Below are 72,089 nucleotides of genomic sequence, written 5' to 3'. Positions count from 1 at the left end.
GGAAATAAGTCAACTTTTGAAGTTAGTGGTCTATCTATGCAAGTCCGTCCTTTGATACCTTGGTAATGCACGATGGACTAGCATAGTTAGACCATCACCAAAAGTCAACATATGAGTGAGAGAGTGCCTAGTGAGGGAGTCTGGGATTAAGGGGGTCCTCGGGCAGTCCAAGGCAACATGGAGATCTGCATATTCATTTCCTTAATGTAACCATTGTTGTGTAAACCCTAGCACCCTGGTATCTATATAAACCAGAGGGTTGTAGTTCATAGGGGGATTAAGCTCATTACAGTTAGGATTTGGACCACAACATCCGATCTCAAGATAGATCAATTCTATGTCTATACTACTTTATCGATAAAACAAGAGCAACATGTATGGTTTTACCTCTATAAAGAGGGCCCAAACCTAGGTAAACATCGTCTCCTTCGTCCCCTATTATCCATTAATCCAAAGATCCACAGTTTGGACCCTCTACTCGAGATCAGCCGGTTTTGACACCGACATTGCTGCTTTCATTGAGAGCCCGCTGTGGAACTATGGAAGGATCGATGGCTCGCCTCATCTTCAGTGACGGCATCCGTGCTGGGACATTTTCATCCCTAGGCAGATCTTCACGTTCGACGGCGGCGTTCTGCATGCTGATCCAACTGGTCGTCTTGACTGGGTCGGAAGCCTTGCTCCCAATCAAGGGATCAGGTTCTTGAACATAGAGTTCGTCGCCGATCCCTGGGGTGACCTTATTCTAACAACGTCTTTTACATTTGATGCCTCGACATCGGAGGAGGCGGACCTCGTCCTTGAGACGACTCTCGACCAGGCTCCAGCCTCAAGGCCCGAGCCAGGCGCTTTATGCGGATCACTATCGGGTGAACGCAGATGAGGCACGGCTCCGAATATTCCAACAACAACAACACCTAAGGTTGACCGCACGGATTCCGGAATCGTGGACACCGTGAATGTTAAGGAATTAGATGAGTTGCTTGCCCGAATTCAGGCCATGGGAGTATCCCATGACCAATCATCGATCTACGACCATATTGAGATCGGACCCGATGACATGGAAATCCACATTCACCTATCACGCACTATTGCCACTGTTGAGGAACCAGCGGGAGGTTCACCCTCCTGATCATCGGAGCTCAGAACCATCTATATCCTGGTATCCAGTAACCTGGACTCTCCAGGTAATCCGGCAATCGAGTTAAGCCTTGAACTCAACTCGGAGCACGAGCAATCTTGTCTGGCCAGACGTCGAGGAGAAAGCTAAAGCTTGGTTTTCAATAAGGGACCTAGCGTTAAAAGTATTGGAACATGGGATAAGTGTAAAGATTCTTTTATTGCCAAGTATTTTCCTCCTACTAAGATCATCTCCCTTAGAAATCAAATAATGAATTTTAAACAGCAAGATCATGAACATGTTGCATAAGCTTGGGAGAGGATGAAATTGATGATAAGAAATTGTCCAATGCATGGCTTAAACTTGTGGATGATCATCCTAAACTTTGTGTCTAGAAATATTCTAGATTCTTCCGGAGGTGGTACCTTCATGGAGGTGACCTGAGGAGAAGCCACCAAACTTTTGGACAACATCATGGCCAACTATTCTCAATGGCATACCGAGAGATCTCCAATTGGTAAGAAGGTAAATTTTGTTGAGGAAATTGCTACCTTGAGTGAAAAAGTGGACGCTCTTATGAATTTGGCTGCTACTAAAAATACTCATGTTGATACTAATGATATGCCCTTATCTACCTTGATTGAACAAAATAATGATGCTATTGATGTGAACTTTGTCTCGCAAAATAATTTCAGCAACAATGCTTATAGGGGTAATTTCAACGCAAGGTCGTATCCTGATAATAACCCTAATGGTTATGGAAATTCTTATGGAAAATCCTCTACAAATTCTAATAGTATACCCTCTGATCTTGAGAACACAATTAAGGAATTCATTAATTCTAAAAAAATCAATACTATGGCAGAAGAAAAATTGCATGTTCTTGATACTTTGGATAAAAACATGGATAGGATTGTTCTTGATGTAGAAACTCTTTAAAAAGCTTTGCCTCCTAAGAATGATTTTAATGAGACTAATAATATTATCCAAGTTTCTATTAATGAAAGTAAGGAGAGGACCGCTAAGTTAAAAGCTAAAAAGGAATTCTTAGAAAAAGCTCTTTCCACCCGGTTTTACCGGAATCATGATGAAGATCTGAAAACGATTGGTACTTCTCCTATTGAATCATTGTTTACTACTCTGAATTTTAATTATAAAGGGACTATAGATGAGTCAACTCTAGTGAAGTAGTGTCCCGTTTTCTTGGAGAGTGATGATTTTGATGGTAAAACTTAAAAAAGTGGGTTTGGAGAGGTCAAAACTTTAACTAGTAATGTACCCACTATTTTGGATTACAAGGACTTTAATTATGATAATTGCTCTTTAGTAGAATTTATTTCCTTGCTACGATCCATTATTGTCTCACCCAGTGTTTACGAACAAAACAAAGCTTCTACTCAACATATACTCGAAACTATGGTTTATGACGGGAAACTTGAGCTTGAAGTTTCTATTTCTCGAAAATTGCATGATGAGTGGGAACCTACTATTAAAATTAATATAAATACATATGAATGCAATGCTTTATGTGACCTTGGTGCTAGGGTTTCCACTATACCTAAAATATTATGTGATGTGCTTGGTCTCACTAATATTGAAGAATGTTCCCTAACCTTGCATCTTGCGGATTCTACCATCAAGAAACCCTTGGGTAGAACAAATGATGTCATGACAATTGCAAATAAAAATTATGTGCCTATATATTTCATTGTGCTTGATATTGATTGCAACCCTACTTGTCCAATTATACTTGGAAGACCCTTCCTACGAACTATAGGCGCAATCATTGGCATGAAAGAGGGAAATATAAGGTTACAATTTCCATTAAAGAAAAGAATGGAATACTTCCCTAAAAACATAATTAGTCAACAATATGAATCAATCATGATATCCACTTATGGGTTGAGTGTCAAAGATGACAACACTTGAAACTATGCAATATGTCTAGCTAGGGGCGTAAAACAATAGATCTTCTTGGGAGGCAACCCAATAGTCATCTTATTTTTTGCTTTTAGTTTTCTGTTAGTGTGTGAGATAATGATTATTTCCTCTATAATGATCATGTTTTTATGTTTTAATTAGTGTTTGTGCCAAGTAAAGCCTTTGGTATGATTTGCATGATGAGTAGAATTGATACGGTGCAACAAAAGAAACTTTTACGTCTAGTGCAGAATTTCTCCGATTTTACTAGAAAATATTTTTAAGCTGATTTTTTACACAGTATTTCTATACAACTTCCTCAGGTCATCCTAGTTTTTAAGAATTTTTGGAGTTACATAATAAAAGGTTCATTATAGACTACTACGGACTATTCTATTTCAGTCAGATTCTGCTTTTGCATGTGTAGTTTGTTTGTTTTGATGATGCTATAGATTATATCAGGGGTTATAAGCCGTGGCGGAGTTAAGATACAGTACCCTATGCTAAAATAAACTAAGAATGAATTTGTAACAGCTCTTGAAAGTATTTGATATGTTGCTTATACTAACGGATCTCACGAAGTTTTGTTGGGTTTAATGTGATTGAAGTTTTCAAGTTTTGTGTATTGTACCAATGGATAAAAGGATTTGGGAGAAGAAAAATTCCTAAGCTTGGGGATGCCCAAGACACCCCAAGGTTATATTCTAGGAAGAATCAAGCGTCTATGCTTGGGGATGCCCCAGAAGGCTTCCCCTCTTTTCGTCTCAATCCATGGGTATGTTACTTGGAGCTTTATTTTTATTCATCACATGATATGAGTTTTGCTTGGAGCGTCGCTTGCTTTTGTTTTATTTTACTTTCAGTTTTCCACAATCATTTTTTGTTATACACACCTATTTGATAGAGATACCACATCATAACAATTTGTTAGAATACTCTATGTACTTCACTTATATCTTTTGAGCTTAGCAGCTACTCTAGTACTTCACTTATATCTTTTTAAGAATGGTGGCGTGTAGATTTTATAGAAATAGTATGATCTCGTTCTTCACTTATATTTGTTTGAGAGCTGGACAAATAGTGACGGTAATTTGCATGGGTCATAACACTAGATCAAAAATAATGAGTACCCAATGAGTGATGATAAAAACCATCATGTAGCACATATATATAAATTGTAGGTTAATGATATTGATGTGGTCATATGAAAAAGGTGTGAGTGCATTATTATTAATTCAGATAGGTCTCAGTATTAAGAGATGTTAAACTTCTTGTTCATAAATTTAAAAGGCATGGTGATGATGTGTGAGCATTTCTATTCCTCGTTGAAATCCTTGTGTTGTTTTGAGTCGAAGTCGCACGATGATGAATTCCTAGCAACCCTCTCCCTTTGGGCATGCCAGTAGTACTTTGATTTGTGATAAAACTAATAAAACTTTGCAATAATTATATGATTTATTCATGACTAATGTGACACCATGGACATATGCACTCTCGCCTCCTCATATTTGCTAGCCTCTTCGGTATCGTGCATCATCCGTTCTCCCCTTGAGGATCGGTGCAACTTTCGTCGGTGCATCCAAACCTTGACATGACATGCTCTGTTGTAGATAAACCTTTTTATATAATCCTCAAAACAACCACCATATCTACCTATCATGGAATTTCCATAGCCATTCCGAGATATATTGCCATGCAAATGCCATTGTCACTTCACATGACTAGTTCATTCATCATCATAATGCTTTGCATGATCATATAGAGCTGACATAGTATTTGTGGCAAAGCCACCGTTCATCATATTTTTGATACATGTAATGCTAGATATTTGCACACCCTGGTACACCAATGTAGGCATTCATTCAGAGTCATATAGTCCTATCAGTTTTCATATTGAGTTGTAAGTAAATAAAAGTGTGATGATCATCATTATTAGAGCATTGTCCCAGTGAGGAAATAAAACTGGGGGAGGCCAAATTATCCCACCATAATGAAAAAAATGAATGAGAGAAAAAGAGAGAAGGGACTTTGCTACTATCCTTTACCACACTTGTGCCTCAAAATGGCACCTTGTTCTTCATATGGAGAATCTCATGTTATATCATTCATATGCTAGTTGGAATCACTTTTTTCATAAACTTGGCTTGCATATTCCTGTGACGGGCTTCCTCAAATTCACGAGGTCTTCATGAGCAAGCAAGTTGGATGCACACCCCACTTAGTTTCACTAGAGCTTTCATACATTTATACCTCTTGTGCATCATTTGAATGGCAATCCCTACTCCTCGCATCAATATCCATCGAAGGGCATATCCATAGCTCGTTAGTATGCCTAGTTGATGTCATACTATCTTCTCCACTTTTACCCGTTTGAAAGCTACCACCATATTCTATTCCGCCTTTATGCTATGTCCAATGGTTCACGCTCATGTATTGCGTGAAGAATAAAAAGTTGATGAATATTGAAAAAGTACGATCCAATTGCCTAACTTGAACACCGGGGTGCTTGACATTTGTATTAATGTGGTGAAGATGGAGCCATGCCTTGCTAATATAATAAAGATGGATGGGGATAAAACAATCTTGGAGGATCGTATACTTTGAAAGATTAATGATTTGCTGATTATACCTGTAAGTATTGCTATGTTAATGTTTGTTAATTCATCGTTTTTCAATGAGCATACATGCATAAGGTTATATCAAGGATAGCATGTCACATCAAAAATTCTTTTTTTATCATTTACCTACTCGAGGACGAGCGGGAATTAAGCTTGGCTATGCTTGATACGTCTCCAATGTATCTATAAATTTTTATTCTTCCATGCTCATACATTATCATTCTAGAATACTTTTGGGATATTTATTTAAAATTTTATATTATTTTTGCCCTGAAACTTTTTGGTGATTTTTTCTGCACCAAATAAAGACCAACAAGCATCGAAAAAAGGTCGAGGCCTCACAAGGGGCCCAAAAGCGACCAGGGCGCGGTCTGGGGGCGCCCTGATGGCTTGTGCCTCCCTCGTGGCCCTCCCAACTCTGTTCTTTGTCTTATAAATTCTCATCTACCCTAAAAACATCAAGGGAGGTCCCAAAACACTTTTTATGCCACCGCGAGCCTCTGTTTCGACGGGAGGCCATTTGGACCTCCGTTTCGGCACCCTGCCGGAGGGGGGTCAATCACAGAGGGCCTCTTCATCAACCTTGCTGCCCTCACAATGATGTGTGAGTAGTTCACCATAAACCTACACGTCCGTAGTCAGTACCTAGATGGCAATCTGCCTCTCTTTGATCTTTAGTACAATGATCATCGCATCTTTTGCTTTGATCCATATGATGTAATTCTTTTTGTGCGGTGTGTTTGTTGGTATCCGATGAATTGTGAGTTTATGTTCAGATTATTCATGATAAATATTTGAGTCACCTTTCAATACTTATATGATTCTTATGTGCATGATTATGATAGCTTCGTAATTCTCTCCGGTCTATTTAAATAGTTTTGCCAACTAGATCGATATTCTTCGTTGAGAGAGGTGTGTTGTGGTAGGTTCAACCTGGCGAATTTCTATATCCCAGTGACGGAAGGGCACAAGATGCGTATTTGTGTCGTTGCTACTAAGGATAAAAGGATGGGGTTTATTCATATTCCTTGAGTTTACTTTGTCTACATCATGTCACTATTCTCCATGCATTACTCTGCTTTACTTAATACTCTAGATGCATGATGGATAGCGGTCGATGAGTGGAGTAATAGTAATAGGTGTAGGTGTAGGTAGGAGTCGGTCTATTTGTTTGTGGACGTGATGCCTATACACACATGATCATTGTCGTGAATATCACATAACTATCCGCTTTTCTGTCAATTTCCCAACAGTAATTTGTTTACCCATCGTATGTTATTTTTCCATGAGAGATGCCATTAGGGAAAGCTATGGCGCATGGGTCTATTCTCACCATATTAATAAAACCTGCATTACCTTGTTGTTATTTACTTGTTCTTATTTTACCTCACTATCTACAATAATCTAAACACCTCACTTGCTTGTAGATAACAAGACAAGAGGATTGACAACCCTCCTGCCCGCGCTGGGTGCAAGTTGTTTGTTCTTTTGTGTGTAGCCATTGAAGACGGTTGTGGTTGATATTCCTATTAGTTCGATAAACCTTGGTTTCATAACCGAGGGAAATACTTCCCCCCTTTGTGCTGCGATAACCCGTTCCTCTTCATGGAAAACCCAATGGAGATCACAAGTATCAAGGACCTGCCATTGTTCGGCATGGGCTCGGCAGACTCTGTATTGATAGGTGTTCGACGCGTCGAGCGATGACCTGTTGGGATAGGAATTGTCGTTGTAGCAAGCGAGCATCATTTTTAGGAAGAAGTTTACCTTTTTCCCTTAGTCGAGAAAGGAGGTATCTTGGGATAATCATCTATGAGGGTAACCTCAGAGCCATTAACGCTCATCTGAAAAAAAAAACCATCCTCAAAGATAAGTGACGCATCTGAATCATCATGAAATCCTGGATCGTCATCCTTGGCATAGTTTTCTGGCTAGGGAGGAGGGCAGTTAATTTTCTCTACCCAGATTCTCCATTCCTGTTTGAGAAAGAGTTTCAATGATTCGACCAGCCAATGGTACCTATAAATACAATTCTGACTTAAGGAAAGTAAAGCTATACTAACCCATTCGATGGGGTTATGACTTGATTAGTCTTCCTTGGTGTTCGAACTAATAAAATCCTCCTTTTCTCCTTTGTAGAGGTCGGCTAATACGGTAGCCAATGATGTTGGACTCGCAGGACCCTAGCTCTTGCATCGAGTGGCATCACTTGGACCATTGTATTGCCACAGGGGATGGGACCTTTGTTGGAGAGGTTGAACACATCGGTTTATGGTCGCGACCATTACATCAATCATGGTAAGCTTAAAATTTGCCAACAGTTTTACCTTGGCGGCCAACTGCTTAACCTCCGAGTTGTCTTCTTGATAAGGGCTCCTCGGGCGCGAGTTGAACCGCTTCTAAATGGGAGCAGTTCAGAATTCGGATAGACCCCTCCAGACAGGATCAAACAAAGGCACATCTTCAATGTAGAACCATTGTGAGGTCCACTCTTCGAGAGCTGCCCTCGGGGTCCCTACCGGATACCAAGTTCCCGCTATACGCCATACTTCGGCTCCGCCTACTTCGGAGATAGTCTCTCCATCAGTTCATTGGACATGGCTGAAAAATTCCCTCCACAGATCAGAATGGGCCTTGCAACCCAGAAACATCTCACAGAGAGCAACGAATCCCAAGATATGGAGGATGGATCCGGGAGTGAGGTGGTGGAGTTGGATTCCATAAAACTCCAATAAACCCCATAAAAAGGGGTGAATAGGGAAGTATAGGCCTTGTAAGAGGAATGGAACGAAGCATACTCTCTCCGCCGTGTGGGGTGTGGGGAATTTCTTGGCAAAAGCCTCGCCATTGTTGGAGGTGAGCCCGGAGCGTGTAGGTGCCAGATCTAAGTCAGGCAAGTACCCATGCACTTCAAGCTCATGCAAACAAAGGCACAAGATGGAACAACTGGTCCAATCGCCTCGTAGGGGACCTGTGAGGGCGCGAGGACGAGCCGGGATTACTCACCATGTCTATGTTTCTCTAGTGTTCTTCTCGACGTGTGGAAGAGATGAGGAGAGTTGCTGGCGGCATGCATGGGTTATGTAATAAGTAACTTACCTGATTTTTCTCTTGGGAAGGAACCGCCCATTTCTCATTGGTGCGCAGGAACCGAGGAGGCAGTTAACCCTGCAAGGGAAGTATCCATTCTTGTGGGCCCGACAATGTTTTGTCAATCACGAATGAGGAACAATCAAAACTTGTGTCAGCCGAACATGAGGAAGAACTCGCCCCACAAGCCAAAGATTGTGAGAGTGTGAAGATGGCGAGCCTAGACTGCAGCATTGGAGGCTAGTTCGGGGGCTACTGAGGGAGTCGGGGATTATGTGGGTCCTCACGCCGCCTATCCGTTCTTATGGGCCGGACTCTTGGGCCGCTCAATCATCGCTGGAGATACTAACATTAAGATGGACTCTTCCAAAGACTTGGCGTGCAATCCAAGGCAACGTGGAGATCTACATATTCCTTTCCTTCATGTAACCATCATTGTGTAAACCCTAGCACCCCTGGTATCTATATAAACCGGGGGGTTCTAGTTCATAGGGGGGTTAAGCTCATTACGATTAGGGTTTAGACCACCACATCCGATCTTGAGATAGATCAATTATGTACTCTGTACTACTTCATCAATACAACAAGAACATGACGTATGATTTTCCTCTATCAAGAGGGCCCAAACATGGGTAAACGTCGTCTCCTTCGCCCCCTTTTATCCATCGATCCAAAGATCCACAGTTCGGACCCCCTACTCAAGATCAGTCAGTTTTGACACCGACACCCATCATATATACAACCACTCACAAATGAGATGTGTAAGAGATGTTCCTGAAGGAAATATATTGACTTTTGAAGTTGGCAGTCTATCTATGCGAGTCCATCCTTTGTTACCTTGGTAATGCATCATGGGCTGGCATAGTTAGACCATTACCGAAAGTTGACATACCACTGAGAGAGTATCCACCATCTACACAATCGCATGAGAAATGAGAGGTGTAAGATATGTTCCCTAAGGAAATAAATTGACTTTTTACGTTAACGACCTATTTGCACGAATTTGGTTGTGATACATCTCCAACGTATCTATAATTTTGATTGTTTCATGCTATTATATTCAATATTGTATGATTTATATATAATTTTTGGAAACTAGCCTACTAACCAAGCGCCAAGTGTCAGTCAGTGTTTTCTGCTTTTTTTTGTTTTAAAAGAAAAATTGTACCGAACAGAGTCCAAACGTGGCACCCTAGAAGCTTTGGGAGGATGCCCGAAGCCTCACGAGGACACTACAAGGCAGTTGGGCGCGTCTTGGGGGTAGGCGCGCCCTGCCTGTGACATCCTCGACTTTTGCAACAGTAATTATTGTAATTAAGCTACAGTGATCACCCGCTAATGATGCCACGTCATCGAATTCCCATCTCAGACCCGCGTTGATTCAAGTCTATCCGGATCCAAAATTTGAAAACAAAAGAAAAGTATTTTGTAAATTCATGTTAAATATCAAAAGAATATATATGTAAAAAGAAAGTATTAAGAAAATCATAGTGATAAAAGGAAGTATAAAAAAATATTTAAAAAGAAAAATCAAATAGTAGAATAAATAATGAAAGAAAGAAAAGAAAAGAAATTTGAAAGAAAGAAATAATAGAAAAGGAAAAGGCAGAATAAAACAAAACAAAACAACAACAACAACAACAAAAAAGGAAAAGAAACCCCCACCCCCGTGGCCGAGCTGGGCCAAGAGGCCCAACTGGCCAGCCCACCCCGCGCCCCTCCCTCAAACCCTAGGGCGAGGCACCCCCCTGCCCTGCCTCGCTCCCTCCTCCCCCTGGCAACGCCGCCACCCCCCCCCCCCCCCCACGACCCCCCTGCCTCTCGATCCCACCCCCCCCCACCGACAGCTCCCCACGAGGGGCTCTCTCTCTCTCGTGACTCCCTCCCAGCGTCCCCCACGACAGAACCACCCCCCCCCCCACGATCTCCCTCTCCCCCAGCGAGGCCTCCACTCCCACGTCGCCTCCTCCCTCCCAGGTCCTCCCGCCGGCGCCCCCCCCGGTCGGCCCCTCTACCCCGGGCCGGCGAGCCCCTCCCCTACGCCTCCACCGCCGGCCTCCCTCTCCTCTCCCCACTCCACCGGCCTCCCTCCACGCCGGCCTTCCATCCCCACCCCGACCGGCCACCTCGCCTCTCCCCTAGAGCCGGCCACCACCCCTCCGGATCCGGCGGCCGGGGCCCTCCCCATCCCTTCGGCCGGCCCCTCTCAGCCCCAACCCGAGCCCCCACACCTCGGCCGGCCATCCCCCGGACCACCATCGGCCGCCCCCCCTTCACCAACTCCGGCGACCACCACCACCACGGCTCCGGGAGGCCCTCGCCGGCGTGTCACCACCATCACCATCGTCCTCACCAGCATCACCACCACCGCGTCATCACCGCCGTCAACCCCGCTTCTCCCGTGAACTCCGGCTTCATCGGGTCGTCTCATCAACGTTGGTGAGCCCCTCCTCGGGCTCCTCCCACCGTCGCGTTCCCCTCACCGTCCCGGTTCCGTTCCGGCAAACGGGACCCCGATCCGTCGACGGTAGTAACCGGTAGGAGGATTTGAAGAACGTGCTCTCCTATGTTGAGTTAGCACAGAGTTGTGTTCTCTGTCTCTCTGTTAACAGAGAGGGAGATGAGAGTTTTGGATAGAAAGAAAAAGAAATATATCTATTGCGTATGTATGTATGAGATGCGATGTATGTATTTGCGTATGCGAATATTTGGAGGAATACGATATTTGCACGGTTATGTATCTGTAAAAAAAATGAGTAAATAGCCTTAGGTCACTTACCGGTGGGGCCAACGCACCCGCTGTCTATGACAGGGAGGCCCCACGCGATAGTTAAAATAAAAAAATAAAAATAATGTTTTTATTAAATAAATAAATAGATATATTAGTTAAATTAATTAATTAGAATAATTAGAGTATGACACCTGGGTCCCCCACTAAATTAATCTGATTAATTAATATTTAATCTTAAATAAAACTTGTGCCTATGACGTTTGGGACCCGCAGGTCAGTTGACCAGTCAAATGTTGATGTCAGCATGACATCGCGATGATGTCATAATGGGATTTTATTAAAATTATTCAAATCTGTTTTTAATTCCTAATTATTGAATAAAACTTTAAAAATTAATATTAAATAATCCGTAAGTCACATCAAAATAATTTCAACATGAAAGTTGATCAGCAGAGCGAGACGAATCCGGATACACGATCCATTCGTGTGTCACGCGTCCCTAGCATAGCAAACTTGGAACATTTCCATCGTTTCCAGTATTACCGGTAGTAGCCCGAGACCCGGAAAAATATCGTCAGATATTCTTCCGACCCGTCTATGACGGATGTTGCTGCGTTAGTTCATGTCTAGCCTGCATCTTGCCATGTCATGCTTTGTGTTGCATTGGTGCTATTATTTATTGTTTCTTCCCCCTCTTCTTACCGGTAGACCCCGAGACTGACGCTGTTGCCGGGTACATCTACGACCCTGCCGATCAGTCCTTTGCCGCAGAGCAGCAAGGCAAGCAAACCCCCCCTTGATCATTCCTATATCACCTATGTCTTTCTTCCTACTGCTTGCATTAGTATTTTTCTACTGTTGTAGCTAGCTCCTATATCTGATGCATAGCCTGTTTTTGATGAACTGCTACTTTCAGTCATGTACCTTTAATCTGCTTAGTATAGGTGGAGCAGTCATCCCCTCTGACCCCGTAGTTCAGTTGCCCCGCTTGTTTTCAAATCTCGATCTCTGATCGACGAGCCAGACCCGACACAGCACATTCACCCCCTTCGTTGTACGACGCTACAGAGATACTATCGGGTACCGAGGGTGACACCTCACTAAGTACTCCTGATGATATCTCTGTAGTATAGCTGGTCGGTCGTGGTTATCGAGGGTGATTCCTCTTTCACCATTCCCGATGACGCCTCTGTCGTGCCACCCCGCGAGTGTGGGACCCCCGAGGGTGATTCCTCTAAGCCCACCTTGATGGGTACATCGTTCGGAATCCAATGAGGGTGATACCTCGGATTCCCCCCGATGTTACAACGACACAGTTACTCGACCATGTTACTGGGATCATTGGTGATTAGTTGTAAGACGGGTGGATTCCCGTGAGACTGTGTTGATGGCCTAATTAAAATGCTAATGGATTTGGGTATTTGATCTGGGTTGGTCGGAGACCTTTTCGCACTAACCGGCTACGCGGGAAGAATTATGGGTACTCGGCGTCGCGGTATCAGCCGAAGCTTTTCAGATGCCAGCAATGTAGCGGCGCGCGCCCGAGTGGTCCCGAGATGCATCGCGCTTGTGATTAAGGGATGTTAGGACTAACGTCGGCCGCCCACGCCACGTGCAGGAGCGTGAAGGGGAACTGGTCCCACGAACCCTTTGTGCATAGGAGTTAGACCGGCGGGCTGGCCTCTCTGATTAGTCTTAGGTGGGGCTGCGACATGTCGATATTCCGAGGCCGGGCAGGACCCAGAAAAGTATGTCCGGCCAGAGTGTTATCGAGCGTGACGGGACATGTGGTGCACCCCTGCAGGGATGAAAAATTAACTATTCGGATAGCCGTGTCCACGGTTACAGGACGACTTGGAGTTATGCCCCGATCTTTTACAACTACAATTGTTACTTAACTGGAATTAGTTTGCCTCGGGATTGCTTCCTCGTAGGGAGTCGAGGGAGGATCTTTAGGCGTGACCTCACTTTAATATTGCTGCAACAATATGATTATTAATGTGTTACCCCTGTTCTACTCTCGTCTATTGCTGCAAGACCCTGAAGATGCTAGTCTTCGATAGGACTAGGCCTTCTCTCTCTATTCTCGCATTGCTGCAGTCAGTCCACATATAACCCCCCTTCTTTGATACTGATGCATAATTAGAATAGTTCTGATGTAAGACTTGCGAGTACTTTGGATGAGTACTCACCGCTGCTTTGCTTCCCCCTTGTCCCCTTGATCCGTTTGCTGCGACCAGATGTTGGAGCCCAGGAGATGGAGGTCCCCGCCGCCGACGACTGCTACCCCGACGGTGCCTACTACTACGTGGAGGCCGCTGATGATGAGGAGTAGTTAGGAGGTTCCCAGGCAGGAGGCCTCGCCTCGTTCGATCGTTGTATCTTTTGTGCTAGCCTTCTCTAAGGCACCCCATGTTTATGTCTGTACTCAGATATTTGTTGCTTCCGCTGACTCGTGTGTTTATCGAGCTTTCGTATTCTAGCCCTCGAGGCCCCTGGCTTGTAATATGAAGCTGATGTTATTTTATTTGTGTCTAGTGTTGTGTTGTGATATCTTCCCGTGAGTCCTTGGGTTTGATCGTACGCATTTGCGTGTATGGTTAGTGTACGATTAAATCGAGGGCGTCACAAGTTGGTATCAGAGCCAACTGCCTGTAGGTAGCCCCCTTTCCAACTCCTTGGCCGAAGTTGAGTCTAGTGTTTGAAAAACTTTACTAACACTGATGTTGTGGCTTACGGGCCCACATCTCAATTGGGTGGTATTAGTATCTTTTACTCCTTTCCTATACTCTGGGCTCTACTCTCTCTTCTTGTCGGGACCCCGATCCTAAGCCATAGGAATCCAGCCTGTAACACATCGCATCTCTTTGTGGTCTCACACACGGTTAACTCCACGGCTGCAGCCTTACCTTAGCCGGGACCGTTTGCGTCTTTTGACTCACGTATGCGATAGGTGTCGCTAGCAATCCAATGTCAAAGAACCCGGATCGACATGTCTAGTCATACACCAAAGTGGCAGTTCCGCACAAGGACAGGCATACATGACCCAACAAAGCAGGTGTCAGTCATCAGCGAACGTAGACGAGTCGTAGCAAGCTACAAGGACTCCATTACGTCGCGTGACATTTCCCCAAAGAGGACAGACACAGCAGCTAAGAAGGACACATGCCGGTCAACAATTGTGTCCGGAGCAGTAGCGGACTACCAAGGCTCGTTGGATCACAAAGGGGCATTTCCTTGTAAGGAGTGCTACTAAAGTCCACGACTAGGTATTCGAACCCCATATATATCAAGTAAGACACACGTACGCATGGCATACCGATATGTATAGATACATCGATGGCATCACAACATAACCATAAACATACAACCTTTATTTAAGAGGCTCGGAAGAGCCACACACATAATATTACACATTAAGGTCTCTCGACCCACAATAGCAGTCATACAAATACAAGCCAGCGGAAGAGTTATAAACTGTCTGGGTACAGACAGGGCAACTAGAAGGCACATGGCCTGACTATACTACAAAGCCGACGTAGGGCCAGATCGTAGCTGGGACACCAGCTACTCGTCGTCGTCGATGTCTACGAAGAATCCTCCATTAGGGTCATTAGCAATCTCTGCAACATTTATTAAGCAAACATGAGTACGAAGGTACTCAGCAAGACTTTAGGAGAACTAACTACTCATGCAAGGTATCAAAAGGTATTGTGGGGTTTCATGCGGGAAGCCGGCATTTGACTCGTGGCTAGACAACTTGCATTTTGAAATTAGTTTTGACAACTTGATTTCTCGCACACGAGTCCACTAACACCACAACAATACACTATCGTGGAATCATTCCGTCTCCATACGGAAATGCCGTCCACGACACTCACGCTTATCTTGACAATTTTATGAGTATCCATTGAAGTTATCTATGAACAACATATGTCTCCAAGTAGTCCATATCCGCGGACGCGGCTATTCGAATAGATCATAACCCTGCAGGGGTGTACTTCGTCACACACGCTTTCGCCACTTATCGCCATGTGCACGTCATGCACCTCGGCAACCTTCAAGCGGAAGCCCAGCGAGGGAGTCGACCACGACCGTTAACCACACTAGTACCTAGTCGAGGTTTATCGCCTATCTGAGAGTAACCCATACGGAAGTCCGGCCGAGGTTTCCGCCACGGCCTCAAACGATGTGCGCAGGGTTCCCAAGCCCACCATCCGGGTGCCACTTGGTACACCGTGCCACTGCCTACCGCATCACGGCCCACCTCTCAGGTCAGCACCATGCACGGCCTCTAGCATTACTATAAACAGCAGAAACTACTTGCAACTCCTGGACCGAGTACTACGCGATTAATAGGCCGAGCGGGGTCATGTTTCAGGGCCCGGCATGTGGTAGTATCTAGTCTTGGATTACATACACGGAACTCAGTTCCTAAGGACGGTTCCAATGAAACAACCCGCCATGTACTCCTACACAGCCTTTCATCGGTACCTTTACCAAATCAAGTTCAACACACAACCTTTGCTCACCGAACATATTCCACAATTCTGTTCATCTCCCAGATGACAGACCATACACAACTCTAAGCATAGCATGCATAGCAGGATAAGGCACATCATAGCTCAAGCAACTACCAGGTTTGCTAGGTTGCAAGGTTTGGCTATTTACTGTGACAAGGTTAAGTCATGCAAAGGAAGTGGGTCCAACTATCGTGGCAAAAGCAGTTGAAGCATTTGATCCTAATGCAATAAATATGTGTAGGAGCAAGAACATGGGATTTATCGGGATGATCAAAAGGGTTGCTTGCCTTGTTGCTCAGAGGAGGAACGATATCCGTCAGACGGATATTCGGTGGAATCCGGGGGTGCGGAGCCTACCGAAATGAATGGCAACATTCAATAACAATCATATGCACTCAAAATGATGCATGAGCATAGCATGAGAATGCAAGGTGATAAGTTATTATTTCCAACATGTATTAGGTTTAGAGTTGATTTGAATCACATTCAAATAGCAACTCAAACGGGGTATTCTCGGATACCGTTTTAATTGATTCGACGTGATGCTCAGATCAACTTGATGTTAGCATGCATGAAATGTCATGTTATGGTACTGATTTGTAAGTAGGACAGTGTGTGATCATTGCATTCATAATGAAATTTGAATAATTTTCCAAATTCCATTTAAAAAGTAATTATAAGAATTGAATTATTCCTTATTCCACAATTTAGGGTTCTGTAACTTTTTCAAACATAGTTGAAAATAGCATAATCAGAATCTTTGAATTTTTCTGATACTTTTTCATATATAAATTATTTTCATTGGAGTTACAGATTAATTTCTATGATTTTTACAATTTTTAGCAATTTGCTGAATTAGTTTTATACTGGAAATTCTATTTATTGCCTCAGGCTGACGTCAGCAGGTCAGCCGACCTGTTCAGGTCAAACCTGACAGGGGGGCCCCACTGGTCAGCCTCTCTGGGACTAATCCCGCGCTGACCAGCCCTAACTGAGGTTTGACTTGGCCTTGGGCCCACTTGTCAGCGAGTGATTAGGTCCCTAAGCTGCTGGGTTAGCTTGCCACGTCGACCCCCACCGGCGGGTGGTCGCCGGCGACCAGGCCCGCGGCGGAGGGCTCGCCGGAGGCGACCTAGACGGCGCTGCACAGCACCAAAACGCACGCGGTTTGCAGCTACAGCATGCTCGCGAAGTAGCCGATCTGGCAGGACCATCTGGGGAGGCTAGGGTCGCCGGAAGAGGCGTCGGCGACGAGCCGGAGTGGCGGCCGAAGCTCGGCCTTCTATACGGGGCGGTTCTAGGGCACGGGGAGGGCAGCTGGAGGGCTCGACACGCTCCTGGAGGCTCCAGGAGCTCGAATCCTAGCTCGGGCGCGTGGATCGGTCATCACAGCGACGGCAGCGACATGGCCGGCGGCGAGAAGCTCTCGGCCTTGGTGGGGAACTAGGATACGATGCACGGGAGAGCGTGGGGCAAGAGGGGAAACGACGACGAGCTCATGGCGGTTCCGATGGCGCTGAAGAGGGGCTCGGGGATGCGCCGGAGGAAGCGAATCGACGAGAGAGGTACGGCGGCCGGAGGTGGAAGACGACGGCGTTGCGGGCGTTGCGAGGCTCGAGGAAGCTTCGGCTTCTGCAGAGATGACCAGGGTGACGAGGCGGAGCTAATGGCGTGCTCTGGGAGGGAATCCTATGGCCAGGGGCACGGGCAGCTCGAGCTCGAGTCGGCTCTAGTGGCGGCAGCAAGGAGGAGGAGGAGATCCGGGAGGAGGAGGAGAACCGAGGCGAGGAATGGATAGGGGAGGCTCTGGGGAGCTTATCCCCGTCGTCGCCAGCACGAGGCGGCGGCCAGGCAGGCATGCAGGTGCGTGGCCGCGCCGGAGGGGGCGGCGGCCACCTCCTGCTGCCTACTCGCGCGAGGGAGGGGACGAGCTAGGGATGGGCCGGGCCAGGCATAGGCGACAGGTAAGTTAATTTTCCATTTTCTCTGTTTTTGTTTTTCTGTTTTGCTAATTATTGTTTTGCCAATTAATTCAGCTCCAAAACAAAAAGTAAAAACTATTTTAGACCTCCTGAAGTATTTGTTATAATATCCCCAACCATTTCCAAGGTTTTCAACATTTTTGGAAATTTATAGTTTCTGATTTCAAATTTAAAACTTGAAACCAGTAGCCTTTTCCATTTATTTAAAATGCTTAAAGTGTCAAGAAAATAGTTTTCTCCAATGCTCATTTACTTTCATGATTTATCAGAAAGTTTGAACATTTCTTGAGGCCATTTTGGGTTCATTGATTTTGAACTAGTTTGAGATTTCCTTTAATTGAAATGGTGGCTAGGGTTTTGAGTTTTTTTTCCTTGCCACTTTGTTGCTTTTGTTGAAACTTCTTAGATGCAAATGCAAAGAAGACATGAGCACAATGCTATCTTTCTTAAGGGTTAGGGATGTGACACTTCTCTTTCGGGTTAAAGATTTTACTAACTCTAACATTAGGTTCGCGTAAATATTTCCTCCCGAGGAGTCTCGTATTCCAGACGATGGCTTGATCCATCAGAAGACTCCGAAGTTACTCCCTGATGTTATCTCGAGAACTTGTGCCCATCGCTCTTGCGATTTCCCTTCCTCCGTCGACCACTATGGATGACTACATATACAAATGTCGTTCATACCTTCTTCTCCAATTGCTCTTACTTTACGAGAGGCAATGAATTTTCTTATCGGGAATTCGTCCATCATTAGTTGTCTTGGGTTTCGAGAGATCTTCGAATTACTAATTGATCTTTCGGGATCCCCTGTAGCCTATTGCTTTTGACCTTTTCCACCTGCTTGTGTTAGGGTTAAATCCATATGTCTAGCCGCATTCATTAAATTCCTTTGTGAATTTCCTCTGATCTTACCGATTCTACTTTTGTGTGAATACGCACAATCATTTGTTGATACTTATGAATTATCTTCCGTCTTAGACGTCCTTCCAGATAGAACTGGTTCGCGACAAATCAACTTTGATTGATTGTCCATCTAAGTCCCTTCAACTTACTTGTGGTTGATCGGTGTATCTGATTATGATACACCAACCTGGAAATCCTAATTCCTTTGATAATTAAATATCAGCCTTTTTCAGGTGTTTTATGATCCAATGCCTTGCGTTTTACCCCCTCTGATTGAGTATGGATACTCACATCAGGTCCTTTGTGGATTGCCAGGACCATTGCTGGGTAACTAAGCGACGGCATCCCTTTGCATTCAAAAATTCTTGTGATAGTGTTCCACTGATAACTAATGTCATTGGTAACTTGTGTCTTCTCCCTCTGATGAGTTGTACCCTACGCTTTTGTCAGCCAGGCCCTTCAAGCATGTGTTAATTGCTCTTGGAGTGTATGGTATATGTTCCTAAGATGCCCCGATGGGTTGAACCTATGCCTTCCTAAATCAATATGACCCGAAGAGTTTTCTCGAGTCTTACTCTTCTGGTGTTATGCCGGTTATTCTTTCCAAGCTACAACCTGATCAAAGGCGAGGAATAATTGGCAGGTGATGCATTGATGAAGTGGGAGTCGACCTTGAACTTTGTGTTCATGCCCATGGAAACGACGTCGATCCTACCATAGAAACTTCTCGTATCATTAATCATTCATAATATGATTTGATCTGGTATCTGTGCTTTTGTACTTTACAATCGTGGTTACGACCATGTTGTCCTACCTTGATTTCATTTTTAGACGAGTTAAAGTACTTGTCTTCTTCAGATCAACACGCCGGTCCAAACCTTAAAGTTGATCTACCTCCGAGTATTATTCCTTGTAGCTCGAGGATATCGCGGAGCTATGGAACTTCTTGTGAGCTCCTCATCAACTATGATATCTTTCTTAATTCCAGTTGCCTCGTGTTTGAGTTGTTGGACACGTGAGTACATCGATAACTGAATCGAGTACGCATTACGATTCAACAATTTTTAGTAATCTTCCTTGTTTACGAGTTTGTACTCGATCATGTCATTCCAAGCTGTTAAGCTACATCATCATCGGCATGTTGTAGCTCGACCTTGCTATCTATACCCTTCATCCCTGGAACACAATACCAACTGTGCGTTAAGCTTGCGTCGAGCTTTCCACATCATGTTGGTTGTCTTGAAAGGCAATCTCAATTCTAAGCGAGCAGTCTTATCTGTGTTTCCGACAACCTCTTGCTTCATCATTCCCTTGCTTGATGTCGTCGCTAAATGATTACATCTTCATGAAATTTCTCGACAAATGTGTCATGATCACCATCAGCATTCGGAGCTCTTGGAGGGTATCGATTAAATGCATGTTGAGAAATACCATCCCTTTCCCTCGATGATTTGTATTATCATCGACACCCGTGTTGCTTTCCCTGCAACACAAACGTGTTCACGATTTGTGTTGTCCTTAGAGTTCCTTGCCAATTCAGCTTATGTTATCCTCTACCTCGGAGTATTACTATATGGTATGTCAAGAATGTCGTGAAACTTGCACGCGTCTTAAGAATTCTTGATATAGCAATACTTCTCGCCATCACCATTCATTTTTGATGCCGTGTTGTTTCAAACTGGAATACCAACAAGTGAACTCTGATGTGTGATCCCAATACCTCTGACAACCCTATTGCCTTGGTGTTAACAACTGATTGTTTCATTCTTGGTGTGTTGGGTGTTGACTCATCAATTTTGACATTGGTTGGGCTACTCCGCCCGTATTTCCGAGTACACCCTTCGACCAATGTGTAATTGTTGTTGTTCCCTCGAGCATACGACATTATACCATTTGATTTGACAAATGCTATCTCCTTGATGTTATAATTTTGGGATTTCACCCCTGTCAAAATCTTGAGGGGTTGTTGTTGAGCTCATCAGCCACACCCTCAACTTCTTCATATTCCATGATGAAGCTCTTGAAAGCATTAGCATGGTGCCTAGCTTATGAAGGATATGTTGATAAAATAAGTGTTTTCCCAAAGTTTAAGTGCACTCTTGCCACCATGAATATGTGAAAGTTTTGTTTCGCTTCCTCTTAGGAAATACCAAATCATTCAAGCACGAGCGAAGTGTTGTATGATTCGAAGATTTGCTATCTTCACCCCATATAATTTCTCTTAGCACCCCAAGCTACTGACTGATTTGATCAAGAAAAAGAAGTTCCTTCCTAAGAATTAATCCAGGCTCACACAAGGGCCTTGATATCCTCGATGATGGTTTCCAAACCAGATATCAGGTGTATTTTGTTGTAATAGTTCTATGTGTGCACGAATGTCTTGTCATTGTTTTCATGTGTCTTGCAATCGAACTCATGATTCATGAATTGCTTGTGTAGCTCATATCATGAGAATCTTGCATCTTCATCTTTCTTCTTAGGCATCTTGAGTTTGAGGTACCGTAAGACCAATCAGATCTGAATCTCGGGCAGATATGATGGTTGGAACATTTTCCCAATAATTATAACTTTGGTCTTTATGTAACCGGTATGGTGATGTCTTGTATGGAACACCGGGCCGAAGGACCTATTGTTGTAAATTCTTCCATATGAAAGATTTGTCATCTTCCATGCGAAAACTGTATGAATAATTTCGTGAGTTATTCCTCATGAATCCTCTTTTTGTACCCATTGGTCCGGCCCTTACCTAATGACCATGTCGATGCTACCTTGAAGCATGAATGTGGTACTTCAATTGTCAACGGGAACATTGGAAGCGCAAGGCTAGATTGTTCCTGATCAATTATCCAGACCGCGTGGTATGGGTAACCATCATGATTCTTCTTGACTCTTTATCAAAATGGTTATGTACTGGATGACCTATCATATATACCATACTCTATGTTTTCCTCGGGAATGGTATACTCTAATACTTGTGTGTGTGAATACATTTTCCCTTCCCATTGGTCTGTTTGATTTTTATTGTGGCATAACTTATCTAAGCAGTGTTAATTCCCTGCTTAGGTAAAATTCTCGGTGTACAACTCTGTCAGTAAGACCATGTTACTATTGTGGATAACATTCCGGTAACCGCCGGTGGACGAGAGCCTTGCCTATTGGTCCGCCTCGTTTCGACGAGCAGGAAAATGGTTCTATTCGTTCCCCGCCCTTGGTACTAACGTTGTTGCCAACATTACTGACAGGTTACCCTCTGACATGTCTTGCTACCAAGACCGTATAGTATGTCACCCCTCTGCCTACTCTCGGCCCACCTGGTGGACCCATAACCCAAAGTTCCACAGGATTGAAACCTGGCTCTCCTGTACATCTTTGACTTCTAGTTATCCTTTACACTTGGTTTAGTATGAAATTCTCGAGCCACCGTTCAATGGACCGATCACTCTTCGGCCCGGATATTATTCAACATACTGAAGATCAAGTCCGCATTATTCATGCGAATCTGAAGGCTGCTCAGTCTCGTCAGAAAAGTCAGTATGACCGTCATCCTCAGGATATGGTCTATCAACCTGGCGAAAACACATCTTCGTGTGACCCCAATGAGAGGCGCACACCGTTTTGTAATCAAGGGCAAGTTAGCTCCTCGCTATATTGGTCCTTTCACTGTTCTCGAAACGTGTGGAAGAGTGATTTATCAATTGGAACTGCCGGCGAACCTTTCTCGGGTTCACGATGTCTTCCATGTTTCTCAGCTCCGACGCTGCTTCAAGGACCCTATTCGAGCAGTGGATCATGATATGCTTGAACTACAACAAGACCTCTCTTAAAGAGAGCATCCGATCCGCATTCTCGACCAAGCTGAACGTAAGACTCGTCGCAAGGTCACCAAGTTCCTTAAGGTGCATTGGTCAAATCACTCTGAAGATGAAGCCACTTGGGAACGCGAGGATCATCTTCGTGATGAATACCCCGAGCTTTTTCCTTCTACCTCTTAATTCTCGGGACGAGAATTCTTGTTAGTAGGGGAGAATTGTGACATCCTCGACTTTTGCAACAGTAATTATTGTAATTAAGCTACAGTGATCACCCGCTAATGATGCCACGTCATCGAATTCCCATCTCAGACCCGCGTTGATTCAAGTCTATCCGGATCCAAAATTTGAAAACAAAAGAAAAGTATTTTATAAATTCATGTTAAATATCAAAAGAATATATATGTAAAAAGAAAGTATTAAGAAAATCATAGTGATAAAAGGAAGTATAAAAAAATATTTAAAAAGAAAAATAAAATAGTAGAATAAATAATGAAAGAAAGAAAAGAAAAGAAATTTGAAAGAAAGAAATAATAGAAAAGGAAAAGGCAGAATAAAACAAAACAAAACAACAACAACAAAAAAGGAAAAGAAACCCACACCCCCTGGCCGAGCTGGGCCAAGAGGCCCAACTGGCCAGCCCACCCCGCGCCCCCTCCCTCAAACCCTAGGGCGAGGCACCCCCTGCCCTGCCTCGCTCCCTCCTCCCCCTGGCAGCGCCGCCCCCCCCCCCCCCCCACGACCCCCCTGCCTCTCGATCCCACCCCCCCCCCCCACCGACAGCTCCCCACGAGGGGCTCTCTCTCTCTCGTGACTCCCTCCCAGCGTCCCCCACGACAGAACCACCCCCCCACGATCTCCCTCTCCCCCATCGAGGCCTCCACTCCCATGTCGCCTCCTCCCTCCCAGGTCCTCCCGCCGGCGCCCCCCCCCCCCCCCGTCGGCCCCTCTACCCCGGGCCGGCGAGCCCCTCCCCTACGCCTCCACCGCCGGCCTCCCTCTCCTCTCCCCACTCCACCGGCCTCCCTCCTCGCCGGCCTTCCATCCCCACCCCGACCGGCCACCTCGCCTCTCCCCTAGAGCAGGCCACCACCCCTCCGGATCCGGCGGCCGGGGCCCTCCCCATCCCGTCAGCCGGCCCCTCTCGGCCCCAACCCGAGCCCCCACACCTCGGTCGGCCATCCCCCGGACCACCATCGGCCGGCCCCCCTTCACCAACTCCGGCGACCACCACCACCACGGCTCCGGGAGGCCCTCGCCGGCGCGTCACCACCATCACCACCGTCCTCACCGGCATCACCACCACCGCGTCATCACCGCCGTCAACCCCGCTTCTCCCGCAAACTCCGGCTTCATCGGGCCGTCTCATCAACGTTGGTGAGCCCCTCCTCGGGCTCCTCCCACCGTCGCGTTCCCCTCACCGTCCCGGTTCCGTTCCGGCAAACGGGACCCCGATCCGTCGACGGTAGTAACCGGTAGGAGGATTTGAAGAACGTGCTCTCCTATGTTGAGTTAGCACAGTGTTGTGTTCTCTGTCTCTCTGTTAACAAAGAGGGAGATGAGAGTTTTGGATAGAAAGAAAAAGAAACATTTGTATTGCGTATGTATGTATGAGATGCGATGTATGTATTTGCGTATGCGGATATTTGGAGGAATACGATATTTGCACGGTTATGTATGTGTAAAAAAATGAGTAAATAGCCTTAGGTCACTTACCGGTGGGGCCAACGCACCCGCTGTCTATGACAGGGAGGCCCCACGCGATAGTTAAAATAAAAAATAAAAATAATGTTTTTATTAAATAAATAAATAAATAGATATGTTAGTTAAATTAATTAATTAGATTAATTAGAGTATGACACGTGGGTCCCCCACTAAATTAATCTGATTAATTAATATTTAATCTTAAATAAAACTTGTGCCTATGACGGTCGGGACCCGCAGGTCAGTTGACCAATCAAATGTTGATGTCAGCATGACATCGCGATGATGTCATAATGGGATTTTATTAAAATTATTCAAATCTGTTTTTAACTCCTAATTATTGAATAAAACTTTAAAAATTAATATTAAATAATCCGTAAGTCAGATCAAAATAATTTCAACATGAAAGTTGATCAGCAGAACGAGACGAACCCGGATACACGATCCATTCGTTTGTCACGTGTCCCTAGCATAGCAAACTTGGAACATTTCCATCGTTTCCAGTATTACCGGTAGTAGCCCGAGACCCGGAAAAATATCGTCAGATATTCTTCCGACCCGTCTATGACGGATGTTGGTGCGTTAGTTCATGTCTAGCCTGCATCTTTCCATGTCATGCTTTGTGTTGCATCGGTGCTATTATTTATTGTTTCTTCCCCCTCTTCTTACCGGTAGACCCCGAGACTGACGCTGCTGCCAGATACATCTACGACCCTGCCGATCAGTCCTTTGCTGTAGAGCAGCAAGGCAAGCAAACCCCCCCTTCATCATTCCTATATCACCTATGTCTTTTTTCCTACTGCTTGCATTAGTATTTTGCTACTGTTGTAGCTAGCTCCTATATCTGATGCATAGCCTGTTTTTGATGAACTGCTACTTTCAGTCCTGTACCTTTAATCTGCTTAGTATAGGTGGAGCAGTCATCCCCTCTGACCCCGTAGTTCAGTTGCCCCGCTTGTTTTCAAATCTCGATCTCTGATCGACGAGCCAGACCCGACACAGCACATTCACCCCCTTCGTTGTATGACGCTACAGAGATACTATCGGGTACCGAGGGTGACACCTCACTAAGTACTCCTGATGATATCTCTGTAGTATAGCTGGTCGGTCGTGGTTATCGAGGGTGATTCCTCTTTCACCATTCCCGATGACGCCTCTGTCGTGCCACCCCGCGAGTGTGGGACCCCCGAGGGTGATTCCTCTAAGCCCACCTTGACGGGTACATCGTTCGGAATCCAACGAGGGTGATACCTCGGATTCCCCACGATGTTACAACCACACAGTTACTCGACCATGTTACTGGGATCATTGGTGATTAGTTGTAAGACGGGTGGATTCCCGTGAGATTGTGTTGATGGCCTAATTAAAATGCTAATGGATTTGGGTATTTGATCTGGGTTGGTCGGAGACCTTTTCGCACTAACCGGCTACGCGGGAAGAATTATGGGTACTCGGCGTCGCGGTATCAGCCGAAGCTTTTCAGATGCCAGCAATGTAGCGGCGCGCGCCCGAGTGGTCCCGAGATGCATCGCGCTTGTGATTAAGGGATGCTAGGACTGACTCGGCCGCCCATGCCACGTGCAGGAGCGTGAAGGGGAACTGGGCCCACGAACCCTTTGTGCTTAGGAGTTAGACCGGCGGGCTGGCCTCTCTGATTAGTCTTAGGTGGGGCTGCGACATGTCGATATTCCGAGGCCGGGCAGGACCCAGAAAAGTATGTCCGGCCAGAGTGTTATCGAGCGTGACGGGACATGTGGTGCACCCCTGCAGGGATGAAAAATTAACTATTCGGATAGCCGTGTCCACGGTTACAGGACGACTTGGAGTTGTGCCCTGATCTTTTACAACTACAATTCTTACTTAACTGGAATTAGTTTGCCTCGGGATTGCTTCCTCGCAGGGAGTCGAGGGAGGATCTTTAGGCGTGACCTCACTTTAATATTGCTGCAACAATATGATTATTAATGTGTTACCCCTGTTCTACTCTCGTCTATTGCTGCAAGACCCTGAAGATGCTAGTCTTCGATAGGACTAGGCCTTCTCTCTCTATTCTCGCATTGTTGTAGTCAGTCCACATATAACCCCCCTTCTTTGATACTGATGCATAATTAGAATAGTTCTGATGTAAGACTTGCGAGTACTTTGGATGAGTACTCACCGCTGCTTTGCTTCCCCCTTGTCCCCTTGATCCGTTTGCTGCTACCAGATGTTGGAGCCCAGGAGATGGAGGTCCCCGCCGCCGACGACTGCTACCCCGACGGTGCCTACTACTACGTGGAGGCCGCTGTTGATCACGAGTAGTTAGGAGGTTCCCAGGCAGGAGGCCTCGCCTCGTTCGATCGTTGTATCTTTTGTGCTAGCCTTCTCTAAGGCACCCCATGTTTATGTCTGTACTCAGATATTTGTTGCTTCGGCTGACTCGTGTGTTTATCGAGCTTTCGTATTCTAGCCCTCGAGGCCCCTGGCTTGTAATATGAAGCTGATGTTATTTTATTTGTGTCTAGTGTTGTGTTGTGATATCTTCCCGTGAGTCCTCGGGTTTGATCGTACGCATTTGCGTGTATGGTTAGCGTACGATTAAATCGAGGGCGCCACACTGCCCCTTGTGGGCCCCTTGTTGGTCCGATTGCCCTATTCTCTGGCCTATAAATTCACGTATATTCACAAACTCTTAGGGGAGCACCCGAAACAATTTGCTACCACCACAAGCCTCAGTTCTTCCGTGATCCCATATGAAGGCCTTTTCTGGTACTCTTTCAGAGGGGGACTCCATCACGGAGGCCTCTTCATTAGCCTTGCGAATTAGCCTTGCTTCCTCGCCAATGATGTGTGAGTAGTTCCCACGGGGCCTATGGGTCCATAGTAGTAGCCATATGGATCTCTCTCTCGTCTGATCTTCAATACAATGATCTCTTCGGAGATCTATTCGATGTAATCTTTGTGGTGTGTTTTTTGGGATCCGATGAACTCTGGATTTATGATCATATTATTCATTGAAAGTAATTTAGTATTTTCTGAAGATTTATTATGTTTGATTTATAGCTATGTATGTTTTACGATCTATGAGTTTTTTGTATTGTTCCTACTAAGGGTAAAACTATGGGGTTCAAACATATTATTTGTTCTTACTTTTTCTATATTATGTCATCATGCTCCAAGCAGTACTCTGTTTGTTATGAAGTTAATACCATATAGGCATGCTAGATAGCGGTCAATTGATGGAGTAAAAGTAGTAGATGCAGAATCATTTCGGACCACTTGTCACACACGTAATTCATATATATTGATCATGCCATGAATATTGTCGTAATTATTTGTTTTTATATCAATTGCGCAATAATAGTTTGTTCCACCCACCGTTGTTATATTCATGAGAGAGATGCCTCTAGTGAAAGCTATGGCCCTCGGGTCCATTCACTTTATATATTTACTAAAACCCTAAAAATATATTTGTTGCAATTTATTATATTTGTATTCATATTTGTCCATCCTTCACTATCATAATTAATCCTTATAATTAACGAGTACAAGGGGGTTGACAACTCTCTTGCCCACGTTGGGTGCAAGTATTTATTTGTGTGTGGAGGTATCATCGACCGTTTGTTTGCTTGATCTCCTATTGGTTCGATAAACTTGGTTCATAACCGAGGAGAAATATTTCTTCTACTATACTACATCACCCTTGCTCATCGGGGAAAATCCCAATGTCATCACAAGTAGCAGGATGCGTTTGCTTGTCGACTCATATGCGGGAGCGGTACTCGTACCAGCGAGCTCGTTGTTGATGATCTAGACACTCCATCGCCACTGTCATTGCCCATGGGGGGAAATCAGTTGGGACTGACCCCTTGCCTTTAGTAAGCATCCACTTTAGCTTATCCCTCGCCACTTCCAAGGTTAGCCCAATGAGTGCAATACGAGAGATTTTGTGCTCGGAAACTTGGAGCATATCTCCTTGTACTTGGCCATCAAGAGCTCATCTCCAGCACACACACACAAAATATATCATCCCCTTTCATACCTAGCACGCTAGCCATCAATCAAATACCAAATTTGCAAATCAGAGAATCAAAAGCTCTCTTAGTTTTTCAGATCAAAATTACCACAGAATCAATGAATCCGCAATAAAATCGAGGGTACATTCAAAGAATCCTAATTTCTAGGGTTTTCTATTTGCAAACTTGCTCGCAAAAGTATCACTGACACGAATCCAATCCTAAATATACGTCGATCCTATTTGCAAACTCTAGCAAACTAACTCATCAAACAACAATTCAATCACCCATTAAATCAACTCATAAACGAACCCTAGTTTATACGGTTTATATTTGAAACTTACCGGGCGACCAAGATCATGGATGGTTCTTGAAGATGGGCTGGAGGGCAAAGCCATTGTACCAGTATGCTGCATCATTAGAGCTCGAACGGACCGTGGGAGTGGGCGGCACAGCTGCTCACGGCACGACAACTGTGACGGATGCGTGGGACTGGTGGGGCTGGGGGATACGGTTGCTTTGTGTTGGGATAATTTAAGCAAAACAAAGTGATAGCTCACCCAGCCCATGTCCCACTCATCATACGCGGTTTCAGCCCACTTGCCATATGCGACGAGCACATGTGATCAATATCAAGCCCCACGCGTTTGTAACAACACCAGAACTGCTTTGACCCAGCAGGAAGGCTCTGTTTGGGCTTTTGTGAGAATGCATCAAGTGATGGAGGAGAGAGTTGAGCAAAGTTAGATGACTTGGGCAAAACTGAGCATAACTAAGAGCAACTCTAGCAGACCCCGCATCCGTTCGGTCCGCAAAAACAGCTTTGCGGGCTGGCGCGCACGGCCGCACATGCACACCCCGCATAACGGACCCGTAAAAAAACATATTCGCGGAATACGCTTTGGTGGGGGAAATCGGGCTGAAATGTCCCTCCATCAAACGCTTCCGCTTATATGCAGGGCACCGCAACGACGAGGGGGGAACCCGCGAATATGCGGGTTGGGGTCGAGATTTTGTCGTGCCCCCCAAATTTTTTTGCGGACCGAGGCGGGATGCGGAGTCTGGTCGGATAGGTTTTTCCGTCCCGACCGTATTTTGACGGTTATTTTCCGGGTCAGGGCGGGATGCGGGGTGTGCTAGAGTTGCTCTAAGGAAAGATGAGCACAAAAATAGAAAATCCTATTTTATTGTATCCTCAAAGGATAAAAAATTGATGTTTCAGCCAAGTTTGTGATGTACTAGCTGGACAAAGGCACGGCGCATGCCGTAATTAATTTACAGTTTCATTTGTTGGTTCGTGTGCTTATGACGGTACTCTACTTTTTTTGGTAAGTAACTTTTGTATATATTTGCACTTTTGCAGGCTGATATGTTTATGGAAAGACAGTAGACAATCTAAGTTATTTGAGTTCAACCACATGTCTAGGTAGCCTATATGCATGAATGAACAAACAAATACAACATCGTGGACAGAGAGTAGAACTAAGTGAAGTAGAACATGTGTGCTTGTTAGCATTCTAGATAGGCTTTGATCTTCACGTCTTGTCGTTACTTTCTTCATCAGAAGAGAGAACGACTGTTTCGTCCGAGGTGGTTGCCACACATGTACTTTTCCTCAAATTCTTCCTTTACTGGGCGCTCTATTTCCTCAAGCCCTAGGAGCAGGCATTCTTCGTCGCAGCGAGTGATGTTGAATTGGCATAACATCCAAAACATACAGAAACCATGGAACAAACGCTATGGTTATTAAGTGTTTCGTCGTCATGAGTATACGATAAATATTTTAGGACTTCAACAAATGCTCAACTACTGCTCCATTATACATGTCACCAAAGAGATCTTATTTAGGGGAGCAAAGCTTACATGAATGAAACAAATCTGCCATAAAATAAAACAAAAGCATGTCTCCCCCTACCTTATAGGATACCAATAACCTAGAAACTCTATGAATCACTCATTAAGTATATGATGTACAGGGAAGAAGGACAATGCATCAAACTCTTAGTATGATATAGATCACCTTTAGAGTTTTGACCACTAAGCAGGAAAAAAAGAGCACGCCATACATGACCGATCTACTCGGCTTGGTGTCTTCACTCCGTCTCTTCGGCAAATCTATGTCAAATTGGTTGAGTGTCTTTACAAACTTGAGCTATTATCTGAGTTGATCTTACCGATGGCATTAGAGGGAATTTGAATTTGTACAAAATTGACAACAACATGAACTTTAAATCTGAAATATTATCAGATGCATGTCTGAAACACAACCAAGCAGAAATATATTTCCCCACGAATAACTCATATATCTATGAATAGTAGACATATTGAATATGCATGTTAGATAACCGAGAGAGGAAAGATAGCGTCCAACAAATTTCAGCAGAATACATTTGCAATGGATATTTAGCGTAAAAACTGATCTCGCACAAAATATAAACACTGAATATCTAATTGATCAGGTCGTTTAGTTTTAAGTTCTCACCTCATTGTCCACTCCAAAATGTGCCATGTAAAAAGTAAATCCCAATGCTGCAAAAAAATATGAGATCAGCCTTTTCTTGCTAGTAAGAAACAAAAAATAATCAAATTGATCAAGATTGTACCAAATCAATAAATTTCATTGAAACCACACAAGGAAACACATATGTGCAAAACCGTATTTATCTAGAATACTGAAATCTGCTATGGTTAATTGAGATTAATGATTGTGAAATTCATCTGAAAAATAATAGAACACTATAATGGAGAGCATATCAAAACATGATTTGGGAGTATATCAAAAGATACATATATACCTTTTGCATAACCAAAATTTGTTTCTAGGAAAAAAAACATGAACGATAAATTAGAAAATTCACTGTACCTAAGAAAAGTAATGACCGGGAATTTGATTTCCCCACACTCGCATTAACAAAAACAACTAATCAGAAAGGAAAAGACATGGAAGTATAATTTTTTTGTGCAGGCACACTTCACAAAGGTGACCTCAAAACATAGTAGCAAGTCAGCTCTAGGATCTTCTAATTTGTTGGTCATGGTTTACACACCTCACAAGACGAAAGAAACTGAAACTGAATCCTCCTGTTGGTTTTGAAAAATGCAGTTCTCTGAAATGATTTATTATGTTGCATCACTGTACTACTCTGACCGTAAAGAAGTTGTTCTTTGAAACTCACAGGACAATATTAGGGAAATTGTTCAGATGACAGTAGCGGCAGTACTTTACTGGGAGGAGTATTGCTACAACGGCAGAGTGAAACAAATCTTCAATTTTTGCAATGTACATAGTTCTTTTAAGCTGACATGATGTCCCAAGCACAATGATTTTTGATGGCTCTCTGAGTAGCACAACACAACACCGTCTAAACCCTTGGTGCTGCTATGCTAGAGTATACAAAAATTCTTCTGATATTTAATTTGAACTTGTATCTTGTGGATCCCGAAAAGACGGGTTCAAATTTACAAATATGCTCCCGTTGAAAAGTTTCTGTACCAGCCTCTGATTCTTCACTATCGCAAGTTGCACATATAGTCAGTTTGGTACACACGCCCTATCTAACACCGTTTAAAGATTATGCGTTGATGCACTTGCTAGCTCAACGATATTGACGGATACAACATAAACTCTAGCAGACCGCAGTTCAGGTTATGCTGCAATTTAGTCGAGCATAGGGCAGGATCAAGTTTATCATCATACATCAAAACTATAGTTCCTACATCAGAAACTGTAGAAAAGAAGTACCTTCAAGGTGTCAGACTTCAGTCCGGCATTCAGGCTGGCATGTAGCGATCGCCTCATGACCTCTAAGATCACATGTGTAATATTCAGAGCCAGAACCAACAAAATCAAAGAACAGCCTCCAGTTGACTATTGCACATAAGGAAATAATCAAATAATACACAGACACACACACACAAAGAGAGAGAGAGATGGCGCTGAGTGCCTGACATGCAGCACGGAGCGAGCCAAGCCAGCGAGCTCAGGTGGGAGCCGCTCGAGGCAGTCCACGCGCAGGACTCTGTCGAGCAGGTGGAGGGTAGCTAGAGTGACAGTGGCCGAGACGGAAGACGCGTCGCCCGTCCTGGTCTTTCCTCACGTCGTCTTCACTCAGTGCGGGTGAAGCTTGTCCACCAATGAACTGCAGTGAGGCATCCCATCAACGGCTTGAGGTCTGCTGGGTGGCGATGGTGTCACTCATGAGCAGCAATGGCAGCCTCGGCAAGGTGGAGACGGCGCTTTGCCTCGGCAAGGTGGAGATGACGCTTGGCGGAGACAAAACCAACGGCAAGGCGCGGTGATGGGACTCCACGCTTGTCAGGGATGCCAGATCCCTCGACGGGAAACCTCGCCAGCGGGAAGGTGCGCGTGTGGGGCCGGAACGACGCGGCCGTCAACGGGCAAGAGAGGAACCTTCCCGCATTGCCTGACTGTCGCAGCCTACGTCGCGTAGGCTGTCACTACCTCCGTAGTCGACCCGTACCGGCACATCTAGTCCCCTCTCCTCCTGCTTCGGATGCTGCCGCCATGGCCACACCTCGCCCGTCCTGGGAGGGGGAAAGGAGGGGCAGGGGGAGGTAGTAGAGGAGCGGGCCGGCGCGGAGGGAGGGTAAGCGGCGGCAGCAGAGGAGGAGGAAACGTGTGCGGACGATTTTTTTAGATGTGCGGTCGTGGAGGAGTGTCATAGGGGTCTTAATTTTTTTCAGATGAGCATACGTATCTTTGTAGAAGGAAGGAGAAGGAGAAGGAATGTTCGGTCAAAGCGGTGAGTCCAACCAATCGAAACCCAGCCACATAACATGTCGCCCATGTAATCCACCCCGTATAAATGATCAGCAGCAGTAAAAATAAAGTCAAAAATACCAGAAAATGCAAACTCTTGCAGGTTTAGGATTGTTACTGATTGCATCCCATCAAGATTTATTAAACTCCGAGAGTGCACGGATGTACTCGAGAATCATTGCACGCACATGTGAGCTTTAGAAATTAAAAAATATTGGATTTTAACGAGATGTGCACGAGCAAACTTATTACTTTTGAGAAAAAAACGTACTCTAATCTCAAATTCATGAACCCTCTTTCTTTTGATTAGAGGCTAATGTGCGCTTCATCCTGCCGTTTTTCACTTATGGTATTTTGTTTATTTCACTAGTTATTGTAATTGATTGTCTCATCTTGCTTTTATCTGCTATGGCTTGAATTTTAATTAGTTTTAACGATATTTTTTTCTTTTCGTATGTTATGATAAAACGTTATTAGAAACTAGCAAAAGGGTCCGTGCGTTGTAACGTGAAAAAAAATACCATACGCCTTTAATTTATAAAAAATGTCTATAATCTGATAATTTGTAACTACTCCTAAAACAAAGATGATCTTAACATACAAAAGCGCAGTTCAAGATTTCAGAGGTTTTCTAATTCAACACAATTTGCATGTAGATTGAATACGTACAAAGAAATGAACAAGTGATCTTCAATCCAGAATTTGCTGAGGTGTTCATCCCAATCCGGATCAGTACCGTTATGAAAGAAAAACGGATAACGCATTATTGATTAAGATTGCATCCTAGATAGTATTTTCAACATCACTACCCAGCGACGCCGCACCAGTGTCTTGCGGTGCGTCGGCTCAGTTAATCACCATTCTGATAAAAAATAGCGTTGTTCTACTAATCATGCCAAACCCTCTCTCTTCGTCATGCATGCATGCATGCATGCATGCGTGCATGCAATGATGTTATCAGATTTGTTTAAAATAATTTAAATTTTAAAAGTTTTATCTTTTTGAAATCATTAATTTGATCGATGATCCGTTTTTGGCGTTGACTTTGTTTTCACGAAATCTTCAAAACTAGATCCTATGTCAACATGTTTTGACAAAAAAAATGCTCGTACTTACCACATTTGTTGCACTTACTTGTCATATTATTAAGTATTGACTTGTCTGTAAAAAATAACTTAATCACCATATTATTTGGAAATTACGTATAAATATGACATCTCACATAATCGAACGGGCAAGCACAAACAATTTTTTGGGAACGATAACGCGTAAAAATATGACAACTTAATATATTTAAAACCGACGACCATAAGAAATCTTTTTGGTTTTGGTAATTATTAGTAAATATGACATGTACGCATAGTTAAACTAGCAAGCATACACTATTTTTCTGTTAAGTTGTATGTAAATATGATAAGTTGACATATTTAAATTGACAAACCAAACCTATGTCATGCGTTTATATCATGTATAATAAAAATTGCTACAAGACAACAATCATTTATCAAACATGGTGGTCGGATTTAAGCAAGCGTAGTTGCCAAAATTCTATACACACGGTTGTCAAGTTGACAACTAAGTTAATTAAACGTGGGTACTAAGTGTCATATAATCTAACAACTAAATAATACTCCCTCCGTTCCTTGATATAAGGTGTATAGATTTTTGAGAAAACCCCCGAAATATAAGGTGTATTGCATTGCACCACTCGTTTGTATATTTGTTTTAGGGATTTGATTACATTTCCTTATCTCAGGCAAGCTCCTTTATTTTTTATGCCAATTAGTCAAGTGTAATCTCAACCAAAACTTGTGAAATTTTGCCTCCATGTGCCTTCTTTAATTTCCGTGCCAAAAACTATACACCCTATATTTAGGAATGGAGGGAGTAGTAATCTTGCAACTATCGACGAAAAAAAAGTTATCGAAACATGTTGACATGGAATCTAGCTTTGAAGATCTCGTTGCGAGAAAGCTAACTTCGAAAACGAATCGTCAATTGGATTTATAGTATAAGAGATAAACTTTTTCAAAATTTAACATTACAAGAATCTTTGCCGATGTCATGCTGATGTACTAATTTGCATGCATAGAGGTTGTTCTTGGGTCGGTGCACCCTCCGCACGCTAAGGCAGCCGTGCACACGCTGCAGATTAGAATTTTCCATAATTAATAGCTAAAATAGCATAATATTTAGATTCTACATATTTTTCTAATCAAATTTCATATATAACATGTTAAGTTTGAAGTTATGATTTAAAAGGTATGAGTATTTTCAAAAATATTTAATATGTACCGCGGATTTAATGTGAAAAACATGAGTGACTTTTTTATAAATAGCATAATCGGCTAAGAATACCTATTTTCATCATTAATAGGTATAGAGGTATAGATGGTATTTGTTCTGAGGTGGGAGTGAAGTTATTCCCTCCGCATTTGTGGTGTTTTTACATGTTTGGGCCTTGGTATTAGTTAGTAATTGTTGTGTAAGGCTGCTCACAGTGGAGAGTAACATATAGTAGTATCATGCATATGTTACTATTGTATGATACTACCTTCATAGTGCATATGATCATAAACTAGTATTATAAGTGATCTCATTTATTGACATGCATGACACATAGTAGTATAGCATTTAACATGTTACAGTATCTACCTATGTTATTCTAATCCTCTCTCTTCTTTAATTACTTGTCACATCACCATGTTTGTTAGTCACAAGACTATGTTACTAGCTATGATACCCCACTATGGCCAGCCTAAGCCCTTCTAGGTTTTTTCATCACCTTAGAAGCTCTTATTCCACGTTAAAGGTGAATGCTATTTAATGCAACACGCGCCGGTTATAGGAAATTTCTGCTAACCGGTGCGTGCAGCGTTTCGGCAATGGCCTGGTCCATCTAGGTGTTTATTCCCGTAAAAACAAAAAAGCCCTAGTAAGATTTGAACCGGCGACCTTCCTAAGAAATTTTAATGTTGCAACCACTCCACCGCCCCAACGGGATCTGATAGAACTGAACTTTTTTTACTTTCTTTATTCTTTCTTTTCCATTTTTATTTTTCTTAATCGTTTTTCTTTTTTCGTTTTCATCCTGGTTCGTCGATTTTTTCTAGAAATATGTGAATTTTTCTTTCAAATCGATTATTTTTTGAAATACGGTCGAAATTTTTTCAGTTTGGGAACTTGTTTTCAAATCAATGAATTTTTTTCGAAATTGGTGAACTTTTATGAAAATCGATGAACATAATTTAAAATTCATGAATTTTTTTCTAAAGCGATGAACCTTTTACTAAAAATCGGTGAACTTTTTTGAAAGCAGGTGAACATATTTTAAATTCGTGAACTTTTCTCAAAATCAATGAACTGTTCTTAAAAATTGATGTTTTCTTTGCAAAATCAACGACTTTTTCGAATTTTGTGAACTTTTTAAAACTCCATGAACATATTTTAAAATTTGGTAATTTTTTTTTCATAATCATTGAACTTTTAGCAAATCTAATTAATTTCTTTTTAATGTACGTTTTTGAAAATCAATGAAATTTTTTCAAGGCCTGCAGCGGGTCGTCAGGAGATGTTTCATGGGCCGGTCCAGCGGGGGACGGTGCAGCCGCCCAGGAGCGCAAACCGGCGCCTGCAGTGTCAGCTCCCCATGTTGAAACCATGCAATTGTTGCTATAACATTCATATGGGCCAGTTCAGGTAGATAGGGCTTGCTCAACTTGACTCCTGCTCCACTCGCTCGTCTAATTTGTGTTTTGCTTGCTACACATGCTAACTCATAAAAAATGGCTATCTTTTTCTATCTGGAAATAGTTCGTTAAATAAAAATTTGTTCACAAACATAAAAACTTGAATTTTCGTTTTTTTATAAATTTAAAACAATTATTTAAAAACTCATAGATTTAAAAACATATTCGTAATTTTGAAGTAAAGTTAGCAAATTTAAAAATGTATACAAACTTCATGAATTTTAAATAAATTTAGAAATGATTTTTTCCCTGACAAACGGATCCCTTTGAAAAAAATCGTTCCGGATTCAATTCCTAGGAACTTAGGGCATCTTTAGCCAATCCTTTAAATTCTATTCTAGAAGAGTAAACGCGGAGTGAATCTTAGTTGCTTTTTTAAGTTTGTTTCGTTCCTGGCCTATCCCTAAACTTAGGGGAGTAATTTTTTGTCAATTTCATTTAATTTCCGACCATCAAAATAAAAATCTCTCTTATATTACATTATTAAACGACGTCACCAATTAACCGATCCAAAAAAACTGCAAGAATAATTAAAAGCATTAATAAAAACCCAAGCGCCCTAACTACTTCCAGTAGTTCGATTAATACTTTTTCTATATCTTTATTGCCAACATGGTTGCTTTCCTCTACGAGCTTCTTGAGTTTGCATATTTCGGTCCTCTCCATCTTCAAACAATTAGACATTCCATCGTCTTTAGTCACAACTCTAGCAAGTAGTGCGTGCACATCTAGCTATTTTCTCCCTAAGAGTATATCGATGTATTCTTTTTCCCAAGACCAAAACTTAAAGGAGGAGGAGAGTGGGCATTTTTTTACTTGGGCGGGTGTGCGGCCGAGTAAATATAGGAGACCGTGACACAGGAGTATAATATTTGCTCATGTAAACCAAATACGAGCTTGGCTAGGTGCCAGTTAGAGAAGTAAACCAAAAAATTACTCCCTTAGGGCATCTCCAAAGCGGACCCTTAAACCACCCGCAACCATCGAAACTGCACGGTCCGGACGCCCTTAATCATCCAATATGGTCTTGTATCGGTCCGTTGACCAGTCTAAATGTGCTCTTTTCCCACAAACTCGAAACAAACTTGGGGGGGAGGGGGTTTTGTGAGTCCGGACATCATGCACGTAGGACCGTGACACTCCTGACCCACCCAAAACACCACGCGAACCCCGTGTCTCCATCCTTCCATCTTTCTTTGCATTTATTTTCTCTCTTGCCTTCGTTGTCGCTCCACCATCCTAACCACCCTTACACACCCTTGTCGGAGCACGTCGACTTCATCACCTCCATCACTACACCAGGGCTCTATGCAACTTGTCCGCCGCCGCCATTCCATGTATCCCCTCTGTCTGCCGCACAAGTATCATCCACCCCTATAGTACTCACCATGCCCGACAGGTGTTCGGTGAAATGCTCGTGCTAATTTTTCTATCCCTTATTCTTTGAAGCAATAGATTCGAATATAGAGTACATGTACCAGCAGTAAGTTGAGTCGTCCAACGAGGAGGATTACACGAATGAGACGGTGATGACGCGGGTGAGCTTGCAAACGTCGGGCGTGTGGAAGAGCATGTTCTCAATTTCAAGGGATCAATCCAGGGTCATCAAGTGCTCAACCGCAATAGAGAGCACGATAATTTTACTTTGATGGACGACTGCTTTGCCCCAGATGCCCTATTTGATAATTATTTCTGCTGCTTTCGGATGCGGAAAAATGTCTACGGTCATCTCTAACATGGTGTTTGGTCCTTTGATGACTACTTCATATTGAACAAGGATGTCGCGGTAAGGATTGGGTTCTCTGGTTACTAGAAATGCACGACCGCACTGCGGATGCTTGCATATGGCATGGTCGTTGATTTATGCGACGAGTACCTATAGATTTCTGAGAGCACATGCAAAGATGACATGGTAAGATTAGTACTATCGTGGTCTTGGTGTTTGGACCTCAATATCTCAGAGAACCAATTGTCGCAGACACCAAGAGGATCTCCGCAATACCTGAAGCAAGATGGTGACCAGGTTTGGTCGGATCTCTCGACTGCATGCATTGGAGATGGAAGAATTTCCCAAATGCTCTACAAGGACAATATTAGGGTCATGTTAAGAAGCCCACTGTCATTCTTGAAGCAATTTCATTACATAATCTTTTGATTTGACATACCTTTTTTGACATGCATGAGTCTCACAATGACATCAATGTACTGCAATGATCATCATTGTTTGCCAGGCTAACTGGAGGGAAAGTTCCTACTTGTCATTATATTGTCAATGGGCATGAATACAACATGTGTTATTATCTCGCTGACGGTATCTATTCTCCGTAGATTACCTTTGTCAAGACCATCTTTGACCCAATTATACAGAAAAAGTCTCACTTTGCCAAAAAAATAAGTAACATTTAGAAATTATGTTGTGAAGTCATTTAAAGTTTTACACACACGTTTCGTAATTGTTCGTGGAGCTGCTAAATAATGGGATCCGATGAATTTGTGGAAGGTGATGACACTTTGTGTGATCATGCACAACATAATCATCGAGGATGAGGGTGGAGACATTGTCGTAGCTCTTGAATTTGAGAACATGGGTAGTCCTATCAAATTTAGAGACCAAAATCCAGCCATATTTTATGAGTTTGTTTAAACGCATCAACAAATTCGGCATCGAACAACTCATAAGTAACTAAAGAAAAAGTTGATTGAAAATTTGTGAGCGATTAAAGGGAACACTATTGTTGAAGTGTAATATTTAAATTATAACTACTGATGTATTTAATATATTTTAAACACGTGAATGCATTTTATGAACTTTTAAAAAGTAGAAACAAGTGTATGTGGATAGTTTTGGCTGGCCGACTTCTCCATTAGTGTCCGCGGATGGGTAATGGTTGCGGATCACGTTGGAGATGCCCTTAGAGTAACTCTAGCATACATGTATATGGCAGACACGTATCGCGACTTTAGTGTTTACGAAAAACACTTTTTACGGGCTGGCAATTGCTGCGGCAAAACAACACCCGCATCGCAGAATTGTAAAATAGAATATTTGTGAATATTCTGTTTTACAGTTCCGCGATGCGGGGGTAGTTCTGCCGCGACCATCTCTAGCCTGTAAAAAGTGTGGTATTTATTGAAATTGACTAAAAACAAAATCAAATATCCAAATCATAATACCACAATCATTCATATTACAATAATTATTCAAATCTCTGAAATAAAGTAATAATTGACAGAAGCAAGGGTGTCCCGATCTTTCGATGAGACGATAACTATCGATTTGGGGGAGACAACTTTGACGATCCGACTACAAACGTGCACGAGTTGCGCCTTAGGAATCGCTAAACCAACTTTAAGAGGTTATTGAGCACGCCGGAGCACGATCAACCTGACCACGAAGGTCTATTCCTGCAAGCAATCGAAGAACAAGCAAGAATCTGATATTGAAATCTAAATATTGCGAATATAGATGAAGTATGGATAAGGGTGGGGATCAAAAAGCGGTCTTGGTCTAGTCTTTGGAAACAAACTAAGTACACGAAGTTGCAATGGCTAACTTTTAACTAGACAAATCCCAAGCAAAAAGCTACTAGGTTGATCTACTTATATAGGCGCAAGGGGTGGCGGTCAAGAAGGTGGGAGGACGTCCCAAGGCAGACTAAAACTAACCCTAGGTCGTACGAGGCATATGGGCCCAAATGGAAGTGATGCAACACCTTTGAACTTGTTGTTTGACTCGGATTCTGGTGCAACGTCATATTTTTTGGTTGATATCTCCACACTCGAGACGAATTTGAAGGTGATTCCACTTGGGATGAAAAGCACATAAAGTCTACTTTGTAGCCCAAAACGAATCACCCAATTCGGAGTCTGGATGTAAAAGTTGTTGGTGTTTTGGTACAGACATGTCTGTGTAGTCCGAATCTGAATCCAGAACGTGAGAGACTTGAACTCTATCTTCTCTTGGGCTAAAAGTGAAGTGAGAGAACTTTTTGAACAACAACTAATTATTTATTTTGACATGAGAGGACCTCTTGAATAGCACCCAAATATTTTCTTTTCCCTTGTCATCACACGTGGTTCATACAAGTGTTCGACCATTATACATATAGGCATAAAATAAACAAGAGGTGAAGTATTTTTGTTCCAAATAACATAAATAAATTATTGCATGACTTTTATTAGAAATCACCTCAAATAAATACACATATGGAATGATTGTGATAATATCCAAGGTAGTCATGTCGTCATCATCCTCCCCATTTTGAAAATAAAGCCGCCCTCCACGCTGCTTAATCTGAAACATGGCTAACAAAAGAAACAAGGTGTACATGTTGTATACATGAGTAACTTTCATTTTTACTTCCCTTGGTTTGCGCACATATGATACATGTATACATGAGTAACTTTCATAGATTATGAAAACTAATGCCAAAATATTATCATAAAAAGTAGAACGCATGAAAATATTGCAACTCGATTTGCATATATAAGTGAAGCTCTTATTTATATCAAAACATTGACAATGCTCATCACTAAACCAACCCAACATTGGTGAAGAAACTTGAATTGTCACCAGGGTTGAAGGTCATATCAAACATGCAACATGTCATTTGACATAGAATCATCACCAGGGTTGAAGGTCATATCAAAATGATTAAACATTGGCACAATTATTTTCAAACATATTTGATCCAAATTTGATTTATTCCCTTGTTCCCATGGTTCTTTCTCAGAAATAACTAATTCAATGGATGCACTCAAAATTGTTGATGTTGTAGTTGTTTGATCACACGGCAAAGTCAAATCATTAACGTAGTTCTCCAAAATAGGTTGTGTGACAAAAGTAATGGGTAGCTCATCACATGGGTATATTGCACTTGACAAGGCATTCATCATACTCATGTGGAGGTGGAAGATAAGTACTTTTTTCCTTACCTCTTATGATCAACTCAGATGATGTAGGCACTCTCGATGGTAACTGATATGTCCCAAACGTATCTATAATTTCTGCTTGTTCCATGATCTTTTGGGTGACATTGTTATATGTTTTGCTACACTTTTATATCATTTTGCACATATTTGGAGTAACCTACTAACTCAGTGCACTCAATGCCAGTTTCTGTCTGCTGATGTCTATTTTGCACAGGCTTTTACCCAATTTTCCGAAGCCCGAAAAAATCCTGAAAAATATATAAAAAATCAGCGAAACAGAAGCTTCGGGATCACCGAAGGAGGCCACAGGGGGGCCAGGGCCCTCCCAGGCGGCCTGCTGGCGCGGCTAGGCCCTAGGCCGCGCCAGGAGGTCGCCTGGGTTGTCCCACCTCCTCCGGTGCCCTCCTTTGGCCTATATTTAGAGATCCGTGAGGAAACCCTCGCAGACTTTCTGGAAACGCGAATTTCTCCATCGTTCCGCCGCCACAACGCTTCCAAGATCGGGAGCTCAGGAGACCTCTTCCCAGCACCCTGACGGAGGGAGGATTGACCTCCGGGAGCTTCTCCACCGCCATAGACGCTTTCCGGATGTGCCGTGAGTAGTCCTCCTTGGACCATGAGTCCATGACCAGTAGCTATGTGATGTCTTCTCTCCAATCTTGTGCTTCAATGGTTAGTCCTTGTGAGCTGCCCTACACAATCAAGGCATATATGTAATTCTCTTGCTTTTGCTATGCTCGGTTTGTTGGGATCCGATGGATTATGAGATTATATTCAGATTGTTATGAGTTATATATTTGATTATCCTTTTATATTATGTTCCTTAGTGACTCTTGCATGTTTTCCGTTGCTTTTTATTGCTTTGGACAAGTAGTAGATCGTAACTTCAAGAGGGAGCGTGATGCATGATTGTGGGTTCGGGCCCCTTGATGTCTAGCTTGAGTGAGAGAAACATGAGACTAGGGGATATGCTTGTTGCCACCAGGGAGAAAAAAAATGGTGCTTGTGACCACGGTTGCAAGGATTGTTTACCTTACATATAGTTCGTTAATGCAGTTGTCCGTTGCTTTGAGTTTACCCTTTGGGTGGTTCTCGCAAGTTAACACCGGCGAGATATTCTGGATAGATATCTCAAGATGGATAATTAGTAAGTAGTTGCTGATGAATAAACGGTCTACTTGTCTTGGCGTACTGCCCATTACTATTGAACCTCTAACTATCAAGGAGCATAATTACCATTGCGGTGCGATCATAATTCTGTCAATTGCCCAACTGTGATTTGTTTACCCTAGCATAGTTGTTTATCATCTTTTGGGAGAGAGACATCACTAGTGAACATCATGTGACTCCGGCAGTGACGAAGCTTGAAAAAAAATTAATGGGGTCATGTCTATGATAATGGGGTCATCCTTTATAAATAAGTAATGATTAGTGCTAAATTAGTGAAGGAGTTGCTAATTTTACTAGGGTCAATTGACTCCATTACCTACAAGGGAGCTCCGTCCCTGGACTCCGGTCCATATCATCATCATTGTTTACACCTCCATCATTTACCATTTTCCTTTACTTTTCCGTTGCAATCACTATTACCTTCCCGCTTGTGTTTTGATCCTTTGCAAACTACAGGGCTAGAGAGATTGACAACCTCTGTGTACTTGTTGGGAGAAAAGTTATTTGTTGTGTGTGCAGGTCCACGTCTTCTGCTAGCGCGAGGGTGGAAGAGATCTACTTGTTGAGCCTAGGAGTCCTCCTGGTTTGATAAACCTTACAGCCTGTGTGTGAGGGAATTTTTTATCTCACTACATCTCCACCTTTCACTTGGGGTATCCAACGAGGGGCGAGAAGTATATACATCATCTCGTCATGAGTAACGTGTCACATGGTGAAGGTGATGTAGCCCTCACAACAATTAGTGTGGTTATCATTGTACGCCTAGTAGTTGAAGGAACAACCATATCAACTCTTGAAATAAACTTCTTGCGCTCATTCTCCTTGTGGACAACACGCCATTTTATTTCCTCTTCAGCTTTGCAAGCAAGACGAAACAAACGACCCATAGGACAACACTTTTCATGAATTAGTATCTCTTGAATATCATCGTTTAATCCTCCCCAAAATTTATCCATAAAATCTTCTTCACTTTCTTCTAATGAGGAATGCAACAAGGTCGTTTGTAAATCATCATAATATTTTGTTACGGTGTCACTACCTTGTTTGAAATATTGTAACTTGTTAATCATGTCACGAGTATAATAAGTAGGAACGAATGTGTGTCTCATGGCAAGTTTCAAATCATGCTAAGTAGTAGGTATATAATCAGGGTGTAACCGACAATATCCACTCCACCAAACTGAAGCATAACCGGTGAAAGAACCAACCGCGGCCTTAACTTCCTTATATTCAGCAAAATTATGAGAAGCAAATATATCATTTATTTCAAATTTCCATTCAATGTATAAAGCAGGTATAAAACGGTCATTAAATGATGGTATAAAAAGATTAACCTGATGATGTGCATTTGTATCTCTGCACCTCTCGTAATAGTTGTTGTGGTGGCACGTCTTCCTCGATCGAAGAAGCCCATGAACTGACAACTCTGGATCTTGTCATGACTAGTAGAAACAAGAAACAAAAATCTAAGAATATTGTTCCTATGAACTACGAGGATGTGGTAGTGAAACGCTCACAGTAAAGCAAATATCAATGTCTTACAAATTTTTATCATGCAGCAGGTGGTGACCGGCAACCGACGGTGTCAATATCTCCAAAGATTGAGTAAAGCGATTACCAGGTGAACGTATGTATACACGTCGTAAAAATATGTGGAGCTTGAAAGGTTTTCTCAACTCACAATATGTGACACAACTAAGCAAAAAGTAATGCAAGTTGAATAATTGTTCAAATTCCTAACTAGTGCTCGAAGTCGACTAGTAAGAGATAAAATCATCTAAGCCCAGATACTGAATTAATGGAGTGAAAACCAAAGAAAATATGATAGCCCTAAGTAGCTAGATATAAGTAAGGTATAGACGCAGTGTATAACAAAAAACAAAAATAAATGATAGATGGAGTGGCTTGCAAGTAGCAGCAAATAATGTCGTGAGTAGCAATTAGAACATATGCTAGCCGGCCGGATATTTTTTTCCTTTTTCCTTTTTTTCTCTTTTTTTCACTTTACTTTTCTCACTTTTTTTTCACCAGGCCATTACCGACAAATATACACATGAAGATGCTATAGAAACAAGTGCTACTACGAGTTACCGAGACACGTACCAATGAAGAGTAGAAAGAGAAATTATAATGGCTGACTAGCAACTCCAACCGTACAAGAGTACGAGCAACTCAAGGCAGACACAATGAAACAGCGGCGCAGGTGAATTCGTTGTTGCCTAGGTTGAAATGATCCAAACAAAGCTGGTTGGTACTGCGTCAAGAAAACACGCAACTGATTCAGACGCGGTGTATGGCCGGAGATGTCCGATAATCATGCAGATGTGACCGGTCGACGGAACCAAGTTAATAAGGGCATGTAATATCCAGTCAGCTGTCTCTAATACTCCATCCGTTCCTAAATATAAGTCCTTTAAGATATTTCACTAGTAGTCTACATACGGAACAAAATGAGTGAATCTACACTCTAAAGTATGTCTATATACATCTGTATGTAGTTCACTAATGAAACTTCTTTAAAAACTTATATTTAGGAACGGAGGGAGTATAAGCCAAGTATGAATTTGGGTAACGTGTGGAAGAGAGAATAAAAAATAAGATAGCCTGTCTGTTAAAATCCAGACGGTCTAATTCCATGAGAATCGCTACCTACCAACGGCCTAATTGCCGTTGCACGTGAAGCCTAGCTTATAGTGCCGAGAGCAGCGCTAGTTGTATAGAAACTAACTTTCTTCTTAGATCTGTATTGCGTCTTGCGTGAGTAAAAATAAGATCCAGACAAGGTTTGTTAATCTTGTACTCGCTCCGTCCCAAAATAAGTGTCTTAACTTTCTATTAGCTATAGTATAAAATTGTACTAAGCTTGAGACATTTATTTTGGAACAGAGGGAGTATATAGTTCACATTTCATCAATCATGATACATGTACCATACTAGTGCTTATCAAGAAAAAAATGAAGGCTGCACATACAGTTACTTCCATTTTTCTATATACAATAGCATGTGGACTCCGTATGATACGACATGTTGTAACTGGTAAGTGTGATCAGATTATACAAACGCACGGCAACCATGAAGGTGTATATTTTCTGCGTATGAAAGATAGCATTTGATCAACATAATTTACAAGCGGTTGGAGGGCCCTCTTGTAGGTACTGTTTTCAGTGTTGTCTGTAAATGGTGTGGAGAAATTATACAGACGCCTGGTGTCTCAACCATGCCCTAAGGCAAGCGTTAATTAGAAAAAACAACAGCTTGGACACTAACCGATTAATATCAACTGCAGTTTTTTCGAGATCAACAACGACTCGTCGTAAGAAATATTGATGGACGAAACAAGTATGATCTAGTAGATAACTTTCTCTCAAATCAATCTAAACCAACACTATTTTTAGGATGGATGCAACCAAAAATTCAACTACACAAATACTAGATGCAAATTGTTACAAGAACAACCAAGCCTTTCAGTCCCAAACACCTGCCCACCAAGGCTAACCTCTCCATCCTCGTGCCTAGTAGCACTATAACTGCACCTCATGTATTCAGTTTTAGTTCTACTAAGCCTAAAACCTTTCGATTCTAGAGTCCGCCTCCATAACTCTAACTTTCTATTAACTACTTTCTATTAACTACCGTTCGACTATCATCGACTAGCACCACATCATCCGCAAAGAGCATACACCATGGGATATCTCCCTGTATATCCCTTGTGACCTCATCCATCATCAAATCAAAAAGATAAGGGCTCAAAGCTGACCCTTGGTGTAGCCCTATTCTAATCGGAAAGTCATCGGTGTCGCCATCACTTGTTCGAACACTTGTCACAACAAGCGGTAACTAATCTAAACTTTTTTGGCTTTTTTTGTAGGCTGTAGGACAGAAAAGAATCTGATCTAATAAAACTCTCAATCTCTCACCGATGAACTTGAAAACTGATACCACTTGACAGAAGCGAGTGTGTCCCGGTCTTTTGATGAGATGATAACTATCGATTTGGTGGAGACGACTTTGATGATCCGTATACAAACGTGCATGACGTTGCGCCTTAGCAATCGTTAAACCAACTCCAAGAGGTTATTGACCACGCTAGACCACGATCAACCTGACCACGAAAGTCTATTCCTGCAAGCAATCAAAGAACAAGCAAGAATATGTGGTTGCAATCTGAATATTGCGAATATAGATGAAGTATTGATAAGGGTGGGGATCCGAAAGCGGTCTTGGTCTGGTCTTTGGACACAAACGAAGTACACCAAGTTGCAATGGCTAACTTTTAACTAAACAAATCCTAAGTAAAAAGCTACTAGGTTGATCTACTTATATAGGAGCAAGGGATGGCGGCCAAGGAGGTGGGAGGATGTCCCAAGGCAGCCTAAAACTAACCCTAGGTCGTACAATGCCTATGGGACCAAGTGGAGGTGATACAACACTTTTGGACTTGTTATTTGACTCGAATTCTGGTGCAACGTCATATTGTTTGGTCGATATCTCCAGTATCCGGACGAATTTGAAGATGATTCGAATTGGGCTGGAAAGCACATAAAATCTACTTTGCAGCCCAAAAAGAATCACCCAGTTTGGAGTCCAGATGTAAAACTTGTTTGCGTTTTGGTAAATGCATGTCTGTGCAGTTCTAATCTGAGTACAGAACTTGAGAGACTTGGACTCTATCTTCTCTTGGGCTAAAAGTAAGGTGAGAGAACTTCTTGAACAATAACTAATTATTTCCTTTGACATGAGAGGACCTCTTAAATAGCACTCAAACATTTTCTCTTCCCTTGTCATCGTACGTGGTTCATACAAGTGTTCGACCATTCTGCATTTAGGCATAAAATAAAAACAGGTGAAGTGTTTTTTATTTCGGATAACATAAATAAATTATTTCATGACTTTTATCAGAAAACCATCTTAAACAAATATGCATATGCAATGATTATGATAATATCCAAGGTAGTCATGTCCTCATCAATAATTCAATACAAAAATTGCTTTGAGTACAACAATGATGAATATCACACATGAATTAAATGAAATGAATGGAAAAAATGATGAAATTACTCCTCATGTTTGTGCCAATGGTGATGAATGAGATCCTCCTGAAGTTGATAGTGGGTATTTGTGTCCTCAATCTGCCGATATGTCTGAAGAAATGCTTGTATGCTGATATGTCTGAAGAAATGCTTGTATGCGGTGAGGGTCTCTAGCCGGCTTCACACAATTACCGACATTATCGAAGAAGAATTCCTAGTTCATGTACCTCTCATCTTCAAAGATTATGTTATGAAGAATAACACAACAATTCATGATGTTCTTGAGGGTTCGTTGTCTAAAAACGAGCAAGTCCACGCAAGCCTTTCAAGCTAGCGGCGTTTCTCCTTTGAGTAAAAGAACAAGAATTTGCCCCGCAAGCTTGCACTAATTTTATGAAGAGGGGTCGGTACATTGGGTGCCTTCTTCACAAGAGGCGCGATGGATTTGTTGGATCGTCCGCGAAGTAGTCTTGCATGAGAATCTCGTTCCTAAGTTGGCAGTTGTGAGGGATGACAAGCGACTGGCGGTAGGGCCTCGTCGTTTCTTCCGGTTTCTATCCTCGTACTCCATCACGGTGACTAGGACCACCACCATTTGCTGCTGATGTCCTTTGAGAAGCGACTCTATGTCCGAGTCGTCAGATGACGACGAATACTCGAGCAAAAACTCCTCGTAAGGGCTTAAATACATCTACAAAAATGGCGCACCTCACATCGAATGAAATGATTTTCTTTGTCAAATCCACCGCTAATTTTTTAAGGATCTAGCGTGTTTACATGGTTTGTTTGAAACAACCTTTTTGCACGAAATTGTAAAATGATGGTTATTTTACGGGTTTGTGAGTTACACGGGTGTGCGAGAGTTTCTTGAGAGCTCAGAAGAATTTTTTTCACGAATACGCATTAGAGCATCTCCAACAGCCGCGCAATATAAATGTCGCACAGGAAAAATACTGTTTTTTGCGCGCGCGTAGCCGCTCCGGACGCTCCAGCAGAGATGCAAAAAACATGCCCGGGGCATAAATGGTTGCGCGCGGGACGAAACGACATCACACACCGCTTATTTCGCATGTCCGCTCCCGCGCGCTGCATACTTGAGCGCCCGCACCGTGACTTCCACCTACTGCCATTCCAGGCGCTAGCGTCGTCGCCCGCACCACCCCGTTTACTCCAGTGACCCGGCGGCGCTTCCCCGGACAATCCCTGCGACGCCGCTACTTCCTCCATCTCCCTCCAGTTATCCGGCGGCGCTTCCCCAGACTATCCTTTGTCAAAACCCTAGTACAATAGGTTCAACCTACCAACTAGAACACATCTACATGACAATGCAGCCCTAAAAGGAGGGTCTTTTTAGATCAAAACACAAAAAAGCAAAGAAATCAAGGGACGGATACTTACTGTACACAGGGGGTGGTGCCCCTTCTGCGTGATGAACAGGGGCCATCGGCGAGGCTTCCGACGGGCGATGAACACGCGAGGCGGCGACGCCTCGCCTACTGCGGTCGAAACCAGCGAATCAACTCCCCTCTGTCGCCAATGATCGCTGGGGCTATTGGAAATATGCCCTAGAGGCAATAATAAAATGGTTATTATCATATTTCCTTGTTCATGATAATCGTCTATTGTTCATGCTATAATTGTATTAACAGGAAACAGTAATACATGTGTGAATAAATAGATCACAATGTGTCCCTGGCAAGCCTCTAGTTGGCTAGCTCGTTAGTCAATAGATGATCATGGTTTCCTGATCATGGGCATTAGATGTCATTGATAACGGGATCACATCATTGGGAGAATGATGTGATGGACAAGACCCAATCCTAAGCATAGCACTAGATCGTATTGTTCGTATGCTAAAGCTTTTCTAATGTCAAGTATCTTTTCCTTCGATCATGAGATTGTGCAACTCCCGGATACCGTAGGAGTGCTTTGGGTGTATCAAACGTCACAACGTAACTGGGTGACTATAAAGGTGCACTACGGGTATCTTTGAAAGTGTCTGTTGGGTTGGTACGAATCGAGATCGGGATTTGTCACTCCGTGTGACGGAGAGGTATCTCTGGGCCCACTCGGTAGAACATCATCATGAGCTCAGTGTGACTAAGGAGTTAGTCACACGATGACGTGCTACGGAACGAGTAAAGAGACTTACGGGTAACGAGATTGAACAAGGTATAGGTATACCGACGATCGAATCTCGGGCAAGTTCTATACCGACAGACAAAGGGAATCGTATACGGGATTGATTGAATCCTTGACATCGTGGTTCATCCGGTGAGATCATCGTGGAGCAAGTGGGAGTCACCATGGGTATCCAGACCCCGCTGATGGTTATTGGCCGGAGAGGTGTCTCGGTCATGTCTGCCTGTCTCCCGAACCCGTAGGGTCTACACACTTAAGGTTCGGTGACGCTAGGGTTATAGGGAATTGTTATACGAGGTTACCGAAAGTTGTTCGGAGTCCCAGATGAGATCCGGGACGTCACGAGGAGCTCCGGAATGGTCCGGAGGTAAAGATTGATATATAGGACGGATGGTTTCGGACACCGGAAGTGTTTCGGGCATCACCGGTAACGTACCGGGACCACCGGGACCACCGGAGGTGGCCCCGGGGGTCCACCGAAGGGGGGCAACGACCCCGGGAGGTAAGATGGGCCAAGTGGGGAAGGGAACCAGCCCCTAGGTGGGCTGGTGCGCCTCCCCACTCAGCCCAATGCGCAGGGGAGAGGGAAGGGGGGGCAAACCCTAAGCCACGTGGTGTTGGGGGACGTAGCATGGGAAACAAAAAATTTCCTACGCGCATGAAGACTTATCATGGTGATGTCCATATACGAGAGGGGATTTCCGATCTACGTACCCTTGTAGATTGCACAGCAGAAGCGTTAGTGAACGCGGTTGATGTAGTGGAACGTCCTCACGTCCCTCGATCCGCCCCGCGAACCGTCCCACGAACCGTCCCGCGATCCGTCCCACGATCTAGTGCCGAACGGACGGCACCTCCGCGTTCAGCACACGTACAGCTCGACAATGATCTCGGCCTTCTTGATCCAGCAAGAGATATGGAGAGGTAGATGAGTTCTCCGGCAGTGTGACGGCGCTCCGGAGGTTGGTGGTGATCTAATCTCAGCAGGGCTCCGCCCGAGCTCCGCAGAAACGCGATCTAGAGGTAAAACCGTGGAGGTATGTGGTCGGGCTGCCTTAAAAGTTGTCTCAAATCAGCCCTAATTGCTCCATATATATAGGAGGAGGGAGGGGAGGCTTGCCTTGAGGCTCAAGGAGCCCCAAGGGCTGCGCCACCAAGGGAGGAGGAATCCTCCTCCAATCCTAGTCCAACTAGGATTGGAAAGTGGAGTCCTTCTCTCCTTTCCCACCTCTTTTTTTTCTTTTCTCTTTGATTTCCTATCCTTGGCGCATAGGGCCTTCTTGGGCTGTCCCACCAGCCCACCAAGGGCTGGTGCGCCACCCCCAAGGCCTATGGACTTCCCCGGGATGGGCTGCCCCCCTCCCCCCCCTCGGTGAACACCCGGAACCCATTCGTCATTCCCGGTACATTCCCGGTAACTCCGAAAACCTTCCGGTAATCAAATGAGGTCATCCTATATATCAATCTTTGTTTCCGGACCATTCCGGAAAGCCTCGTGACGTCCGTGATCTCATCCGGGACTCCGAACATCATTCAGTAACCAACCATATAACTCAAATATGCATAAAACAACGTCGAACCTTAAGTGTGCAGACCTTGCGGGTTCGAGAACTATGTAGACAGGACCCGAGTGACTCCTTGGTCAATATCCAATAGCGGGACCTGGATGCCTATATTGAATCCTACATATTCTACGAAGATCTTATCGTTTGAACCTCAGTGCCAAGGATTCATATAATCCCGTATGTCATTCCCTTTGTCCTTCGGTATGTTACTTGCTCGAGATTCGATCGTCAGTATCCGCATACCTATTTCAATCTCGTTTACCGGCAAGTCTCTTTACTCGTTTCGTAATACAAGATCCCGCAACTTACACTAAGTCACATTGCTTGCAAGGCTTGTGTGTGATGTTGTATTACCGAGTGGGCCCCGAGATACCTCTCCATCACACGGAGTGATAAATCCCAGTCTCGATCCATACTAACTCAACGAACACCTTCGGAGATACCTGTAGAGCATCTTTATAGTCAACCAGTTACGTTGTGACGTTTGATACACACAAAGCATTCCTCCGGTGTCAGTGAGTTATATGCTCTCATGGTCATAGGAACAAATACTTGACACGCAGAAAATAGTAGCAACAAAATGACACGATCAACATGCTACGTCTATTAGTTTGGGTCTAGTCCATCACATGATTCTCCTAATTATGTGATCTCGTTATCAAGTGACAACACTTGCCTATGGTCAGGAAACCTTAACCATCTTTGATCAACGTGCTAGTCAACTAGAGGCTTACTAGGGACAGTGTTTTGTCTATGTATCCACACATGCACTGTGTTTCCAATCAATACAATTATAGCATGGATAATAAACGATTATCATGAACAAAGAAATATAATAATAACTAATTTATTATTGCCTCTAGGGCATATTTCCAACAGTCTCCCACTTGCACTAGAGTCGATAAGCTAGTTCACATCACCATGTGATTCCAACGAATCCAACACCCATATAGTTATGGGGTCTGATCACGTCTTGCTCGTGGGAGAGGTTTTAGTCAATCGTTCTGAAACTTTCAGATCCGTGTGTTCTTTACAAATCTTTATGTCATCTTATAGATGCTGCTACTATGTGCTATTCGGAAATACTCCAAATATCTACTCTACTATACGAATCCATTTCACTACTCATAGTTATTCGGATTAGTGTCAAAGCTTGCATCGACATAACCCTTTACGACAAACTCTTTAACCACCTCCATAATCAAGAAAAATTCCTTAGTCCATCAGTTACAAAGGATAAATTTTGACCGCTGCTAGTGATTCAATCATGGATCACTCTCTGTACCTCTCAACAGACTTTGAGTCAAGGCACTCATCAGGTGCAGTACCCTAGCATGGCATACTTCAGATTCTACGGCCAAGGCATAGAAGACGACCTTCGCCTATTCTCTTTATTCTGCTGGGGTCGGGTTTTGAGTCTTACTCAAATTCACACCTCACAACGCAACCAAGAACTCCTTCTTTGCTGATCTATTTTGAAATCCTTCGAAAACTTGTCAAGGCATGCATCTTGTTGAAACTTCTATTAAGCACTTTCGATCTATCTTCATAGATCTTTGATGCTCAACGTTCAAGTAGCGCAATCCAGGTATTCCTTTGAAAACTCCTTTCAAACAACCTTGTATGCTTTACAGAAATTCTACATTACTTCTGATCCACAATATGTCAACCACACATACTTATCAAAAATTCTATAGTGCTCCCACTCACTTCTTTGGAAATACAAGTTTCTCATAAACCTTGTACAAACCCAAAATCTTTGATCATCTCATCAAAGTGTATATTCCAACTCCGAGATGCTTGCACCAGTCCATTGAAGGATCGCTGGAGCTTGCATACTTGCTAGTATCTTTAGGATCGACAAAACCTCCTGGTTGTATCACATACAATGTTTGCTCAAGGAAACCGTCGAGGAAACAATGTTTTGACATCCTATGTGCAATATTTCATAAATAATGCAGCAACTACTAACATAATTCTAACAGACTTTTAGCATCGCTACGAGTAAGAAAGTCTCATCATAGTCAACTGTTTGATCTTGTCGGAAACATCTTTGCGACAAGTCGAGCTTTTCTTAATAGTGACTTATCACCATCATCGTCTGTCTTCCTTTTAAAGATCCATCTTTACTCAATAGTCCTATGACCATCAAGTAGTTCTTCCAAAGTCTACACTTTGTTTTCATACATGGATCATCTCTCGGATTTCATGGCCTCCAGCCATTTGTTGGAATCCGGTCCCACCATTGCTTTCTCCATAACTCGTAGGTTCATTGTTGCTCAACAACATGACCTCCAAGACAGGGTTACTGTACCACTCTGCAGTAGTACGCGACCTTGTCAACCTACGAGATTTGTAGTAACTTGATTCGATGCTCGATGATCATCATCATCAGCTTTCACTTCAATTGGTGTAGGCGCCACAGGAACAACTTCCTGCGCCCTTCTACACACTGGTTGAAGTGATGGTTCAATAACCTTATCAAGTTCTACCACCCTCCCACTCAATTATTTCGAGAGAAACCTTTCCTCGAGAAAGGATCCGTTTATAGAAACAAACACTTTGCTTTCGGATCTGAGATAGGAGATGTACCCAACTGTTTTGGATATCCTATGAAGATGCATTTATCCGCTTTGGGTTCGAGCTTATCAGACTGAAACTTTTTCACATAAGTGTCGAAGCCCCAAACTTTCAAGAAACGACAGTTTAGATTTCTCTAAACCTCAGTCTATACTGTGTCATGTCAACGGAAATACGCGGTGCCCTATTTAAAGTGAATGCGGTTGTCTCTAATGCATAACCCATAAACGATAGTGGTAATTCGATAAGAGACATCATAGCATGCACCATACCAAATAATGCGTGGCTATGACGTTCAGACACATCATCACACTATGATGTTCCAGGTGGCATGAACTGCGAAACAATTTCCACATTGTCTTAACTGCGTACCAAAACTCGTAACTCAGATATTCATTTCTATGATCATATCGTAGACAGTTTATCCTCTTGTTACGACGAACTTCACTCCGAAACAGAATTGAACTTTTCAATATTTCAGACTTGTGATTCATTAAGTAAATACTCTTGTATCTACTCAAATCGTCATTGAAGTAAGAACATAATGACATCCACTCCGTGCCTCAACACCCATTGGACTGCATACATCAAAATGTATCACTTCCAACAAGTTACTATCTTGTTTCATCTCAAAGAAAACAAGGCCTCGCTCATGTGGTGTGATTTGCATGTCACTAGTGATTCAAAATCAAGTGTGTATAAAGGTCCATCAGCATGGAGCCTCTTCATGCAATTTATACCAACATGACTCAAGCGGCAGTGCCACAAGTAAGTGGTACTATCATCATTACCTCGTATCTTTTGGCACCAATATCATGAACATGTGTAACACTACAATCGCGATTCAATAAACCATTGAAGGTGATTATTCAAGCAAATAGAGTAACCATTATTCTCTTTAAATGAATAATCATATTGCAATAAACACGATCCAATCATGTTCATGCTTAACGCAAGCACCAAATAACAATTATTTAGGTTTAACACCAATCCCGATGGTAGAGGGAGCGTGCGACGTTTGATCATATCAACCTTGGAAACACTTCCAACACGTATCGTCACCTCGCCTTTAGCTAGTCTCCGTTTATGCCGTAGCTTTCATTTCGTGTTACTAATCACTTAGCAACCGAACCGGTATCCAATACCCTCGTGCTACTAGGAGTACTAGTAAAGTACACATCAACATCATGTATATCAAATATACTTCTTTCGACTTTTGCCAGCCTTCTTATCTACCAAGTATCTAGAGTTGCTCCACCTCAGTGACTGTTCCCCTCATTACAGAAGCACTTAGTCTCGCGTTTGGGTTTAATCTTGGGTCTCTTCATTAGTGCAGCAATTGTTTTGCCGTTTCACGAAGTATCCCTTCTAGCCCTTGCCTTTCTTGAAACTTAGTGGTTTTACTAACCATCAACTATTGATGCTCCTTCTTGATTTCTACTTTCGCAGTGTCAAACATCGCGAATTTCTCAAGGATCATTGTATCTATCCTTGATATGTTATAGTTCATCACAAAGCTCTCACAGCTTGGTGGCAGTGACTTTGGAGAACCATCACTATCTCATCTGGAAGATTAACTCCCTCTTGATTCAAGCGATTGTCGTACTCAGATAATCTGAGCACACGCTCAATGATTGAGCTTTTCTTCCTTACTTTGTGGACAAAGAATCTTCTCAGAGGTATCGTACCTCTTAACAAGGGCACAAGCATGAAATCACAATTTCATCTCTTTAGAACATCTCTTATGTTCCGTGACGTTTCAAAACGTCTTCGGCGCCTTGCTTCTAAGCCATTAAGTATTTTGTACTGAACTATCGTGTAGTCATCAGAAACGTGTATGTCGGATGTTCACAGCATCCACAGACGACGCTCGAGGTGCAGCACACCGAATGGTGCATTAAGGACATAAGCCTTCTGCGCAGCAACGAGGACAATCCTCTGCAAAGTTTGCTACTATCAACTTTCAACTAAATTTTCTCTAGGAACATATAAAAATAGTAGAGCTATAGCGCAAGCTACATTGTAATTCGCAAAGACCATTAGACTATGTTCACGACAATTAGTTCAATTAATCATATTACTTAAGAACTCCCACTCAAAAAGTACATCTCTCTAGTCATTTGAGTGGTACATGATCCAAATCCACTATCTCAAGTCCGATCATCACGTGAGTCGAGAATAGTTTCAGTGGTAAGCATCTCTATGCTAATCATATCAACTATACGATTCATGCTCGACCTTTCGGTCTCATGTGTTCCGAGGACATGTCTGCACATGCTAGGCTCGTCAAGCTTAACCCGAGTGTTCCGCGTGTGCAACTGTTTTGCACCCGTTGTATGTGAACGTTGAGTCTATCACACCCGATCATCACATGGTGTCTCGAAACGAAGAACTGTCGCAACGGTGCACAGTCGGGGAGAACACAATTTCGTCTTGAAATTTTAGTGAGAGATCACCTCATAATGCTACCGTCGTTCTAAGCAAGATAAGGTGCATAAAGGATTGACATCATATGCAATTCATAAGTGACATGATATGGCCATCATCATGTGCTTCTTGATCTCCATCACCAAAGCACCGGCACGATCTTCTTGTCACTGGCGTCACACCATGATCTCCATCAACGTGTCGCCATCGGGGTTGTCGTGCTACTCATGCTATTACTACTAAAGCTACGTCCTAGCAATATAGTAAACGCATCTGCAAGCACAAATGTTAGTTTAAAGACAACCCTATGGCTCCTGCCGGTTGCCGTACCATCGACGTGCAAGTCGATATTAACTATTACAACATGATCATCTCATACATCCAATATATCACATCACATCGTTGGCCATATCACATCACAAGCATACCCTGCTAAAACAAGTTAGACATCCTCTAATTGTCGTTGCATGTTTTACGTGGTGACCATGGGTATCTAGTAGGATCGCATCTTACTTACGCAAACACCACAACGGAGATGTATGAATTGCTATTTAACCTCATCCGAGGACCTCCTCGGTCAAATCCGATTCAACTAAAGTTGGAGAAACCGACACCCGCCAGTCATCTTTGAGCAACGGAGTTACTCGTAGCGATGAAACCAGTCTCTCGTAAGCGTACGAGTAATGTCGGTCCGAGCCGCTTCGATCCAACAATGTCGCGGAAATAAGAAAATACTAAGGAGGGCAGCAAAACGCACATCACCGCCCACAAAAACTTTTGTGTTCTACTCGAGAAGACATCTGCGCATGAACCTAGCTCATGATGCCACTGTTGGGGGACGTAGCATGGGAAACAAAAAATTTCCTACGCGCACGAAGACCTATCATGGTGATGTCCATCTACGAGAGGGGATTTCCGATCTACGTACCCTTGTAGATCGCACAGCAGAAGCGTTAGTGAACGTGGTTGATGTAGTGGAACGTCCTCACGTCCCTCGATCCGCCCCGCGAACCGTCCCACGAACCGTCCCGCGATACGTCCCACGATCTAGTGCCGAACGGACGGCACCTCCGCGTTCATCACACGTACAGCTCGACGATGATCTTGGCCTTCTTGATCTAGCAAGAGAGACGGAGAGGTAGATGAGTTCTCCGGCAGCGTGACGACGCTCCCGAGGTTGGTGGTGATCTAATCTCAGCAGGGCTCCGCCCGAGCTCCGCAGAAACGCGATCTAGAGGTGAAACCGTGGAGGTATGTGGTCGGGTTGCCTTAAAAGTTGTCTCAAATCAGCCCTAATTGCTCCATATATATAGGAGGAGGGAGGGGAGGCTTGCCTTGAGGCTCAAGGAGCCCCAAGGGCTGCGCCACCAAGGAAGGAGGAGTCCTCCAATCCTAGTCCAACTAGGATTGGAAAGTGGAGTCCTTCTCTCCTTTCCCACCTCTTTTTTTTCTTTTCTCTTTGATTTTCTATCCTTGGCGCATAGGGCCTTCTTGGGCTGTCCCACCAGCCCACCAAGGGCTGGTGCGCCACCCCCAAGGCCTATGGGCATCCTCGGGGTGGGCTGCCCCCCCCCCCCCCCCCCGGTGAACACCCGGAACCCATTCGTCATTCCCGGTACATTCCCGGTAACTCCGAAAACCTTCCGGTAATCAAATGAGGTCATCCTATATATCAATCTTCGTTTCCGGACCATTCCGGAAACCCTCGTGAAGTTTGTGATCTCATCCGGGACTCCGAACAACATTCGGTAACCAACCATATAACTCAAATATGCATAAAACAACGTCGAACCTTAAGTGTGCAGACCATGCGGGTTCGAGAACTATGTAGACATGACCAGAGTGACTCCTTGGTCAATATCCAATAGCGGGACCTGGATGCCCATATTGGATCCTACATATTCTACGAAGATCTTATCGTTTGAACCTCAATGCCAAGGATTCATATAATCTCGTATGTCATTCCCTTTGTCCTTCGGTATGTTACTTGCCCGAGATTCGATCGTCAGTATCCGCATACCTATTTCAATCTTGTTTACTGGCAAGTCTCTTTACTCGTTCCGTAATACAAGATCCCGCAACTTACACTAAGTCACATTGCTTGCAAGGCTTGTGTGTGATGTTGTATTACCGAGTGGGCCCCGAGATACCTCTCCGTCACACGGAGTGACAAATCCCAGTCTCGATCCATGCTAACTCAACGAACACCTTCGGAGATACCTCTAGAGCATCTTTATAGTCACCCAGTTACGTTACGACGTTTGATACACACAAAGCATTCCTCAGGTGTCAGTGAGTTATATGCTCTCATGGTCATAGGAACAAATACTTGACACGCAGAAAACAATAGCAACAAAATGACACGATCAACATGCTACGTCTATTAGTTTGGGTCTAGTCCATTACATGATTCTCCTAATGATGTGATTCCGTTATAAAGTGACAACACTTTCCTATGGTCATGAAACCTTGACCATCTTTGATCAACGAGCTAGTCAACTAGAGGCTTACTAGGGACGGTGTTTTGTCTATGTATCCACACATGCACTGTGTTTCCAATCAATACAATTATAGCATGGATAATAAACGATTATCATGAACAAAGAAATATAATAATAACTAATTCATTATTGCCTCTAGGGCATATTTCCAACAGGTGGGCCTAAGGCCCACCAGGGGTGCGCGCCACCCCTCCTCCCTGCCCTGGCCGCCGCCCCTCTCCCATCTGGGCTGTCACACCCCTTGGGGGTGGGAACCCTAAGGGCTGCGCCCCCCTCCCCCTCCCCTATATATAGTTGACGTTTCGGGGCTGTTTTGCACACTGTTTTCTCTCTCTCTCGGCGCAGCCCTGCCCTTCTTCCTCCTCCTCTCTTTCGGTGCTTGGCGAAGCCCTGCCGAGAGACCTCGTCTCTCCATCGACACCACGCCGTCGTGCTGCTGGAGTTCTTCCCCAACCTCTCCCTCCTCCTTGCTGGATCAAGGTGCGGGAGACGTCACCGGGCTGCACGTGTGTTGAACGTGGAGGTGCCGTAGTTCGGCACTAGATCGGAATCACACTGCGATCCGAATCGCTGCGAGTACGACTCCATCAACCGCGTTCTAATAACGCTTCGGCTTAGCGATCTTCAAAGGTATGAAGATGCTCTTACCCCTCTGTCGTTTCTGGTCTCTCCATAGGAAGATCTGAATATGCGTAGGAAAATTTTGAATTTATGCTACGTTACCCAACAGTGGCATCCGAGCCAGGTTTTCTATGCGTAGATTCTATGCACGAGTAGAACACAAAAGTTGTGGGCGATGATTCGTTAATTTGCTTGCCGCTACTAGTCTTATTCTTTTCCGGTGGTATTGTGGGATGAAGCAGCCCGGACCGACTTTACACGTAAGCTTACGTGAGACTGGTTCCACCGACAGACATGCACACCGTGCATAAAGGTGGCTAGCGGGTGTCTGTCTCTCCTACTCTAGTCGGATTGGATTTGATGAAAAGGGTCCTTATGAAGGATAAATAGCTTTGGCATGTCATCGTTGTGGCTGTCACGTAGGTAAGAAGGCGTTCTTGCAAGAAACCCAAATCAGCCACGTAAAACTTGCAACAACAATTAGAGGACGTCTAACTTGTTTTTGGAGGGTTTGACATGTGATGTGATATGGCCAAAGTTATGATGTTGCATGTATGATGTATGAGATGATCATGTTATTGTAATAGGTTTCACAACTTGCATGTCGATGAGTATGACAACCGGCAGGAGCCATAGGAGTTGTCTTAATTTATTGTATGAGATGCAACGCCATGTGCTTACCACTTTTACTTCATTGCTAACGGTTAGTTATAGTAGTAATGATAGTAGTAGTTGGCGTGACGACTTCACGGAGACACGATGATGGAGATCATGATGATGGAGATCATGGTGTCACGCCGGTGACGATGATGATCATGTGATGCCTGAAGATGGAGATCGAAAGCGCAAAGATGATAATGGTCATATCATGTCACTATATGATTGCATTGTGATGTTTATCAAGTTTTACATCTTATTGCTTAGAACGACGGTAGCATAATAAGATGATCCCTCTTAAAATTTCGAGAACGTATTCCCCTAAGTGTGCATCGTTGCGAAGGTTCGTTGTCTCGAAGCACCGCGTGATGATCGGGTGTGATAGATTCTAACGTTCGCATACAGCGGGTGTAAGCCAGATTTACACACGCGAAACACCTAGGTTGACTCGACGAGCTTAGCATGTACAGACATGACCTCGAATACAAGAGACCGAAAGGTCGAACATGAGTCGTATGGTTGAATACGATCAGCACGAAGTTGCTCACCATGGTGACTAGTCTGTCTCACGTGATGATCGGACACGGGTTAGTCAACATGGATCATGTATCACTTAGATGACTAGAGGGATGTCGATTTAAGTGTGAGTTCGTACTTAATTTGATTAAATGAACTCAATTGTCATGAACTTAGTCTAAAAGTTGTCTTTATAAATATTGTAGATGGCCAACGTCAACCTCAATTTCAACGCATTCCTAGAGAAAAACAAGCTGAAAGATGATGGTAGCAACTATGCGGACTAGGTTCGCAACTTGAAGCTCATCCTTGAAGCAGCTAAAAAGGCTTATGTCCTTGATGCGCCGCTAGGTGACCCTCCCGCTCCCGCAGCAGCCCAGGACATTCTGAACGTCTGGCAAACGCGGAGTGATGACTACTCTCTGGTTAGGTGTGGCATGTTATACAGTTTAGAAACGGGGCTCCAAAGGCGTTTTGAGCAACACGGGGCATATGAGATGTTCCAGGAGCTGAAGCTAGTTTTTCAAGCTCATGCCCGTGTCAAGAGATATGAAGTCTCCAACAAGTTCTTTAGCTGTAAGATGGAGGAGAACAGTTCTGTCAGTGAGCACATACTCAAAATGTCCGGGTTACACGGTCGTCTGACTTCACTTGGAGTCGAACTTCTGGATGATGCTATAATTGACAGAATCCTCCAGTCTCTCCCGCCAAGCTACAAAGGCTTTGTGCTTAACTACAACATGCAAGGGATGGAGAAGACCATTCCCGAGTTGTACTCGATGCTCAAGTGTGCAGAAGTAGAAATCAAGAAAGAGCATCAAGTGTTGATGGTCAACAAGATCACTAGTTTCAAGAAAGGCAAGGGTAAGAAGAACTTCAAGAAAGACGGCAAAGCTGTTGCCGCTCCCGGTAAGCCAGATGCCGGGAAGAAGAAAAAGAATGGACCCAAGCCTGAGACTGAGCGCTTCTATTGCAAGGGAAAAGGTCACTGGAAGCGGAACTGCCCCAAATACTTAGCGGACAAGAAGGCCCGCAACGTTAAAGGTATATGTGATATACATTTTATTGATGTGTACCTTACCAACGCTCGTAGTAGCTCGTGGGTATTTGACACCGGTGCTGTTGTTCACATTTGCAACTCAAAGTAGGAACTGCGGAATAAGCGGAGACTGGCCAAGGACGAGGTGACGATGCGCGTGGGGAATGGTTCCAAAGTCGATGTGATCGCCGTCGGCACGCTACCTCTACATATACCCTCGGGATTAGTTTTAAACCTTAATAATTGTTATTTAGTACCATCTTTGAGCATGAACATTGTATCAGGGTCTTGCTTAATGCGAGACAGCTACTCATTTAAGTCAGAGAATAATGGTTGTTCTATTTATATGAGTGATATGTTTTATGGTCATGCTCCGCTGGTGAATGGTTTATTCTTGATGAATCTCGATCGTGATGTTACACATATGCATAGTGTGAGTACCAAAAGATGTAAAGTTGATAATGATAGTCCCACATACTTGTGGCAGTGTTGCCTTGGTCATATCGGCGTTAAGCGCATGAAGAAGCTCCATACTGATGGACTATTAGAGTCTCTTGAATTTGAATCATTTGACACATGCGAACCGTGCCTCATGGGCAAGATGACTAAGACTCCATTCTCAGGTATAATGGAGAGAGCAACCGACTTATTGGAACTAATACATATTAATGTGTGTGGTCCAATGAACGTTGAAGCTCGCGGTGGCTATCGTTATGTTCTCACTCTCACCGATGATTTGAGTAGGTATGGGTATATCTACTTAATGAAGCACAAATCTGAGACGTTTGAAAAGTTCAAGGAATTTCAGAGTAAGGTTGAGAATCAACGTGACCGAAAAATTAAATGTCTGCGATCTAATCGTGGAGGAGAATATTTGAGTCACGAGTTTGACACACACCTAAGGAAGTGTGGAATCGTTTCACAACTGACGCCGCCTGGCACACCGCAACGCAACGGAGTGTCTGAACGTCGTAATCGCACTTTATTAGATATGGTACGATCTATGATGTCTCTTACCAACTTACCGCTATCATTTTGGGGATACGCATTAGAAACTGCAGCATTCACTTTAAATAGGGCACCGTCTAAATCCGTTGAGACGACACCGTATGAACTATGGTTTGGCAAGAAACCTAAGTTGTCGTTTCTTAAAGTTTGGGGCTGCGATGCTTATGTGAAGAAACTTCAACCAGAAAAGCTCGAACCCAAAGCGGAGAAATGCGTATTCATAGGATACCCTTGGGAAACTATTGGGTATACCTTCTATCTTAGATCTGAAGGTAAGACCTTTGTTGCGAATAATGGATCCTTTCTAGAGAAAGAGTTTCTCTCGAAAGAAGTAAGTGGGAGGAAGGTAGAACTTGATGAGGTAATTACACCCCCTCTCGAACAGGATAGTAGCGCAGCGCGGGAAGTTGTTCCTGTGGCGCCTACACCAACTGAAGAGGAAGTTAATGATGATGATCATGAAGCTTCGGATCAAGTTACTACTGAACCGCGAAGGTCCACAAGGGCACGCTCCGCATCAGAGTGGTACGGCAACCCTGTGATGGAAATCATGTTGTTAGACAACGATGAACCTTCAAACTATGAAGAAGCAATGGCGGGCCCGGATTCCAACAAATGGCTTGAGGCTATGAAATCTGAGATAGGATCCATGTATGAGAACAAAGTATGGACTTTGGTGGACTTGCTCGATGACCGACGAGCCATAGAAAATAAATGGATCTTCAAGAAGAAGACTGATGCAAACGGTAATGTAGCCATTTACAAAGCTCGACTTGTCGCAAAGGGTTTGCGACAAATTCAAGGAGTTGACTACGAAGAGACTTTCTCTCCCGTAGCGAAGCTGAAATCAGTCCGAATCATGTTAGCAATTGCCGCCTTTTATGATTATGAAAGATGGCAAATGGACGTCAAAACAGCGTTCCTTAACGGGAACCTTAAGGAAGAGTTGTATATGATGCAACCAAAAGGTTTTGTCGACCCTAAGGGTGCTAACAAAGTGTGCAAGCTCCAACGCTCAATCTATGGGCTGGTGCAAGCATCTCGGAGTTGGAACATTCGCTTTAATGAGGTGATTAAAGCGTTTGGGTTCATACAGGTTTACGGAGAAGCCTGTCTGTACAAGAAAGTGAGTGGGAGCTCTGTAGCTTTCCTCATACTGTATGTGGATGACATATTATTGATGGGGAATAATATAGAGATGTTGGAGAGCATAAAGGCCTATTTGAACAAAAAAAATTCAATGAAGGACCTTGGAGAAGCTGCATACATATTAGGCATCAAGATCTATAGAGATAGATCAAGACGCCTCATAGGTATTTCGCAAAGTACATACCTTGACAAGATATTGAAGAAGTTCAATATGGAAAACTCAAAGAAAGGGTTCTTGCCAGTTTTGCAAGGTGTGAGATTGAGTAAGACTCAGTCGCCGACCACGGCAGCAGATAGAGAGATGATGAGTTCTGTCCCCTACGCTTCAGCCGTGGGCTCTCTAATGTATTCCATGCTATGTACCAGACCTGATATAAACCTTGTCATAAGTTTGGTAGGGAGGTACCAAAGTGATCCCGGTATGGAACACTAGAAAGCGGTCAAGAATATCCTTAAGTACCTGAAAAGGACTAAGGAAATGTTTCTCGTTTATGGAGGTGATGAAGAGCTCGTCGTAAAGGGTTACGTCGACGCTAGCTTCGACACAGATCCAGATGACTCTAAGTCACAGACCGGATACGTATATGTGTGAAATGGTGGGGCAGTGAGCTGGTGCAGCAGCAAGCAAGAAGTCGTGGCAGCATCTACATGTGAAGCGGAGTACATAGCTTCTTCAGAAGCAGCTCATGAAGGAATTTGGATGAAGGAGCTCATCACCGACCTTGGAGTGGTTCCAAGCGCGTCGGGTCCAATGACACTCTTTTGTGATAACACTGGGGCCATTGGCATAGCCAAGGAGCCCAGGTTTCACCGGAAGACGAAGCACATCAAACGCCGCTACAACTCCATCGAGGACCATGTCCAGAGTGGAGTGATAGATATTTGTAAAGTACACACGGATCTGAATATTGCAGACCCGTTGACTAAACCTCTTCCACGAGCAAAACATGATCAACACCATAATGCTATGGGTCTTCGATACATCACAATGTAACTAGATTATTGACTCTAGTGCAGGTGGGAGACTGTTGCAAATATGCCCTAGAGGCAATAATAAAATGGTTATTATCATATTTCCTTGTTCATGATAATCGTCTATTGTTCATGCTATAATTGTATTAACAGGAAACAATAATACATGTGTGAATAAATAGATCACAATGTGTCCCTAGCAAGCCTCTAGTTGGCTAGCTCGTTAGTCAATAGATGATCATGGTTTCCTGATCATGGGCATTAGATGTCATTGATAACGAGATCACATCATTGAAAGAGTGATGTGATGGACAAGACCCAATCCTAAGCATAGCACTAGATCGTATTATTCGTATGCTAAAACTTTTCTAATGTCAAGTATCTTTTCCTTCGACCGTGAGATTGTGCAACTCCCGGATACCGTAGGAGTGCTTTGGGTGTATCAAACGTCACAACGTAACTGGGTGACTATAAAGGTGCACTACGGGTATCTCTGAAAGTGTCTGTTGGGTTGGTACGAATCGAGATCAGGATTTGTCACTCCGTGTGACGGAGAGGTATCTCTGGGCCCACTCGATAGAACATCATGATGAGCTCAATGTGACTAAGGAGTTAGTCACACGATGACGTGCTACGGAACGAGTAAAGAGACTTACCGGTAACGAGATTGAACAAGGTATAGGTATACCGACGATTGAATCTCAGGCAAGTTCTATACCGACAGACAAAGGGAATCGTATACGGGATTGATTGAATCCTTGACATCATGGTTCATCCGATGAGATCATCGTGGAGCAAGTGGGAGCCACCATGGGTATCCAGACCCCGCTGATGGTTATTGACCGGAGAGGTGTCTCAGTCATGTCTGCCTGTCTCCCGAACCCGTAGGGTCTACACACTTAAGGTTTGATGACGCTAGGGTTATAGAGAATTGTTATACGAGGTTACCGAAAGTTGTTCGGAGACCCGGATGAGATCCCGGACGTCACGAGGAGCTCCGGAATGGTCCGGAGGTAAAGATTGATATATAGGACGGATGGTTTCGGACACCGGAAGTGTTTCGGGCATCACCGGTAACGTACCGGGACCACCGGGACCACCGGAGGTGGCCCCGGGGTCCACCGAAGGGGGACAACGACCCCGGGAGGTAAGATGGGCCAAGTGGGGAAGGGAACCAGCCCCTAGGTGGGCTGGTGCGCCTCCCCACTCAGCCCAATGCGCAGGGGAGAGGGAAGGGGGGGGGGCAAACCCTAAGCCAGGTGGGCCTAAGGCCCACCAGGGGTGCGCACCACCCCTCCTCCCTGCCCTGGCCGCCGCCCCTCTCCCATCTGGGGCTGCCGCACCCCTTGGGGGTGGGAACCCTAAGGGTTGCGCCCCCTCACCCTCCCATATATATAGTTGAGGTTTCGGGGCTGTTTTGCACACGGTTTTCTCTCTCCGTCGACGCAGCCCTGCCCTTCTTCCTCCTCCTCTCTATCGGTGCTTGGTGAAGCCCTGCCGGGAGACCTCGTCTCTCCATCGACACCACGCCGTCGTGCTGCTGGAGTTCTTCCTCAACCTCTCCCTCCTCCTTGCTAGATCAAGGTGCGGGAAACGTCACCGGGCTGCACGTGTGTTGAACGCGGAGGTGCCGTAGTTCGGCACTAGATCGGAATCACACCGCGATCCGAATCGTTGCGAGTACGACTCCTTCAACCGCGTTCTAGTAACGCTTCCGCTTAGCGATCTTCAAAGGTATGAAGATGCTCTTACCCCTCTCTCGTTGCTGGTCTCTCCATAGGAAGATCTGAATATGCGTAGGAAAATTTTGAATTTATGCTACGTTACCCAACAGGGGCGTCGTCGTCTATGCAGCCGCTCCCTTTCTACAATCGAAGACGAAGAGGCGACGTGAGTGGAGGAGGGGCGAATGGGCGAAATTGGAGACGGGAGGGTGTTTTACGCAAATATCGACAGGAACGCCTCCTTGGCTCGACATCTCGCGCGACAAGCGGTCAACAGGTGGTCTACCGACCGTATACGTGCTACAGTGACCATATTTTCACGTCAAGTCGTATTCAGTGACCGTAACAAGCGTATTTCAAAGTTGAATGACCGGACCGTGTTTTCATGACAACTTAAGTAAGCGTGGATGTATTTATCTCTTTTTTTTTCAGGCCAAGCGGTTGATGGAGACCTATCTTTTTTCTCAAACTCAAGAGAGAACAAACCGCGGGCGGGCGAGCCCAAGCTCCGGCGGCCGCCCACGATTTTCCCCTCCTCCCACACCGGGCAGCGGCTCTGGCTTCCACCGCCTTTATTTCGCCCATGGCGCCGGCTCTCTCCTCCTAAACGCTGATTCCAATCCACCATGGCTGCGCTGGCGCCGCCGACCACAAGCTCCAAGCCGCCCCTTCCCCCGCGCCTCGCCTTGCCGCTCGCCCTCGCGCTCCTCGCTCTCGCATTCGTCGCCGACTTCCTCTCCTATTCCTCCGCCATCAGCCCGGCCGTCTCCCCATCTTCCAAGACGGTAGCTAACCACCCTCCCCGCCCAACGCTACTTGCGTCCTCATCGACGTTGCCCTGACATGGACGCGGGCCACCGTTCTCTCCTCTCTCCTGTGCAGGTGAAGGATGGTAGTACGAAGCTTCGCAATGGATCACAGCCGGTGAGGCACCTCAACGCGACGTTCTCGGACCTGCCGGCGCCGCACTGGGAGTGGGAAGAGATGCCACCGGCGCCCGTGCCCTGGCTTGACGGGGCGTCCGTGCAGATCGGGGACCTCTTCTACGTCGTCGCTGGGTACGAGAGCCTCGACCATGTGAGTAACTCAACTCACTCACTTCGTGCAGACTGAAGAGTTGTTGCCTCGTTGTTCATTCATCTCTTCTTTTTTGATCTAGCGAGTCGGATGTCACACTTGAGAATTGAGATGAGATGATTATTCGGACTCCTGCTGGTAAATTCTCAGCAGTACCCTGTTATGAATGAAGCAAGAAAATCATATAATAGCTGATAATCTCATATCCTGTGACCGCCCTACTCTGGAGTAGAATTCCAATGCAGCATGCTACAAAGGACTGTGAAAACTGCTACTACTAGTGTGTAAAGGTTAAAGTCGGAGTAGCTGACTAACTGTATATTTGGATTTGAATCACAAGTTCATAATTGATGCTTCAGCAGAAGTAAAGCAAGTCTGATTATTTTTTGTTTGGCAAATGTTTATCACGGCCACATGCTGACACGATCCCCATTTTGTGATATTTTGCTTTGCTTCACGCCATTTCAGGTCCATTCTCACATGGATGTGTACAATTTCACTTCTAACACATGGACTGGGAGGTTTGATATGCCCAAGAAGATGTCAAATTCACATTTAGGTATGGCCTCAGATGGGAGATACATCTATGCAGTGTCTGGACAATTTGGTCCACAGTGTCGGCCAGCTGTGAGCCGTAATTTTGTTCTAGACACAAAGTTAAGGAAGTGGGACGAAATGCCTCCTTTACCTGTTCCTAGGTATGCATTTCAGCCTATAATAACCTGTTCCATAGACTCAAAATTGGTGCATATGCGTTGCTGTCATATTCGTTTGTTGGCTGCTATTAGTATCTACATGATTTTTCTGACTTTATTCTTTTCAAGCATTGCTGATCGATTTTACTGCTTATCGCACACAAAAGGCACGGCAGTTGCATAATCCAACAGTGATAGTCACATTCCTTTGTAATTTAGTGTCATGCTAATGTCATAACTGATATTTGCTCATATCCCAAGAGTCAAAATGGACTACTTGTTGAGTAAATAGGCAATTTCCCGAATAGATTAATCCACGAGACAATCACTAACATGACATTGATTAGATTCATGACATACTAATTACGGAAGAGACTAGCAAGTACTACGCATGTAGCAGGAACATCTACGCATATAGCTAGTACTACTAGGGCTAAAATAAACAGGAACGGGATAAACGAGTTATACCCTCCGATCGGCCACTTGGCCGTAGCAGCAGCGGTGGCGGCGACAGCATCCTCTGCCGCCTTCTTCTCGGCTTCGGCCTTCTCGCGGGCAAGATGGTCAGCTTCGGTTGGTCAAGACATGGCGATGACGAGGACGACGCGGACGTGGACGAAGCAGACGGACGGAGGCGAGCAGTCGCATGATCGCTCCTAAAAACCTAATCGTCCCTCTCCCGTACAGGATCCAGAGAGGCGGGGTTTCGGAGGCTTGCTCTCTGGTCGACCGTGTACGCCGTGAACGGGACGGAGTCGCCGGCGGCAGCGGCAAGATTCAAATTTGTATTCGAACATTCATTTGATCTTATCTTGCAAATCGTACCACCTTTTCAATTGATTCATTTTATCCCTAAACACTCATGTCATATATTTTTGTACGTAACCATCATACTTCAGTTCAACTTCTCTTGACCTTTTTAAATGCAAATTCAATTCATGCTTCAATTCGCTATAACTTGTGTTGTAGTGCTCCATTTCAAGAAATTCTTTCTACAAATAAATTCGTATGTCTTATACTATTTGTTAAATAACATTCATGTTGTTCTCCCAATATTTTTGATCATCTCCCATAGTGTATGCAAGTCGAGTTTATATAAGAATAGTTCATCGTCCATTACCTCTTTTGATCTCATTCATACACCTTCACTTTACAACACACTTAGGACCTTTTTATTAAACCTTAGTACGTTGTTATTTTTCACCAAGACATGCTTTGTTCTTATGTTCTCTTGGTTCTTTCTTTTTGGGATGAATGTTTATTGAATGCTATTCATTTACGATAGATTGCTCGGAGTGTGGCGAGTAGAATTATCAGGATTTTGAGAGCGACTATCTTCATCAAGTAATACCAGGCAAGTCATTTGATCATGTATCATCTATGTTTTATGCATCGTAGTTCTACCATCCTATGCCCAATTGCATGCTGAGTAGGTACTTGGAAATTATGGTTACATATTGTAGTATCATGTGGTAGGCACCCAACAACCCCGTTACTTGGCCCGGGACGACAAATTTCATATTGCTATGCTTGAGTAGACGGGATTCTGGTTGAGAGTTTACCACGAGTGATGCGAGAATTATTTAATAACCAAGACCGGTTAAGCAAGACTTTTCAAGACCTCGTGATGCAATGCAACTCTCGGTGAAGGACGGTTGATCGGCTCCCTGGAGAAACCAGTGGATGACCCGGTATGCTGGAGATGGCCATGACATCTTGCGGAAAGCTTCACCCAGGCTCAAAGAGACGGACAGATATTTTCAAGACCCAAGGCTTACCTGCACAGCCACAAGTCATTATCGGCCCTGGCTTGGTTGGACAATGCGGCGACTCTGAACAGGCGGTGCTAGCAGATGTAGAAGAACGATAGGATTTGATGGGCACCGACAGGGATTCAGAGGGACCCGTTGAAAGACCATGTTTTGATCATCCGGTCTTCAAACACCCTGAAGTGCGAGGACATACACGGAGGTGATCAAATCTTGTGGGGAACGTGTGCAAAACTCTGCGGAGTATTCAAAACCTAATCGATTAGCCGTGTCCACGGTCATGGACAACTTGAGCCAAAGGAACTGAAGTTATCTGAAATTCCCAACACAAATAATAATATTGATGTGGGTATTATTGACAACATGGGTACGAGAATTGGTTGGTGGAACCATCTCGTTAACAACCAACAATGTAGTAACATTTTGCTTTTAGCCCTCTCTTGATGTAGGAGAAAACTTGCTTTTCGCTAAAAATTTATATCCCCACCTGCCATATATGCATATAGTATAGATGATATTTTACCCCTCTCATATGTGACTTGCCGGCATATTCAATATGCTGACCTACACGGCTGCAACGTCTTATGTTGCAGATATTTTTCTTCGACGAGTAAGAGTACGATTCAGGGTTATGGTCTACACTCAACTTGCCGTTGGTGTTTATTGGGACTCCACTCCCTTGATTGCTTCCGTTGAGATATTTAAGGTATATATCAGTTTTACGCTATTTACATGTGATTGCACTTTGATATATACATTGATGTACTGTGTGTGCCAGCATACTGATCCAGGGATGGCACAGATACACAGAGGCTTGACTCGTTTTGAGTCGGGTCGCTACATGCACCTGCCACCTTTTAAAGATGTATGATGGCTATATTCTCTGACTTTTGTGAAAAGATTGTTGAGGTTTTCATGGACGACTTCTCTGTTTACGGGTCTTCTTTTGATGATTGCCTCATCAACCTTGATCGAGTCTTGCAGAGATGTAAAGACACCAATCTTGTCTTGAATTGGTAGAAGTGCCACTTTATGTTTAATGAAGGCATCGTCTTAGGACATAAAATTTCTGAAAGAGGTATTGAAGTCGATAAGGCTAAGGTTGATGCAATCGAGAAAATGCCATACCCCACAGATATCAAAGGTATAAGAAGTTTCCTTGGTCATGCTGGTTTCTATAGAAGGTTCATTAAAGACTTCTTTAAGATTTTTAGGCCTCTTACCAATCTCTTGCAAAAGGATATTCCTTTTGTATTTGACGATGATTGTGAGGAAGCCTTCGAAATACTTAAGAGGGCTTTGATAACTGCACCTATTGTTCAACCACCTGATTGGAACTTACCTTTTGAAATCATGTGTGATGCTAGAGATTATGTTGTTGGTATTGTTCTAGGGCAAAGAATCGATAAGAAGTTGAATGTTATTCACAACGCTAGTAAAACTCTAGACATTTCCCAGAGAAACTATGCTACTACGGAGAAGGAGTTTTTAGCAGTCGTGTTTGCATGTGAAAAGTTCAGGTCTTACATAGTTGATTCCAAGGTCACTATTCACACTGATCATGCTGCTATTAAGTACCTCATGGAGAAGA

Source organism: Hordeum vulgare, chromosome 7H (genome assembly GCF_904849725.1).
Source record: "Hordeum vulgare subsp. vulgare chromosome 7H, MorexV3_pseudomolecules_assembly, whole genome shotgun sequence".
Classification (NCBI taxonomy): domain Eukaryota; kingdom Viridiplantae; phylum Streptophyta; class Magnoliopsida; order Poales; family Poaceae; genus Hordeum; species Hordeum vulgare.
The sequence above is the reverse complement of the archived record's forward strand: the minus strand, read 5'-3'. Positions refer to the sequence as shown.